Raw genomic sequence first — 61,082 nt, 5'->3', positions numbered from 1 at the left:
TTATTATTTTAATTTATTTTATAAATTATAATTATACATATTATAAATATATTTTAATAGTATGAAATTATATATATTATAAAATAAAATGAGGCAATATTGCAGTTTTCATCCTATATGTATAGGGGTATGACAAATTTGGTCCTCTAACTTTTAGGGTGGCAATTTTGGTCCTGTATCTTTCAAATGTTCGCAATTTTGGTCCTTCAGCCCATTTTAGGACCATTTTTCCCTTCTAGCAAAAAATTAACCCTAGCCCCTTTCATGCTCCAAGTTTGGCCCAACATGCTTCTAAAATAATTTAAGCCCACATGAATTCATACTTGTTTTTCGACCGCCTTGTTCCCGGGTATTCCAAGTCCTCGATTTTATGAATTTTTTCCAACCACACTACCGCAGCAGATGGTTCACAGGTACTTCGCTTATTCAACAACAAACAGCACAATCCTATTTCGTTTCCTACCTTAGGGCGTGAAAGGGACTCTAATATGGGGACTTAATAGAATTTTGGATAAACAAATTGAATAGAAGCCTAACTTTTTATTGAAGAAATATATGAAATATTACATAGATATTATTCCTCCATTGGAGAAGACAACTCTTTAGCCTCTCATATGATAGAGTACTTGACTTGTTGGGGAAACTCCCATATACTGAGAGATTAAAATACTACAAAAGCTTGAGAAATTCAGAATTCTAATATTTTGAAAAGTAGGAGAAGTTTTCTGATAATCTCCTTCTGCTTCGTTGCATCTTATTTTTCTCAAGCGGTAGTGTGGTTGGAATAGCTTGTCGGCCATGTGACTTCCAACTGGCTTTCTTGCTTTGTTGACTATTGGCCCTTGTCGTTTTCTACTAACAGTTTTATCTTGCTTTTTTTACATTTTCTAATTTTTACTTCTCTTTGTAAAAATTTTTTCTTTTCCCTTGTCCTGGTCTGGTTCGGATTTATTTTGTGTGACTCGAATTTATGTTCTGAACAGGGGCTTCTCTTATTTTTCACAGCAAGAGCATATATGGTTATGCCATTTTTCAATATGTAACATGTTGCACGTCTTCATCCTTGTTGCTTCGATCACCGGCAACTTATTATTCCCTGATTAACATCCGCTTCTTTTCAAATGAGCTTTCTGCGAACTCGGTGCTTTTTCCTGTCATGGAATTTAATGGGAACGATCCATTAACTTTGTTTAAGAAAATCTTGAACGGATACGTGACTTTGTCCATCTGGTAGAGATACTATCTTAACTAATGGTTGATACTAGGGGAGCTTCTCCTGAGGCAACTTTAATTTTATTGAAAGCCATCATATCTGGTCTATGCAACTTCATGAAACGAAATGCTTTTTCCTGTCATCGAATTTTATCTCCAGAACATCGCGTCTTTTTAGGTTGGGGTTTTTTTTCATGAATTAAAGACCGCCCCACTAATCCATTCCCCAAGTTTGGAGATTTTTGAAAAATTTGGTGACATAGTATGAACTGAAGCAAGAGCTCCAAAATCATGCCATTCTCGAACATCTTTTAGTTTTGACCCATCTAACATCCAGACCCCATTATATTTTCCGGATGTATCAATAATGGTCTTGTCTGGGTTTACTCCTTTGAGAAAAAATAATTTTTCCTACATACGCTGGTAGTCCTACCAAGCAGAAGAAGATATCAACTTGTTAGTACTAACCTTAGAAGTGCTCTTCATCGGCCTAAGGCTAATCTTTCCCTCTTTAACCCCAGAGGTGTTGGGTTGACTTGAATCAACAAGAGTTTGCACTTCCTGTTACTGAATTGTTGCCGTTGCACTAGAGACTGGTGATGGCCTTATGCAATAGGTACTTGAATCTGACGCTACAGGTCCAGATCCTTGTACTCTAAAGGCATGTTTTAGGTCATGCTACCTCAACTTGTGAGTCATCCCCGAAGGTGATGCCTTCCGAATCGGTTCTCGTAAATCGTTCCATAGCAATGTGGATGCTAATAAGTAACTTCTTATTGCGACCTGGACAGTGTCTAGATCAGCCCTTTGGATTTGTCCGGCAACATGGGTATTAACCTCTAGCTGTCCGAACTTTCTATGAAGCTCCTCAAGGATTTTTCCCAGGTGCCTGAGTCTCAACATGATGGAGTTTGGTTTAGATGCCTCCATCTCTCGTCAAGAAATCTGCAAGAATATTTTCATGATATTTTATAACGACAATATATAGCAATAATATTAGCATTCAACTTGCCATCTATAATACAAGCTTTCTCTATTTTCGACTCTAGTTTATTTTTTAAGAAAGACTTCAGATTTGTATTATTAACTTTTAAAGTAAATTCTTTAGCAAGTAAAAATAAAGGCCATTTCATAAAAGCCTTCCAAATCACAAAGAATTCTTTCTTGTTGATGTGTCAAACTTTGGCTTGTTGTTCTGAGAACAACCCTTCTGTATATCTACAAGGTTTTTTCCTGTAGTTGTTTTTTTCATGAGCACTGTTGCCCATCTAAAATCATTGGCGTCTGTGTAGACTACCAATTCATCCCCGTCTTGTGGTATAGCAAGTTTTGGTAGGTTACTGCAAACCTGTTTCAGCTCACGAACCCTTTTTGTGTGGATTTCTTCCCATTTCCACTTTGAACTCTCTATTTCTTTCAAAAGTAGTCGAAAATCCTTTCTGTATCTTGCAAGATCCTTAATGAAGATTCCTGCAAAATTAACAACTCCAAAGAAGCTCTACAAATGCTTCTTGTCTTTGAGCAAATCTAGAAAAATGCGGATTTTCTCCATACTATGGTCCTGTAACTCAATTCCTGTTTCGTCATTAAGAATCCATAAAAATTCAATCTTATTGACAGTAATAGTAGCTTTCTTTTAAGAAAGTACTAAACCTTCTCTATATCAAGCATCAAAAAATATCTCAAGATGTTTAATGTGTTCTTTCATATTTTTTGATGCAATCAATATATCGTCAATATAGACAAATATGACTTCGAAGTAATCTTTAAAAAGATTATCCATTTTTCTTTAAAATATCTGGGTTGCGTTAGCTAAACCCATTGGAAGCGCATTCCAGATATATTGTCCCTGCGGTGTGGAGAATGCAGTAAATTTCTTTTATTCACTCTCCATCTTAATCTGATACAAATCAGATTTGCAATCGAATTTAGAAAACACTTTTGCTCCTTTAATGCAATCAATTAAGGATCCTCTACTACGAATGTAATAACCATCAAACTCTAATATCTTATTAATGCCTTGATAGTTAATTACTAATCTGGGCTTACCTCTCTTACTCTCACTATGATTTCTTACCAGAAATCCAGGGCTGTTGTAGGTAGAGATTCCAGGCTCGATGAGTCCAAGGCCGATATGCTCTTTGATAATTATCTGCATATGTTTTTTGTCGATATGCTCTTTGATAATTATCTGCATATGTTTTTTGTCTTCCATGTTCATCTGGTTAGGTTTGTATCGAAAGTACTCGTACTTGCATTCTTCCTTGAGCTTTAGAGTAGCTTCGATCTTGTTCCTATCCCACCATACCAGAGGATTTTCACTGAAGTTCATTTAGATGAGCCTCTTAACATTCTTAAGGGAAAGCCTGCTTTCCTTGATGATATCTAGCGATTTCATTTCCAGTAGTGCTTCTTTAAGGTTCATAATTTCCTCCTCGGATTCCTTATGTCGATTTCATTTCCAGTAGTGCTTCTTTAAGGTTCATAATTTCCTCCTCGGATTCCTTATGTATTGTTGCCTGAAAGAAAAAAGAACTATACCAAATTTCCTCTTATCCTGTATTTTTGGATGAGTTAATCTAGCATAAAAATCACCATGTTTGCTGCGAAAATTTTATTGGCATTATCCTGTTAAATGCATTTTCTCTTTGCAAGATTAACAGTTAGTGGTAAAGATTAACAGATTCTTTTGATTATCCTGCATATATCTCGCAAATGTTTGGACAAGATTGTTACCTAGCAAGATATCAGCACCTGTATCATTAAAGTAAATAGGAGGTGTTTTTATCCGTAACTAGGGCGATCTGAATGCTCCTTCGACCATGATCTTGGCTTCTCGTATTTCCTTATTGAGTATCAGGATTTTTTGTGAAAAATCCCTTCCTGCAATAATGGGTAAGGTTTTCCTTGCTTCTTTAGGGAAAACTCCTGGCTTTGCCGTGAAAATTCCTGATCCTGAATCAACATAAGCTGAGAAATATTATGTTTTATATAGATCATACAACATACCATCAAGACTGAATTCCATTTCGTTACCTTTTGTTCCCCATGGTTTATGGTCTTCTAGGAAACTTAACCCCAAAGTCATACACCCATTTTCTCGTCCCACAACACCTGCAACTAGAATTTAATGGCCTGCTATTTTGTAACATGCCTTCATATTTTCCAACAAAAGGTTGCTATAAATGATATAAGTCATCACAAGAAAAAAATTTTCTTTCTTAGTGATGTCAAATATTACTTGTATTTCTTTCCATCCTTCAGGGTATCTAAATTTGTCAAATATTACTTGTATTTCTTTCCATCCTTCAGGGTATCTAAATTTTACGTTATCTACCCTAATCTCTTGACGAGTTAAAGCCTTTACTAACTCTTTCTCCTTTCCTTTGTAACCTGTAATCCTATCTTCCGAAAAGGACATCAGACTACTAAACTCAATTCTAGAGCTAAGTGTTCTATCTAGAATTGGGTGATCTTTTATGATGATATCAACACCACCTATTCTAGGTATCCTGATAGGATCTGGTGTCAGTACCTTGGCGAAATCCTTGAAAATTCTAGGAATCTCAATATACTCTTTCCTAAGAAACAAATATGAATGATGCGTATTGCCTAAGAAACAAATATGAATGATGCGTATTGGAAAGGACATAATGCAATTCTATAAGTTATAGAATACAGTTTATTCCTTTTTTCATTAAATCTTTTCTTTTAAAATCTTGATGAAGGGTTAAGACTCAACTGAAATCTTGGTTTGCAAGGTTGTATGCAATCCTAGGATGAATGTCAAACATTAATTTTCCTGCATACAAATTACCTATCATTGTTCAAAGACAATCATCCCTTAAGTTATTGATTCTTCTATCCATTATAGATAAATGTATTTCTGAATCAATTCCTTCTTTAAAAGTTGTTTTTATTACTACTTCAATAGTTCCTATGTGAATCTATTTCATAGTAAAAGCTACTTGTTCTCTAAGCTTACTTAATTCTTCAAGAATCTCTTCTTTAGGAATTAATTGCATCTCCATCACATTACCAATAAGTTCCATAGGTATAGCAAACTCACTTGAACTTACTTTTTAGATTATGTGAAACTTTCTTTGGTTCAGTCCTATCTGGTTCAGGACTTTCCCAATTCCTTCAATTCTAAATCCATCATATGGGCTGAGGTTGAAATCTTATCTCATGATTCTTTCCATAGTTTGTTGAACACCGTCATTCTGGAAAAGAATCCTGATAGGCTTTAGGAAGTTTGAAGCCTATCTCCTTCGTTGTAATTATTCTGACTGGTTGAAGATCCAACCGAATCAGTTTTTATCTCTTCTTCATAGACGCTTTCGTCTGACGGAAGATCTTCGAATTGGTAAATGGGTACCAAATCTCCATAGTAGACTGCATCCAAGATGTCATCCATAGCTTCAAATATTCGTCATACACCACGTTTCTGAAGGCAGTCGGGGGATATATGTCATTTTGCTCTGCAGGACCAGCAATTGCAGTCTTTGAAACTTTCATTGACTCGGGTATGGGCTCGTCCGAAAGTTCTTCTTGTAGGGGTTCTTTCAGTAGATCTTGCATCTGTTCGTCTAGATCCTTAGGATGAAGCCCTTGTTGGTGTTGTTCTCTGTCCATATTTGTATGTTCTAGCTTTGGACTTGGACCACCATGTTCTCCGCTGGGAAAAGGATCTTCTGGAACTCATGGGGTAGGAGTCACTACTTTGCTTCCTCCTTCTCCTTGGCTCGCTTGATTCTCCTATAATAGTTGATAAATCATTGTTCACAATAGAGAGGAGTTTGTTTGATTTACCTCTCAGTCTTTTCATGTTCTTCTGGATGAATGCTTGATAACACCAATCCTTCAGTTTGTCTTTAAGGAAAGACATTATTCGCGCCACTGAATCTAGTTGTCCTTCAGGTACTTTGTATGATCAACATTTCCCTCCATAGACTGCATATCTTTGCGAAGTATATATTGGAGCTGCTACTTCTGTTGCTACTCCACTTTGGAAAAAATACTTGCGGAACTAATAGATATATTCATCTACTGCGTAGATACTTCTTAATTCAAGGTTGAAGAGAACCTGTGCATATTCTCAAGCTTTTCCTGCTCTACTTCCTTCGAAGTATCCATATCCGTTGAAGTGTATCTTGATAAACCTTCGTAGCTGGTTTGCTATCGGGCCTTTCCAATCTCCGACAAGGATACTAGCTTTTGTATCTTCTAGGGTATTGTCCCATTTGATCTTTACAAATCCCTCCAAGCTCAACTCAACAAGTTTTATTAAGTTTTTCTTGTCGAGCTCTAGGGTAGTTACTGCTATCTTGATGGCTGCAACCCATTCATCTATCAACTTCTTGGTATTTCGAAAATCAATAATATCTAGGTTAAGCGCCGTATGGATGTAAGGGCTGGAGCATGGTCTTTGCCTAAGGTGTATTTAAAGGCATTCTCTTTGCATTTCTTCTTGAATTTTCCTTTAGCTTGATTCCCATAAGTATTGGAGTGGCATTAGTGTGGAAATCCACACTTTCTCTCATCGGTTGATCCTATGGAGGATCATTAGAACATTTACTTCCCTGTTAGAGATCTTGTCCACTTCTGGCTCAATGATTCTATTTCCAAAGGTATATGGATTAACCTATATCCACAGTCTTGAACTGTCTTTTGTATCAACCAATTTAGTCATACAAATTTTGCATAGATTTTATCCTTAATTTATCCTAATTAATGACTCTTTTAATAATAAAGGCTAATAGTCCATTCTAATGATCTAAGTACAATATAAACGAATAATTTTTTTAAAAAATCTAGACTCTTATACCATTTTGGGAGAGCATTAGTTAAGAGATGCAAAATGAATGGATATGTATGTATGGACTCAAATTGTTCTTGAAAAGCTGTGTAGAGGTGAAATTGTTCGAAATTAGGCTAAATGACTAAAATTAAGCAATTTTAAAAATTAATAGACTAAAACTAAAATGAGTAATTTTAAAGGACTAAAGTTCATAACAGACAAACTTAAAATACTAAACAAATAATTTTTCCTTTAAGAAGTATTAGAAAATCTTATTTGAGAAATATTATATTTGTTATAAAAGAATATGAGATTTTTTTAAACAATTTAATACATGGATATTATAGAGAATGATAGTAATAAAAATATGAGGGACTTTGCAAAATAAACTGCTATGAGTTAATTGATAAATTGGTATATACCTAAAAAGCTAGAATGTCTAGTTATTTAGAAGAAAATATATGATTATTATTTAATATAATTAGAATTTACAATTTTCTCAGTATATTGAATATATGTATTATAATTTATAATAGGACATGAAGATAAAGTAGAAGGTTGACCAACTTCTTTTAAGTTATTAAATAGGTCATTTCTTTTGGCATAGGATGTGAATTTTCGTCTTGAATAGCCGCCAACATGAATGTGTTGGCTCCGACATTTTGTAAAGCAAGAGAGCTGCTTGTTTTATGATTTGTTTAACCAAATTACAAACATTGTGGATTTATGTACATGATGTGCTCTACTTTGGCAGAAGTCAAACTAGAAAACTTGTGGACAAGAACTTTTGTGGGAATTCTAGTTCTAAATATCAATGAAGTTGGTACTTATAATTAGCAATTTTGTGTAAATAAATATGTTGTTCTATTTGGTAAAAATTTGTACAAAAAGATAACACTCCATCCATATAAAATAGACTTATCACTTATATATACATCTTGAGTTGATCTTATTCCGCCCTGTAGTTCGACCAAGTGATGCTCAACAACAAGGCTCCAAACCGTCTCATAATTGCATTATAAAGATTATTGAAACTACGCTCCTAAAACCACATAAACTAAACATATTAGTTCCTGCAACGTCAGAAGTTTTTTTATGTTTATTCGTAACATAGAGATGATTTTTTATATTAAAAATTTCATAGGAGGATTTTTGATATTTTTGTATATCACAGGGGGTCAAAATGGATTTAACCCTGTATGAAAGTTAAGTATTTTACTTAAGAAATCACCATGCACACAGAAGCACACATACGTATCCCATTAGTTACACAAACACACTCTCTCGGAAAGATAAGACTGAGGTACGGAATTTGATAATAATTTATTAATTAATCTATACAATTATATTATTTGGTTAGTACATTTATTAAATATACTTTATACTATCTGATTTAATGTTTAATTAGAAAGTTTAAAAATTTTATTTGTAAATTAGTAAGTGAATAAATATCATGAGAAAATTATTTTTTCGTCCTTCAATTTTTACCCTCTATTAGATTTTGTTTTGTAAGTATGTTCCTTAACTAATTAGTCCTGTAAGTTTATGAATTTCTTTATTGTACATAATGTTTGCTGCAACTCATGTTTTTCCCTTCATGAACCAAGGGAAAACATCGTTGGAATCATATGGAATTTCTGGAGAATTAGTTCAGTTCTATACATATGCTACAAAAATTTGTTGTTTTGTTGTACAGAGTTGTGTATCTCATCCATATTTTCCTCGGCAGCTGAAGGATTTTCCAAAGGTTTAGCGCAACCCATTTTGAGGAAAGATCATACTAGATGAATACAGAATGGAGTATTTATAGTCGAATCACATATTTCAATAATCGCATAAAAAGAGTATTCATGTTGAATTAAACGATCACTATTATCGAAAACAAAAGAATTATCAACTTTATTAACAGAGCGATACACACACTCTCATTGTTCTACGAAAACATAACATTTGTTCCATTTACACAAAATAGATTGATTGACAGTTGAGTTGATCTTATCACTCATCAGCTTCGACAAAACTTGTAAGTTATTGCAACAGAAGACTTAGGTGGTGTATATATTATAAACTTAGATACAAAGAATCAACCTTAGTCTTCTTTAATGCTGCTTGAATCACATAATTTCCAAACTGAGCAAGTCGAAAAGCTGCTCCCGGGCAGTTTACTATCTCTGCAGCCACTCTGATAATCCCATTGTTCGAAGCTTCTATGCATTTCTCTACCACAAGGCTTCCTTCTTTTCTCACCGCTAGTCGTATAAATTAATTTTGCAGGCAATCCATTATTTTATTTGTAATGTTCCCATTTCTGAGGCTTAGGACATTTTGTACAACGTAGTTCCTAAAAATAATTAGCCCCATCAGATATATATATTTTGTACAACGTAGTTCCTAAAAATAATTAGCCCCATCAGATATATATCATTCATTATGAGTTAAAAATAAAAAATCCCATGGAAACTAAATCTACAATATGCACTTAATTATTACCTGAATGGATCATACAAAAGAAAGTCCGATACATCAGCTATGTGATTGAGAAGCTTAACTCTTTGATCTCCACCGATGTGGGCTATGCAGTCATTCAATGATGTGCATCCAACTTTGTGTACGGCCAAATCTTGGAAATGCAATATTGCTTTTTGATAAAGCACCTGTGACCTTGCTCGAATTTTGCGACCTCAAGGGTTGACCTCTCGATTAAATGCTAACTCCACCAAGATCGAGTATTGGGTTCTTATGAATGAAATACGAACGTGAAGCTCGTCGGGTGTGTCCCGAGCAACGACCCTCCAACGCTCAAGTTAGTGGTGATCGAGGTAAAAATGTGCGATTAGAACAAAATAGGTCAAAAAAGTAATGTTTCAGTTACCTTGAAATATGGCATCTTGGGCTATTTATAGGACCTATGTGGATACTGTTATACGGGCCACATATCAGCATCCTATTATCAATCATTCTTGATCGGACGGCTCTCGTGCCGGCGTCGTCGTATCGGGTACGAATCTATGTCGGGGGTTATCTGACCCGTTTCTAAGAGTGCACGGGTCTAATCTAACGCAATGACTGAATTACCCTTTATTAAGTGTATTTTTGTATTCCGCGTAAAAAGTGGGTTTCACCCATCATTACTCCCCACTTATTCAAAGTTCAATTTATTGCTCTTTGAAGAAGTAGAACAGTTGCATCCGCCGATCATGTCAGAGCCACCTCCACGTGTCTTCATCTTGGCCCCCCGTAGGCGGCGCGCCTTTCCAAGTCGTGCTCCATATAAATACTCAAGTCATTCAAATTTCAGTCTTACCTACTGTTAAGCGTTCGACCTGGCTGTCAAGAGCTCGATCTTGACCAGCAGTTTCTCGAGCCATATCGTTCTCAAGATACGATGTCTTCCAACTTTAGCTCAAATTCCGGTTCGAGTTCTAACTCTGGCTCGGGTTCTTCGGCAACTTCCCCAAGGTTTGACGACCCCAATATACCTGTAGTTGCACCTAGTTTTCCCATAGAAGACAAGAAACCCTCTAAATCTAAGAAATCCCAAAAATCAAAACATATCTCGTGTTATCCTGTTGGTCCTTCGACCTTTGAAAATTTTCAGATAGAATGAATAAAAATTCTTGGGAGGCAATAGTTAGTGTTGTCAAACTTCCTGGCCATAAGATTAGAGAACGATACTTCATACCCCATGATTACGAGATTATAGTTCCTAGGTCTTTCGACCGAATGCATCGACCTCCGTTGGGTTTCTGTGCTTTTTCCCTTCAGCATTTCGACGCGGGTCTGAGACTTCCTTTAGCTCCTCCGGTAGCCTCCATTCTTCACCAATTACTCCTTAGTCTTATGCAATTGTCTCCTAACTCTTTTAGCCACATAATTCTTTTCATCATAATAATGAAGGTTTTACGCCTCGCACCCAGTTTTTGACAATTTCTGGTCGTGGTATGCATTTACTAACTTCTAAAAGATCGAGAGGTAGAGGTTTCTTTCATTTATCTGCTAAGAGAGACTGTAGATACCTTGAAACGTTGAAATCTAATCTTGGGCCTTGGCGAAAAAAATATATTTTTATTCCTCCTTCCCCTGGTCAAGTATGGCCTCTTTGTTTAGAGTGGAGTACGTACAAACCTGTACCAAAAATACCGCCTATCGGTACGATCCGAAGAGTCTTCTAATAGAAGAGGTGCTATGGCTCGCTCGTCTTTCTCCAGCACCCCTCCACGTCAAGGATTCCTTAGGTGATCTTCCTGCCCTTCTGAGTAGCATATTCCATTCTCATCTTACTAGTAACTTTGTTCACATTTTACTCTTTCTTGCAAACGAAATAGTTATGAATTCAAGGAGCACATTGCGAATTCAAGCCTTGTAGAATAAACCTGAGGCTCAGCGGGTCGCTCCCCCTACAAATACGTCAATCATCACCTGCTCGTGGATCACACTCAATGAGCCCCAGCCATCCCGAGCCCACTGTAGTTGATAGTGAAGAGACCCTCCCTTCACCCATTCCTAACGAGCAGAACTCTCCCTCAAGGGCATCCGAGGATTTGGGACCTGGGGAAGAGGTTGGCGCAGATGGAGCCAACTAAGCTGATGAAGGAACTAATTCAAAAAAGCGCAAGAGGGACCATCATAAGCATAAGGGTAAAAGTCACAAACACCGATCCGGATCATCCAAGTCTTCGAAATCATCAAAGTCATCCAAATCGAGTAAGAGTAGTAAATCTCGATCTGAGAGCAGGATGGCCAAAGAAGTTGTTGACCTAACCGAAGAGCAAGTAAATTGCCAGATGCTTCAAGAAGTTACTGCCTGGTGGAAAGAGGCTCGAAAAGAATTAAAGAGCAAACATCATCCCAAATTTGAGCTGAAGGGCGAACGTTTTGTACCGAGCTGGAATATATCATCGAGAAGTTCTATGTTGTACGGGGAACCTGGACAAGACTCCTAGGAACTATTTAGCAATTGCATCCTCCCCCGCGATCAGGCTTCTCTATTAATGAACCCGCATACTCGGCTAGAAGAGCATGGTGCTCAATCTTTAATGCAGGTGATTGAAATATCCGCCCTTGATTTTCTTTAATTTCAATTTTACATTCTGTTCTCGTATTTCGATCTTGTAGACTATTTCTTTCTACCACAACATGGCTCTAAAGTGCACAGGTTATCGTAGGAATCATATGATCGCGGAGAAGAAGGTGTGGGACCTACTAGCTCAATCTGCTAAAAGAGAAAAAACGCGAGAAGGCTCTAGTCGCAAAGGTGCAAGATCTTAAAATCTTCTTTCAGCTTATGCTGCCGAATCTTCCAAGGCCAAGGAGGACGCGTTTGTCGAAGGCAAAAAGGAAGGCTTTGCAGCTAATCGCGAGGTCAGCCATGTTGAAGGTCAGAAGGAAGGCATCCGAGCTAGTCACTCTAAAGACGTAGAAGAACGAAAGGCTGGTTGCATTACTTTAAAGGAACACCAGAAACTACTCTCCAGCTCACATTTACCGATAGCTCGCGACTTCGTGAAGACGTCCTCTTTTCAAGTTGTCGTTGAGATAAAAGTTGTCGAGTTCTTCAACAAAGGCTTCTCAATATGCAAGGCGCAACTCAATACTCTTGGGGGGTTCGCTAAAAATTTCGATCAAGAGCTCTTGAAACCCATGCTATACGGACAATTGCAGCCCTACCCTGGCGAGCCTGCTCCTGGAGATGATGAATTCTCGACCTTGTTGGACGAAATTGAGCCTTTAAAGTAGGGACCAATAAATTCTTTCATATTTTTTGCGAGGTTGATCCTATAAGGCTTGATTAGAACTTGTTTTTTGAGATTTGAACTTCTCCTTTTGCCATCACTGAACTCTATTTTTGTAGTGTATTTCTTCGTTTGATGTGAATTTATACTGTGATGTAATCTCCAATGAAATAGAAAAATGCATCACTTTCAGGTCGCAAGAGATGACGCCTCTTTTTCAGATGACATTAAAAGAAATATGTCTTTTTTGGATCGCATGATATGGTGCATCTTTTCCAGATTGCAGACAAAGTGCGTCTTTTTCAGATCGCATGATATGGTGCATCTTTTTCAGATTGCATAAATTGGATCCTTGTTCATTAGAATTAAAGTAAAAGTTGAAGCAAGATCGAGGTCATCTCTAGAACTAAATGGTCGGCCTTTCTCAGGCAAATAATTATCCTTTCTTGAATCTTGCATACAAACATGGCCTTTTTCAGGCTCAAAAGAAACAATCTTTTTTAGATCCCATATACAAGTTGATACCTTTTTCAGGCACAAAAGAAATGATCTTTTTCAGATCCCATGTACAAGTTGATGCCCTTTTTCAAGAACAAAAGAAATGATCTTTTTCAGATCCTATGTACAAGTTGACGGCTTTTTTCAAGCACCAAGGATATCATCGTGCACCAGGCGTAGAATTTCTTCAAGTTTTGAACATTCAATGGTCGCGGTAAGTTCTGTTCATGCATATCTTGCAGCTTGATCTCGACCACTTTATATGGTCCTTCCCATGATGGATCAAGTGTTCCGACACGACGAGACGCTTCAACCTTCTTCGGCACTAAATCACCTACCTGTAACTACCTCGGTCTCACTTTTCGATCATTATTTCTCATCATCATCCCCTTGTGATGTAAGATTCTCGCGTATGCTGTCTCTCTCTTCTCTTCAATTATAGTCAGATCGAAGCTTCATTCGCTTTGATTGGATTTCGGGTCGTACAACATGATCCGTTGAGACTCCTCCCCTATTTTGGTAGGAATAATGGCGCCAGTTCCATAAACCAAACAAAATGGGGTCTCACTTGTTGCAATTCGCGGGGTGGTGCGATAGGCCTAGAGAACTCTTGGTAACTCTTCGACCCACAATCCTTTAGCTTCGAGCCGCGTCTTCAAGTATTGCAAGATGGTCCTGTTAGTGACTTCCGTTTGCCCATTTGCTTGTGGATTGGCCACAGCTATAAAATGCTACTTGATCTTCAACTCCTTGCACCATTCTGTGATCTTTTTTCCTTAGAACTGAGTACCGTTATCTGAGATCAATATTCATAATATTCCGAACCTGCAAATAATGTTATTCCATATAAAGTTGATCGTCTCTTTCTCCATAATCTTGGCCACAGCATCAGCTTCTACCCACTTCGAAAAATATTCCACTGCTACAATGATGAATTTTTTCTGAGCTTGAGCTGGGGGCCCACTTCGAAAAATATTCCACTGCTACAATGATGAATTTTTTCTGAGCTTGAGCTGGGGGAAATGGTCCCACGATGTCTATTCCCCACTTATCGAAAGCGCAAGCTATCTTGATCGGTTCCATTGGGGTCGTGGGCTGATGTATCAAGGATGCGTACCTTTGACAGCTATCACATTTCTTCATGGACTTCCTTGCATCTTTCATCATTATGAGCCAAAAATAACCCTGTCTAGTGATCTTTTAGGCTAGCAACCTTGCCCCAAAATGGTTCCCACAACATCCCTCATGGATTTTTTTCATCACATATTCAGCCCTTTCTTCGTTCAAACATTTTAGCAATGATCCATCTACAATTCTCTTATATAACTTGTCAGATACAATCGTAAAGCGTGCAACTTGGAATTTCAATCTTCTTGCTCGAATGGGATTATTAGGTAGAATGCCCTCTTCGAGATACTTTACGATCTTGTCCTTCCAAGACTTGGATTCAGATACCACTTCAACATTTAGCCCCTCCGTAATCATCGTCTTCTCTTGTACTATCACTGTGAATTTGCAATCCTTTATGCCTGACATCGCTGCTCCAAATTTAGACAATACATTTTCCTTATCATTTTCAGTGCTGTGGGACTTATTGAATTGCGCAACTATCAAACTTATCTATCCACGTTTTTGTGATCTCCCTGTATGAGGTAACTGTTCTATCTCGCGTCTCGTACGTTCCTTCCATCTGCAGTGCGACCAGTTGTGAGTGTGTAAAGACTTCCAATTTTCTAGCTCCTGCTTCATGCGCTAACTCCAATCCTAAAATCAGGGCCTCATACTGGGCCTCATTATTGGTGACAGGCAAGGATAATCTTGCTGCCACTTCGATCTCAACCCCCTCGGGCCCCTGAATCCAAATTCCCGCCCCTCAATTGTTAGCATTGGAGGAGCCATCCACATGCAGCATCCACTTATGATTCTGTTATCCAATAATTCGATCATGAAGTCTACCAAAATCTGTACCTTTTGCGCGGCTCTTGTCTGCTAATCAATTTCGTACTCCTCTAATTCTACGACCCATTTTATGAATTTTCCTGATGCCTCAAGTAGTGACATTACATGCTTCAATGGATGATTCGTAAGCACAATTATTCTATGGGACTGAAAATAAGGGCACGGTTTTCTCGCTTTCACGACCAATGCTAGTGCCAATTTTTCCATTTCAAAGTACCTCATCTCGACCCCCTGCAACTTTTTGCTAACATAACAGATAGGATTCTAGTTTCCTTCCTCTTTGCATACTAATACTGAATTGACCGCGCTCTCCGAGACGGCCAAATATAGGAAGAGAACTTCGCCCTCTTTAGGGTTGGCCAACAATGGGGGCTTCGTCAGATAATTTTTGAGATCCTGCAAAGCTCTTTCACATTTTTCGTTGCACTCAAAGTTTTTAGTCTTCCTCAATACTTTAAAAAATGGCATATTTCTATCAGCAAATCTGGAAATAAAGCAATTTAAGGATGCGATCTTACTTGTGAGTTTCGGCAACTCCTTGACCATGGTCGGCGATCGCAAGTTCATGATGGCCTTGATCATTTCTGGGTTACTTCGATTCCGCGTTCACTGACCATATATCTCAGAAAGTTTCTGCCTCTTACTCGAGATGTTCATTTGTCTGGGTTCAACTTCATACCGTAGGATCTCATTGTTGTGAACGCCTACTTAAGATGTTCGAGGTGACTGTCCGATCTCTTGCTCTTCACCAGTATATCGTCCGTGTAGACTTTCATCGTTTTGTCTATGAGATCGTGGGACATCTTGTTCACCAATCACTGATAATCAGCCCCTGCATTTTTCAAACTAAAGGGTATCACATTATAACAGTAAATGCCACCATCATAAATAGAAGAAGTTTTATCGCGAACTTCTTTTGCCATGTAGATCTGGTGGTACCCCTGATAAGTGTCCATCATCAAAAACATTTCATATCCAGCCGTAGAGTAGACCATTATGTCAATCCTGGGTAAAGGATAAGGGTCCTTAGGGCATGCTTTATTAGATCCGTAAAATCCATGCACATACACCATTTTTTCGATGCTTTTGGAACGACTACAACATTCGAGAGCCCATCTATGTATTAAATCTCAGATACATACCCTGCCTTCAGCAGTTTGCTCACCTTCTGCTCAATAGTCCCATATTTTTTCCATCACAAATGACCTCTTTTTCTACTGCATCAGTCGCACTGTCGGATCCACATTAAGCCTATGCACGATTAACTCCGGGTTGATACCTCTAAAATCCAAGGGACTCCAAGCAAACATATCCACATTCTCTCTCAAGAGTTCGATCATTGAAGTCTCCAATCCTCCCATGCATGACCCTATTCGGGTGGTCCTACTAGGATCTCCTTCAACGAGCTCTACCAACTTGTACTCCTCACTAGGTTTCATATGATCAGCTTCATAAGGTCGAGACTCGGGACTCTCCTCAGCCTTCCTCTTCTTCCCCTCTGGTCCCCCTTTCATTGTGAGATTGTAGCATTTCCTTGCTTCCTTTTGGTCGCATGACACTTCACCCACCCCATTTTCCGTCGGACACTTCATCTTGATGTGATATGTTGAAACGACTGCTTGAAAAGAATTCAACCCCGGTCTTCCCAATATCACATTATAAGCAAATGGGGTGTCCACCACCAAGAATTTAACCATCAGAGTCCGACGTCGAGGTTCGACCCCTATGGAGACGGGCAATTCTATCATGCCCAATGATGCGATCTCGCTGCCCCGGAATCCCACAAGTGGGGTCCTTACAGGCTCAAGTTTAGCATTTCCAAGCCCCATCTTATCTATCACATCCTTGAAGATAATGTCCGCTGAGCTCACGCTATCTACCAGTACTTTGTGCACAGTGAAATTTGCTATATCCATCTTAATGACCATTGGATCGTTCGGCGATCCTACGTCCTGAGGCTTATCCTTACTGCTGAAGGAGATTTCCTCTTCCTCCTTTACATTCAGTACAAACTCACACCTCGTATTCGACCCTGTGGCCCTCTCATATCTCTTTCTTGCTTGTTGGGAATTACCTGCACTCGAGCCTCCTGCTATTGTGTAAATTACCCCTTTAGTCCAAGCGTTATCCCTGTTTGTCGGTCCTTTCTCTGCCCTCGCGGAACCTGGATTGCGATCTGGGCTCCTCGATCTGCTCCTTCTGGGATCGTCTTTCCTCATCTTACAATCATTCAATAATCGATCTCTGAAATAGCCCTGCCTTACTAACCTCTCAATTTCGTCTTTTAATTGAAAGCACTTCTCTATGTCATGTTCCCTTTCTCGATGGAACCCGCAGAATTTGTTAGAGAACTATTTCGACGGTGTATACCTGGTATTTTAGTGATAATTTTTGAAACAATAGGTTCAAATTAACCAGGGGGCGGTATGATTATTTATTCGTAACATAGGGGTGCACTTTTATATTAAAAATTTCATAGGGGGATTTATTATACTTTTGTATATCACAGGGGGACAAAATAAATTTAACCTTATATAAAAGCTAAGTATTTTATTTAAGAAATCACCATGCACACAAGGAAACATACATATCCCTTAAGTTACACAAACACACTCTCAGAAAGATAAGACTGAAGTACGAAATTTGATTTTAATTTGTTAAATAATCTATACAATTATATTATTTGGTTAGTACGTTTATTGAATATACTTTATAATATCTGATTTAATGTTTAAATTAGAAAGTTAATAAATTTGATTATTTGTTAATTAGTAAGTGAATAAATATCATGAGAAAATTATTTTTTTCATCCTTTAATTTTACCCTCTATTAGATTTAATTTTGTAAGTATGTTCATTATCTAATTAGTCCAGTAAATTTATGAATTTCTTTATTGTACATGATGTTTGTTGCAACTTATGTTTTCCCAATGTTACATTTGATTATATGCGCATACAATGAGGACGGTTACAATAGGAACAATTTTTATATTGATCGTACATTTGATTATATGCGCATACAATGAGGACGGTTACAATAGGAACAATTTTTATATTGATCGTAGCTATTTCAAATGGGTTAGGAACGATTTTCGCTATTTATAAATATTCCTAAATAGAACAAATATTTTTAAGAAAATATTTAATTAATCAGAAATTTATACAGGGATTATTTACAAATGTCTGATTACAGAAACACTGAACTTTCAATCATAATTATTGTCCTCTTGGAAGGCTATGGTGATATTACTTTTCAATTATATGTAAATGGTGAATAGTCTCAAATTAAATATATATTCAGATTTAATGGTGATGTGGCGGCTTGAAATGATTTCAAGCGGAATGCCACAATGGTTTTCATCATAGAAGTCAAATGTATAGTGACTTTAATAGTTGCTCAGGAAGTGTTTGGATGAAAACCACATCCAATGATTCAGTGTGAAATCTAGCACGGCCAAACCAGTAGTTACTTGTTGTATAAAAACTAGGCAATGGAACAAGTAAAAGGGTCGAGATCTCATCACATATCCAAGGAATATTCTTAGACACTACCATCAATTTGAAACGATGGTAGGAAGAGATGACATGCGGTTGGGACCGCGTCATTTCGGCAGAAAATATGGTAGACCCGTAGGACTGAGCTGGTATCGCAGATTGCTCACTCAGATATGTTTGAGGGATATGGGTGATTGGCTTTAGGTCAAATGGGAGATTTTTAGAATAGGTGACCAGAAACCCAATCGGATTGGAGGTTTTGTGAACCATTTACCAATCTTTATGAATGTGATAATATCTTGGTGAATGTAGTAAGCATTCATCCGTGGCACCATGTGTTTGTTGTGCTTACTATTTACGTTGAACAGTATTTTTAATGTCACAATAAATGCCCACAGACCAATTGAATAACCCATGTAGTTGGGTTGCGCATTGGATGATAGCTAAGAAACCAACTTCTAAAGGTTGGTCTGAAATGTTCTAAGTCGAAGACCTCGGGACTAAACTAGCACTAAGTATTGCATTTATTGGATGAGTGTCGTATTTCATCGGCAACAGACGTGGGATGTCTATCCAATTTTAGTGGATTAGTTGATAACGTTATTAACCGATCGAACTGACTCGTGGGAATCATCAAATGGAAGCCTTAGAGGCTTGATTTGTGTGACTTGAATTCCCCGCTTCGATAATGCAGCATCAGTCCTTAGACTTGTGGAATCATGGTAGTAGCACGCATATGATGGCTATATCTTGGATCTGGCGAGAGATGACTTTATCTTCAATGTGGTCGTTATAAGCTTTGTCCAGTTTAGTCAGAACATGTATTGAGGACGGTGGATATATCTCTTATGCACTCTGAGATGGTTTAGACTCTCTAAGTCTATGGGCATATCGACTAGTTGAATAGGTAATGATTTTTGTATCGATCAATAGAGTAAAAGCATCTCAAGTATTCAATATAGTTGTTGGTGCAGGATGGGAGCTGACGCCCAATTCCTGCCCTAGACTAAGGCCGAGAGATGATCGATGGTCGATGGAAGGACTAAACTGGTATGGAACTCAAGAGCCTAAATGTTCACGGCAACATTCACCTAGTCTGTAGTGTCATGTCCTGTTGCTAGACGGCCAACCATAGTGACGGGCATTTTCAATTAATGGTTAATTGGAAATAATTAATTAAATTAAATTAAATTAATTATTTGTGTTGGACACAATGCCCAAGTCTAGGTGAGGATGAACCTAGAGAGTCATACACAAATTACTATGGAATTGGTGGAATTAATTTTGAATTAATTTAATTAGATTAATTTATTTTTGAACTTAATACCTTTAAATTAATTGGATTAATTAATTAAGTTTGTCTTAGTTAATGGATCAATTAAAATTAGAGGAGTTCTAATTTAGATCCTAAAGTGAATGAAAGAGGAATGAAAAGGGAAACAACGCACGTTGCTGTTCATCTAAAGAAACAAAAGGTAAAGTTTCACTTTATATTTTTGTGCCTTTTGTTTCATCCTCTAGCTGCGTCTAGCATGCTTATATAATTATTATTATGCTTTTGACAAACACTGAACAATCGGGAATTTCAAACAGAATACCCTTTTGAATCGTTTTAATTCATTTTATTTCAATTTCTGCGGCGTTTAAGTGCCATACCGATTCTTCCACAGAACTCATGCACAATCCCTGTGGGAGATTGTACGGTCTAAGCATAACAAGCCAACATGAGTACGTATGAATGTATTGCCCATGCAGTGCGAATCCATCCATGCACGGAACACAATCTAACATTATGAGGCTCTGTTGCAAATTCAAGACATGTCCGTTCAAAATGCCTCCATGCCTCTGAAGCACACAACCTCTGCAGGTGAGAGGTAATCGACAGGTACTAAGAATGGCATACGAGGTATTCTTGCAGTTAGGATATCACTCTCTGGTCGGCTTGTACCTCGCTTCTCCACAAAACTTGCAGTAGTTCAGATCAATGTCGTCGTTCCAATACAATACGCAGTTATTCTTACACGCATCAATCTTCTTAACAGGTAAAACCTAAGTCTCTTATCAACTTCTTCATACTATAGTAATACAGGTGGGAGAGTGTAATAGCAAGGCAATATATGAGCGGACAACTAGGATACTCGATCGTATATATGCTGAGAAATATGGCCCTCGATCTTCATATTCACCAACTCATCAACAACCCCCAATCGAGATTGGGTGTAACCGCTCCACAACGGTTGCTTAGCAACATGCACAAACACATAGGTGAAACCGATCTGCCAGCCTAAACACATAATCATAGGATGCCCCAACGTAATATAAACTAGGCACTGCATAAATAGGACATGACCTCGTACCATCATCAGGCACAACATCCTGGTTATAATAGAAGACCAGAAGCAGACTTGGTGGCCGAAAACCATCCCTGCGCTCAATCCATCTACTCAATCCTACAAAGGGGTTGTGCTGACGGCCTCAAGATACTGTTACACCCTCTCCCCGCCAAGAGAAGTGTAATTATAATATTCCGGCATAAAACCTTTCATATACAAGTTAAAATTTACATCGTATGTGGTCTTCAAAACTTCATTTTTGCACTTCTGACAAGGAACGTTCAACACAAGAGAGTCCCTAATACTAATAATGTATTCCAAATAGAGTTCTAACCATTTACCATTACTGCATTCGAACTGTCTTTGGAATGAATTTTGCAACTATTTATTTGGAACATATTTTGGCACAATTTGACAGTTTAAAAAATATAATCCATAAAAAATGGGGATCATGACATTATCTATCAGGTTCTTTTCCTACTGTGTTCCAATACCCATTCAAATATGAAACGGGCTTTGGAACGGTCTGCCGATACGTGACAAATCCCGCATTTTTTATAGTGTATTTTATTTAAATTGTGGCAACATTGTAAATATTCCAAATTTGGACACAATTTCATGTGTCATAAATACACTCATATTCCCTATTAAAGTTGTGTTTAGTTGTTGATGTTGAATTTTATTTTTTATTCTGCTTTAAATACATTCATCATATTCACTCTTTATGTATTTACACACATACACTCACACTAACTATCAAGATTCAATTTTTGTAGAAGAGAACACGGTCAAGCAATGAAAGATTTTCACAAGGAAAAAAAATAATATCTAATTGTATCTAGATTTGTGTAATGTAGAGCAATTTTGCTCAAAGTTTTAAGATGAGGAATAATTTGAATATATTTTGAAGTTATTAGAGGTTGCTTTAATTTCTTATTCTTTTTATTAACTTGTACTTCATTGATATCCACTAGGTAAATCATGAAAGAAACAATCTTTATAAAAAATAGAGGATCTTGCACTTATATTGCACATTTAACTTGAATTTAAAGAAAAATATTTTATAAGTTAAATCTTATAAGTTTAGGAATAAAATTTGACTTATAAGTTAAATTCTAATTAAAGCGAAAGGATTTTATTAACGTAAAACTTTCACAAATTTGGTATTTTTATCATGGGTTACTTATTAACTAAAGTAGACATTTAAATTTGTGATATATATGTGTTGCTTTTTGGATTTTTCCAATATATGATGACTCAAAAAAATTCTTTTTAGTGCAAAGTTCGAAAAAGATGGAAGATTTAAATATACTGTAACTTATTGGGATGGAAATTATTTCTGTAGCACAAGGTGTTGGTAATTTTGATTCTGCATGAAATTAATTTATAAAAATAAAATTACAATTTAATTGGGTTATGTGCAAATCACGTAGAATTTTAGATCAAATTAGCGGAAGAAATACTAAAATTGCTAAATTGTATGACCAAATTAAAAAAATCAATTCGTACAAGATAAAAAATATCAACTCCTAAATTGCAAAACTAAGATTGTAATTTTCTCAATTAATTATGTGCATCCGTACACAGTGAAAATTGCATGCCCGTACTGAAGATAGCATATGTAACGAAAGAGCATACTAACTAACTATGAACGTACAAACATATTAGTGATTCATATATTTCTAATAATTAATACAACCTCTACAGGCGAGGGTAACTGGCAAGTACCTAAGAATGGCATACGAGGTCTTCTTGCGATTAGGATTTCGCTCTCCTGTCGACTTATACATAGCTTCTCCAAAAAACTTGCAGTTGTCCAAATCAACGTCGTCCTTCCGATAAAATATGCTATCATTCTTACACGCTGATCTTCTCACCAAGTAAACCCAAATCTCTTATGAACTTCTTAGTACTATAGTAATCCATGGGGAGAGTGTAATCGTGGGCCAATTTATGAGCAGCCTTCTGGGATATACGATCATATATATGCTGAGAAATATGGCTCTCGATCTTGAATTCACCAACTCAGCAACAAACCTAATTGAGATTGGGTGCAACCGCTCCAGAACGGCCGCTTTGCAGCATGCACTACATTCTGAAACCGATCTGCCAGCCCAAACACATAATCATAAAGGACCCCACCATAATATAAACGAGGCACTGCCTTAGTAGGACAGAACCTCGTATCATTATCACGCACAACATCCTAGTTATAATTAGCAGACCTGAAGTCGGCCTGGTGGCCGAAAATCATCCTCTACGCTGCATCATCCAAGTGCGCCACCTCATGAGAAACAGAAGTTTGCTCCTTCTGCAAAGGGGCCTTGATGACGGCCTCAAAATACTCGTGCACCCTCTCCTCGCCATGAGAAGTGCAATTATAATACTCTGGCGTAAAACCATTCATATACAAATCAAAATTTAAGTCGTCCGTGGTTCTAAAAGAATCATTTTTGCACTTCTGATAAGGAAACTTAATTATCTCACCATCAATATATGCATGTTGAGATTTGACCCATTGTATAAATATAGAACACCATCCTCAAACTATGGATTAAAACCCACCCTACTGGGCTGGTTGTTTTCATACTTTCATCTCCTCAACTATCTTAATATGATCATGGTTCCTACACACGCACACACACACATATATACATATATCATTATAACGTTAGATTTAATTGACAAAATTACAACAAATATAATCAATTGAAAAATAAAGGTTTAAAGTTATTACCTGATCAAAATAACTTCAAATATCAACGAAAATTCAAGAGAGGTTAACTGAACAAGAGTATAAGAATATTAGTGGGATAGTGACAGATCAAGAAATTCCAGAGAGATTCAAGAAGTACAGATAAAATAAGAAGAATGAAAGAAAATAATGAAATAAAATGGAAAGAGAGGAACACGTATATATATAGAAAAATTTGGAACGGTTACTAGAACACATATTTAGCCGTTAAAAGTAGCCATTATTTTGCAATTTAAATGGTCATTGCAATGGAATTAAGAATGGTTTTTCGACCGTTAAATTATAGTCGTTGTACTTTATTTGGAACTATCTTAGTAATACACTATTTAATAAAACAATAAAATCGTTCCAAATTGCACCAGTTGTTGGGACGATCATTGTAACACATTCCATTTTAATTAAAACTCATAATTAGGATGTTTTTTTACTTAATTGCTTAGGTGCGTACTAAAAATCGTTCCAAATTGTACCTCATTGTGGAATACGTTTACTAACCGTCATTTTTTGAACATCAGTTATCTCACATATAGGAACGTTCAATGTAAGACTGCCCCTAATTCTAATATTATGTTTCAAACAGAATTCCAACCATCTACTATTACTATATTCAAACTGTCTTTGGAACAACATTTATAACTATTTATTTGGAACACATTTTGGCACGCTTTGCCAATTTCAAAAATTTAATCCATGAAAAATGGTGATCATGACGTTATCTATCAGGTTGTATTCCTATTGTGTTCCAATACCCATCTCAATATAAAACGGAATTTGGAACGGTCTACTGATACGTGCAAAATCCCGCCTTTTTTTGTAGTGTATTTTATTTAAATTGTTGCAACACTATAGATATTCCGACTTTGGACACAATTTAACGTGTCATAAATACACTCATATTCCTATTAAAGTTGTGTTTAGTTGTCGTTGATGTTGAATTTTATTTTTTGTTCTGCTTTAAATACATTCATTTTTCTTTATGCATCCATACACACATCACACTCACACTAACACACTCACATACATAATAAATCACCCTACGATTGCTTACTTACCCTCTTGTCTTTGTATCCTCCATTTTATATCATTTGTGTGTCTCTCCCCCCTCCCTTCACATACTCCAAAGTATTCTTTGTGCACACAAGAGAAGATGGAGCAAAACTCAAATAAAGGGAGAAATGTAGATCTTTATTCAACGATTCAACTTGATTCACCTTCCGATTCGATTTTACAGTTTTTTACAAAATCTAAAATATATTTAATTTTACCTTGTAGATGGAAACTATACTTGAGAGAGATAACTTTTATGGTGGTTGGAAAGTTAATGGTGTGCTCTTTCCGAAGCCACTTAATTTCAATTTTTCGGTACTACTTCTGCCTTCCCCTCCACCACCACCTTCCCGACAAGTACCTCCAAGAGAACTACCCATAGAGGCAACACCACAAGAACCCATTACATAGAGCACCAATCTCAGCGGAGATTGAATCATCGAGCCGCTGCCTTCCTAACTCTCTTCTGCCTGCTGTTATGCCAAAGTCCCTTGATCAAAATTAAGTTTTCACACATAGAATTGCAGGGAAGAAGGCTGCATGTCATGGTCATCAAACCTGCACATCAACATTGCATTTTCAAACATAGAATTGCACAGAAGAATGTACAGTAAAATTTGAAGATTTGCAAAGTTTGAAGACATTAGAATGAGTGCTCACCGGAGTCTAGTAAATCACACGGTACATAATGAATGTGGCAATGTAATTTATAGATCGGATGGTTTTGTTGACCTTTTCGTGGAAATTAAACTAAGAAAAAGAAATTTCAGTTAGAAAATTAATGCAAGTGAATTATGTATTTTGGAACGTAAGTAATTACGACTCGTGTTAACGAGCAGATAGATCCTTATAGAGAAATATTCATCTTATAAATCCAATAACTAATATTTTAAGAAAATAATATTAACAAATTAATATATAGTTAAGGAGACCCATGCGATTATTTTAATTAATGTATCTTCTGAATCTACTTAATTAAGAAATCCGTGCGGTATATTTACTAATGTACTTTTTGTATCTACTCAATTGAATGACACATGTAGTTATATTAATTAATATATAACATTTTTAGTTTTTGTGGTTCCTGTGCGTTCTCTAACCTCAATAATCCATCTCCCCTCGAGTTGTTCTTTAATTGACAATGGATACTTGCTTCTATCTCTGTATAGACTTCTTCAGTAACCGGGAAGACCACCCTTTGCAAAAGCTGGATTTCTTTGGCTTCCATCTTTCTTCTATTCAAACACTCATTTAGTAATAAAACATAATATGTGGTCTTCCCTGTTGCAATCTTTAATGCAAGAAAAAAAGAATATAAATAAGGTCATACTAATTTTTCGTATTTCATATTCAAATTAAACGTGTAATACAAGTGCAAGGTTCTTTTCTTTTATTAGAATTGCTTCTTTCAAGATTTTCTTATAGTGGATATAAGCAAAGTATGATTCATAGAGAAGAAACTAAAGAGGATATCCTTCGGTTTGTTGAATTCTTATATCAAGAGGTAATTCAAGACAAGCTATAAATAAACATAATACTTTAAATAACTCTGGTCTTAAAATAAAAACTATTATACTGATTTTTGACATCGTCAAATTTATTAGTTTGGTTGAATCTTTAACAACTTATCTGACAATTTAGCTTGTATATAAATTTCATTTGGATGCCATCATTAATATTCACCCACATATTAAAGAAAAAAAAGGGAGAGAGAGAAATAGAGAGAGAGAGTCAGAGAGAGATAAAAGAATATATCAAATCTTGTAACTGCCCCCCCCCACCAACACGGCAATTTTGATTGTTTTTTTTTTTTGGAAAAGTTTTATTTCAAAATTCAAAGGAAAAGCAAAAGGAATTGTGTTCCACTTACAAGATTTAACAATTATTAGTTTTAAATTAGTACATTTTATAAAATTTATACTTAAAATAAAAGATCTGAATAGATGAAGAAGAACGGAGATCAGACCTTTTTTTTTTTTGAGAAAAAAAATGAAAGAAAGAAGGAAAGATCTGCCATACCTGTTGGACTCTTGGAGGCACTTATGAAATAAGATCTGCCAATTAAAATTGAGTGGTTCCGGAAATAGCAGACCATTAACTCTTCCACAACCATAGAAGTTATCTCTCTCAAGTATTATCTACAAGGTGAAAAATTAACAATTGTGAGAGCTTATACAAATCTATAAAATAAAATCTAAAGTTGAATTCAGTTGAATTATTGAGTAAAGATCTACATTGCTTGCTTCATCTTAGACGTCCTCCATCTTTTCTTCTGTGTACAAAGAGTTCTTGGAAGGATGTCTGTGTGTGTGGGAGAGAGAGAGAGAGATAGTGTGTGTGTGTGTGAGAGAGAGAGAGAGAGAATAGGAATGAAAGAAACAACGACAAGAGGGTGACCAAGTAATTGATAGATAATAAACTATGTATCTGTATGGGGGGGGGGGTAAATTTATAGAGTGAATTTAATTGAGACAATTCTCAAAATATTATTTAATGATATTTATACTAACTTATATAAGATATTTTCATGACAAACAGTCAGGTTGATGCCACATCAATACGTCGTATTGACGTAGCACTATCTTCACAAACTGGTCCTTGAATAAATGGTTAGAATAAAAATTATTAATTTCAAAAGATTTAACCCCCATCCCCTCCCCCCCAAAATCAAAATCATTTTGAATAGATTTGAATATTTATGGGGGAAAAAGATTCGAATAGTCCTCTATTTATGTTCCGAAATCATTTTGATCCTTTAATTTTGACAATATTAGGTTTACTCCTATATCTTTCCATTTTGCTTAGATTCGGTCCTTCAGTCAATTGAATGACCATTTTGCCCTTTTTGGTAATAAAGCCTAATAGTCCATTTTATTGCTCTAAAAACGGCCTAACATGCATCCAAAATAAATTAAGTTCTCATAAATTCGTACCTTTTACCGACCGTCTTGTTTCCAGGTATTCCAAGTCCTCAATTTTACGAACTCCCTCCAACCACACTACCGCAACAAATGGTTCACAGGTACTTGGCTCCTTCAACAATCCTATTTCGTTTCTTACCTTAGGACCTAGAAGACACTCCAATATAGGGACTTAATAGAATTTTGGACAATAAATTGGATAGAAGCCTTACTTTTATTGATGAAATATATAGAATATTACTTACATATTATTCCTCTACTGGATGAGATAAGTGTTCAGTCTCTCAGAGGATAGAAGACTTGACTTGTTGGGAAAACCTCCATAAACTAGAAAATTTATAATACAAAGACTCAGAATCGAAAATATTATGCTTTGAAGTGTTGGACAGAATTTTTTCTGACGATCCCCTTCTTCTTTATTGCACCCTATTTATAGGCGTCCGCAGACAAAAATTACAGAAAAAAATATTATAATTTAGAACTATATTTTAATTTTAGCAAAAATATGTTTTAATTTCCAGAAAATATATTATATAAAAGTTTTATAATTTCCAAAAATTATATTTTCATTTTATAAAAATATATTTTTAAATAATTTAGAAAACTATATTTTAATTTAAAAAAAAAATATATGTTTAATTTCATGTGCTATATATTTTAGACAATTTTATAATTTCAAAAAAAATATATTTTAATATAAAAAAAATATGATATATTTTCAAAAATAATTTCTGAAACTAACTTTTAAGAATCTGTTTATGAAAATATTTTCAAAAAATTTTTCGCAAATTTTTAACCGAAATTTTATTTTCAGAAATGGGAGACATCCATTTCAGAAAAATGGGAGGGAAACTATTTTGAAAATATTTTCAATTATATTTCTGAATATATTTTCAGTTATATTTTTTAATTTATTTTTAGAAATATATAAAAAAAAGAAAGGGGAAAGAAAAACTGAAGAAGAAAACTCACCAGGAGGCGAACGGCCAAAGAGGCAAACAGACAGAGGAAGCGGGCGGTGGACGAGGGACGGCGGAATGCGACTGCGGGAGGCGAATGGGAAGAGAGAGAGAGAGAGAGAGTGGAGTGGGGGGTGATCGAGGGAGAAAAGAAAAAATTTGTTTAGAATCAAATATATATTAACTTTTGGAACGGGCTTAGAAATGGACTTTTATAACTATAACATTCCTAAGTCCGCTCCAAAATAAGACAAACGACATCATTTCATGTGCTAAATGGATTTTGAGTGAATATTTGGCACGGTCACTTATTGAAATACTTGTTACTAAAATCGTTCCAGCATCTCAGACGATGTCATTCTAGTGTATATTTTGAAAGATCATTCCTATACTTGTATTGACCGTTCCAATACAAGTGTCAAAATTAATTTATTTTATTACAAAAATTTAAAAATGTAGAAAAAATCGTTCCTGACATGTTAATGATCAAAGTAAAAGTTGACCATAAATTTATGTAGACCATTCACACATATAATTCTTGTTGACATATTGATACATGTTCAACAGATTAAGTAAATTTATATATCCAATATTGTTAGTAGCCTCTTCTACTGTTATATTGTCTCGCCTAATCAGAAAGTTAAAATTTTAATCAGACCGCTGGATATGATTGAATCGAAAAATATTACATTTGATAAGTTTTGGAACTTTTTGTTATAGGGATACTGAGTTGTAGTATCTAATTTACAATCAATGAGGTCAAAAACGATGCAACTATCAGTCAGACCACGTGATTTTACATCAGAATGTATAATATTTATATGAGTTTAAGTTTGAAATTAATCGAGCTCATGAATGTGGAGATATCGTAAGCGGAATGTGAACTAGGAATAATTTGTGCCTTTTAGGAACGCTTTTGCTTTAATTATAGGTACGGTTTTATTCATATTATGTAGTGAACGATTTCATTATACTTTTAGGAACGATTTAATATAAATTTAATTTAGGAGAAGTCAAATATTCAACGACAGTTCCTAATATTGAATTTCCCTCCACTTTTCCTATGGCGCCAATTGAAAATTGTCTGAAGCTCTTATAGGAACATTCAATTTATCATGACCTTTTCTAAATTATGAATTTTTCTCTTTTCTTGAATAATTTTATAATTGTTTCGTGAATGATATTTATTTATTTGCCGGTTCTTAATGTTACATTTGATTATATGCGTGTACAATGAGGAACGGTTACAATAGGAACAATTTTTGTATCGATCGTGGATATTTGAAATGGGTTAGGAACGGTTTTCTCTATTTATAACTGTTCCTGAATAGAACAGATATTTTTAAAAAAAAATATTTAATGAATCAGTAATTTATACAAGGATTATTTGCAAATATCTGATTACAGAAACACTGAACATTCAAATTGTAATTATTGTCCTCTTTAGTCTCGTAATCATTGTCAAAGCTATCTTCGTTAGACTCATCATCAGATTCACAAGTCCCCAATTAGGATGTACCTACTCATTGTTGATTAGCAACATAAAGCTCAACAACTAATTGTATACCATTTGGGGTCATGCAGGTCATAATTATGGTTATCCATCGCAACTTGTGGAGTAGGTATTATCTCATCCTCTTGAAATGCAACTTCGGTCCATCCTCAATGACTCTTCTAGCTTTTGATTTGCAGACAGCTAACCAGTCGACTTTGTGTGACTTCATGCTAGGGTATTCTGTGTAATAGACTTGTATTGCTTGTTGTGCATGGATGAATAGTTCGTTACTTTGATATACTTTCTTGAAGTTTACATTAGCGAAGTGGTAATGAGGATACCTTCATACCTCTCATGGGATCAACTCAACGACATGTAAACAGAATAATTTGCATGTTTGTAATAAGTGGGTAATGTAACTGATTATCTCTTTGAGAATTCCGTAGAAGTCATAGTCTGTGTCTGTATATGATGAGCTTTTGAGACAGACCCCACAGTTCATAGTAGAGTTGCTTACGCTATGAAGTTCAGTGTGGAAATTGTAACCATTCACAAAGTAATACATGAATATTGTGATCTCAGTTGTAGGACCCCAACAATGCGATTTCAAAAGCTCTTCGTTTGGTGTAATTTAATTCAGATTCACCTGTGTTGCACATATTAGAGAATAATATATTGGCAAATTACAGTTGTAACACAATTGTAAAGGCACAATTCATAAGACACAACTTACACGACATTTGAAGCAATCCTTGAATTGAGTAGCTACTAGCTCCTCGACAATGGGGTCCTACAAATGGTAATGCTCGTAAAGTTCATTCAAAAAGGACCTGTTCACATACATATCAATACATAGGTTAAAGTCTAAAATAACAATATGAATAAATTATATCGGTTTCTTTAGACGTAGTCGTAGTATGACGTGACTACTTCACCGTTGGTTGATATGTACATTCGATTATGTAACGTTCTGATCCACTAAGACATCTCTTATTTGATGCCCCACTACCTCGGCTCGGATAGTTGAAAATAGACGATTGGATACAAGTTCGTTCATATAGAGGTCGTCATTCTACTTGGTCCGTTCCTGTTTCGTTTGCAAAGAATCTAAGACTTTATATCTATCAGGTTTTGAATATATTGTCAAACACATTCTTTTCAATGTGCATGACATCAAGATTATGTCTTATTAGATGCGTCGACCAGTACTCGAGTTCCCAGAAGATGTTTTCTTTGTCGACTTATGCTCGCTACCGTACCCATCTAGGAGTGATAATGGCACTTCAACCGTAGACCTGAAATCGTCACCCAATCAAGGATCTGTCCTCCCGTCAATCTTGGTCTTGCAACATTCCTTTGTACTCAGTTCTTAGTGAATACTTTCTTGTTCCTATGGTATGAATGGTCCGAGGGGAGGAAGTGTTAGTGGCAGTCAAACTAGCACCCCTTCCTACAATTTTGCGGGTAGAATTCACGTGTCTTACATACAAATTAGACACCCTATAACACTAATGGAACTCTATCCAAATGTCATCCCATAAATGGATAGGTCGTTCATAATCCACATCAACATGGTGCGCATTAGGAATGTCTCATGCTTTGCACTGTCATGCATCAATACACCCACATGCCACAAATTCTACAAGTCCTTGATTAGCTGCTCCAGGTTAACATCAAAGAGACATTTTGGAATGGAAGGACCGGGGATCACCATCGTCAAGAACGTATACTCAGAATGTTAGAATAGGTTACCAGAAAGCTAATTGGATTGGCGATTTTGGGAACAATTTAGGAATGTTTATGAATGTGATATTATCTTGATAAATGTAGTAAGTTCATCTGTACCACCATGTGTTTATTGTGCTTACTATTTACGTTGAACGGTGTTTTAACATCACAATAAATGGCCATAAACCTAAATAACTCATGTAGGTAGGCTGCGTATTCGATGACAGCTATGAAACCAACTTCCAAGGGTTGGTCTGAAATGTTCCATGTCGAGGACCTCGAGACTGGTCATTGAGAGTCCTAAAGAGACTTACACTAAGTATCGCATTCATTGGTTGAGTGTCGTGTTTCATCAACGACAGACATGGGATGTCTAATAAGTTTAGTCGATTAGTTGACAAGGTTGTTAACTGATTGAACCGACTCACGAGAATCATCATATGGAAGTTTTGGAGGTTTGGTTGGTATGACTTGAATTCTCGGTTCCGATAATATATGATTAGTTCTTGGACTTGTGGAATCATGGCAGCCACATGCATAGGAGAGCAATATCTTGGATCTGGCGAGATATGGCTGTACCTCCAATATGGTCGTTATAAGCGTTGTCCAGTGTAGACGGAGTATGTAATGGGGACGGTGGATTTAATGATAGAATTCGTCCCCTATCAGTATATAATGGATATATTTTCTATGCGCTTCGAGATATTTAGACTCTCTAAATCTATTGCCATAGCGATTAGTCGAATAGGAAATGGTTTCGTTTGTCGAACAATAGAGTAAATGCATTTCAAGTTTTCAGCATAGTTGCCTTGTCTAGGATGGGAACTGATGCCCAATTCCATGCCCTAGTCTAAGGCTGGAAGATGGTCGACGGAACGATTGAACCTGTTTAGAACTTGAGAGCCTAAATATTTACGCCAACATTCACCTAGTCTCTAGTGTTGTGGGCCATTGCAAGACGGTCACCCATGGTGATGGGCGTTTTCGGTTAATGGTTAATTAAAAATAATTAAGTAAATTAGATTTAATTATTTATTTATGTTGGATACAATACCCAAGTCTAGCTGAGGGTGAACCTAAAGAGTCATACACAAATCACTAAGGAATTGGTAGAATTAATTTTGAATTAATTCGAGAAGAAAAAAATTAATTTAATTGGATTAAATTAATTCAAGGAGAAGGTATAAATCATTGGATCATTTATTTATAATCCATTTGACGAATAACTAAAAATTAATTACTTGAATTAATTAACTTTTGGACTTATCATCTTTAAATTAATTAGATTTGACTTAATTAATTGATTGCATCAATTAATTAGTATTCGGGCTTAGATTTATTTTATTGAATTAAATGAATCGTTGGACTCATTTGAGCTAAAATTAATTTAATTAATCATTGTACAATGGACTTTGGTTGGGAATGATTTAATTTGATTAAATCAAGTTTGGTGTATACTTAAAGTCCAAGCCCAATTGAAGGAGGGACCAAGTTAAGAAGGAGTTGAAACTCCTCGCCATGATGAACATAATGGAGTAGTTATTTCGTCATGGTTGAAGGTTATATCCATGAGTGTGTATAGGTTACCTTGGAGGCAAATTGGTAGTTATTAAATTTTGAATTCAATTGTACGTAATATACAAAACTACACACAAATCCTTACACATGAGCCACCTATTTTACTCCTTTTCTCTCTCTCAAAATATTCTCCTTTTGTTCTATATTGAATTTATACAAAACTAAAAAGTAGTGTTTGTTTGGAGTTATTTTTCTTCTTATTCTTTTTTCTATCTAACAATAAAAAAAGAACTATATCTATTCCATAGCGTGGTGTGGACAAATTAGAGGGGTTCTAATTGGAATTATAAAGTGAACAGAAGAGGAACAAAATGGAAAACAACGCACATTGTTGCTCATCCAAAGAAACAAAAGGTAAAGTTTTATATTACATTTTTGTGCCTTTTGTTTCATCCTCTAGCCACATGTCTAGCATGCTTATATATTTATTATTATTCTTTTACCAAAAACCTAATTCGCAAAAATTTTAAAGGGAACACCCTTTTGAACCGTTTTAATTTTTATTTCACGCTTCCGCGCGTTCCCGGGTCATACCAATTCTTTCAATGGTATCGAATTACGTTTCGGTGTTTTCACTTTAGGATTAACATGTTATTATGTGTTGCGCATGAAGAACGTGTTTAATTTATTTTTTAAAAACACGTTTTATGTCTTTGAAGCATGGTTATGTCTTTAAAAAATTTGTAATAGTTTTGCTTTTAAAATATATATGCATTTTTTGAAAAATTGAATTTTCTATATATGTATGATTTTATTTTAGTTCATAATTATAGAAATTTAAAAAAAATTGAAAAATAGAGTAGTACAGCCCTTGTTACCTTGCCGGCTGGTCACTGCCTAGCAGGATAGCGCTTGGGCGCTGGGCGTGCAAGGCCGATAGCAGACAACCGTGTGCGGTTTCGAACAACTGGCCGTTTTGTGTCATTTTTTCCAAAAAAGTGAATTTTTCTGATTTTTGCAATTTTTTTGAAATTATTAATTTTGGCTAATTTTAATTTTAGTTTAATTGGATATTTCTAAAATTAAATTGTGCTATAAATTAATTAGGAAATGGTTTCCAAACAAACAAAAAAAATTGTACATTGAATGCATGGATGATATCCCTTTTTAATTACATTATTAGTATGTTATTTTCTGCATTTAATTATATTTTTGGTATTTGATATTCGATATCTATTGTTAAATACATGGATTGTATTTATTTGTTTAGCATGTTTATATATTATGTAAATGTATTAATTATTATTCATTGGATAAACAATGGGAATGATGACAAAGCTCATTGGCTGAATGCAAGTTTTACTTTTATGTTGGGTGAGGCCTGCGTGTCTCTTTGTTTTAATTTCTTCTTTTGTTTTTAGCCTTGAAATAATAAGGCTTTTTTTCTTCCTCCTTTCGTACTCTCCCCAACTTTTGATTAAGGTTTCGAACTGCAGTTGTAATGACTGTAGTTAGGAATTTGAGGTTTCATTTATATTGAATAATGTAAACTTCCAAGGAGATGAAGGCCTAGGCTTGTTAGACGAAAGAAGAACAAAGAGAAAGGCCTTTCAGAATGATAATGGATTACTATTTTGTAATACTTAGGCCACACCCTAAATTGACCATAGATTCACTGAGAGCTCAGTGAGGCACTTAGGATTGGGCTTGATCATCCAACAGGGGCATGCTAAACTTGTTTTTGCATGTGGTATATGTTTTAATATTTGAAGTATGATGTGTTTGGAATGATTTGTTTATACTCAATGATTAAAACTAATGCATTAAAAAATCTCGTAATGATGAGGTATAGGTTACTACAATCTTAATCTCACTTAGATGGTCCAAGTTAAATATTAGGCCCATAATGGATTAAAACTCAAATGGTTTGATTAAATCCAAGCCTCCCATCCACAGCAATGTGGTGTGGATGTTATTTTCACTGTTTCGTGGTGTCACGAGTCGTGGCATGTTTGGAATGGAAGAAAGCTACACTTTTGTTATAAACAAATGGAATATACTCCCGTTTCCATGTCTAACGAGTCGTGGGGGGCGGCAGTTGCGATATTTGTTTGGTTGATGGGTCGGGCCTATTATTGAGTAGCGTGATTCGCTTGGATTCCTCAAGATTACATGAAAAAGCAAGGCAAAATAACTCGGGGATCTCATTCGAGTAGAATGGTATAGGTTACCTCACATAAATCCTTTTTTCGTGTGAATCGTAAAAGTAGGGCATCGAGAATTGCGTTTGTGGACTGCAAGCCCACTAGGAAATGATTTCTTAGAAACCCCACTTGAGAATGATTGGTTTTCTAAAGAAAAAGTAGGATGGGTTAATGACTAAAGACCTTGTCCTCGACTTGATATTTAATATTACAATAATCTACTAAATTTCTGTTTACATTTGATGTATATGTCTAAGAACCCTCCACTGCAATTCTTGAATCTAACAGATTTAACTGAACAAACTACAATGATTGGCTGCGAAATCTTAGGATTGTCCTAGATTTTGAGACAAGGCCTATGTTCTGGATAGGTCTCTTCCTCGGGCCTTCGTGAAAGGGTCCACATGCGAAGAACGTTTGATGTTCGAGAAGTAGCATGAGGACAACCGGAAGGTTCACAATATCATACTCGGGTCAATGACCAATGACATCCAAAAATAGTACGATAGGCATGATGATGTCCAATTGATAACGCTCCGCATGAGCCAGGTTTATGCGGTTCCGAACTGGCATATTAGATATGCTGTGGCAAAAGCATTTTTTGGTGCCAAGATGAGTAAAGGGTCTTCTATACAGGAGCATGAGGTTAAGATGCTATTCCTTGTGGAGAAGCTCAAGGACCTCAAGGTTGACCTTGAAAAAGAGACGTACATTAATGTGATCCTTCAGTCTCTTCCTGCCTCTTTTGACCCATTTATCGTGAATTATAACATGAATGGGTTTGAAAAAAACCTTCATGAGCAGATAAATATATTGGTCCAGTACGAGGCAACGATTAAAAGTCTACATCGTCGGTATTGATTGGGGAGACGCCGACCTTAGAAGTGAAAGGCAAAGGGGCCGAACGGTGGAGGAGGAAGAATGGTAAGATAAAATTCAACATCAACGACAACTAAACACAACTTTAATAGGGAATATGAATGTATTTATGAAGGATTTTCACAAAGAAAAGAAAGAGGTTTAATAGTATCTAGAATTGTGTAATATAGAGCAACTTTTCTCTGAGTTTTAAAGATGCGAGCAATAATTTGAATATATTTTTGAGATATTGGAAGTTGCTTAAATTTTTTTTTTTTTATTAAGTTGTACTTTATTGATATCCACTACAGGTAAATCATGAAAGAAACAATTCTGATGAAAAAATAGTGGACCTTGCACTTATATTGCACAAATAATTTGAATTTAGAAAAGAAAAAGATTTTTATCTTCTAGCATATTGCTACACATAAAAAATGGGGATAATAACGTCATTATCAAGTTCTGTTTCTACTGTGTTCCAAAATACCCATTTTAATATGAAATGGGCTTTGAAATGGCCTGCTGATACGTGCCAAATCCCGCCTTTTTTTTGTAGTGTACGTTATTTAAATTGTTGCAACACTGTAAATATTTCAAATTTAGACACAATTTCATGTGCAACACTGTAAATATTTCAAATTTAGACACAATTTCATGTGTCCTAAATACACTCATATTCCCTATTAATGTTGTGTTTAGTTGTCGTTGATGTTGAATTTTATTTTTTGTTCTTAAATTCATTCATCATATTCACACTTAATGTATTTACACACATACACTCACACTCACACTCACACTCACATACGTAATAAATCACCCAACGATTGCTTACTCACCCTGTTGTCCAATAATGGGAGAAATGTAGATCTTTATTCAACGATTCAACTTCATTCACCTTTCAATTCTATTTTACAGTTTTTAACAAAATCTAACATATATCTCATTTCACCTTGTAGATGGAAACTATAATTGAGAGAGATAACTTTTATTGTTGTTGGAGAGTTAATGTGTGCCCTTTTCGGAGCCACTTGATTTAAATTTTCCAGCACAACCTCCGCCTTCACCTCCACCACTTCCCCTCCACCACCATCATTCCTACAAGTACCTCCAATATTACAACAGGCATGGCAGATATTCCTTTCTTTCTTGATTTCTTTGTAGTACCTCCAATATTACAACAGGCATGGCAGATATTCCTTTCTTTCTTGATTTCTTTGTTTTTTTTTTTTTTACTAAACAAATATACACGTTTGGGATCTCCACTCTTCTTCATTTGGTTGGATCTTTTATTTTAGATATAAAGTTTTGAGAAGTACTAACTTAAAATAGGTAAGTTCTCAATCTTCAAAGTATAAATACAATTTTTTTTTGTTTTCACCTTTGATTTTTGAAACAAACTCTTCAAAAAAAAAAAAAAAATTTCAGAATTGGCTTTCTTAATTTTTCAATTTTGTATGGGGTTGGATTTGTGAAGATTCTTTGTTCTCTCTCTCTTTTCTTTTTTGTTTTCTTTGTTTCTTTAGTATATTGCTGAACACTAGTGATTTGTGGATGGGAGTTATATGTACATTCAAACAATAAAGCCATGATTCTTGGAATTTGTTGAAAGTAGTGTGGCATATGTATGTTTATTGGTCTACTTGATCAACTAATAATTAAGATTCAATTCTTGCAGGAGCAAACACAGTCAAACAATGAAAGATTTCACAAGGAAAAGAATGGGATCTAACTGTATCTTGAATTGTGTAATGTAGAGCAATTTTACTCGTAGTTTTAAAGATGCGAGGAATAATTTGAATATATTTTGGAGATATTGAAAGTTGCTTTAATTTCTTCTTTTTTTTATTAAGTTGTACTTTATTGATATCCACTATAAGTAAATAATGAAAGAAACAATTCAGATGAAAAAATAGTGGACCTTGCACTTATATTGCACAACTAATTTGAATTTTGAAAAGATAAAGATTTTATCTTCTAGCATATATACTACACGTAGAAAATGGGTATCATGACGTTATCTATCAAGTTCTGTTCCAACTGTGTTCCAATACCCATTTTAAATATGAAACGTGCTTTGGAATGGCCTGCTGATACATGCCAAATTCTGCCTTTTTTTGTAGTGTAAGTTATTTAAATTGTTGCAACACTGTAAATATTTTGAATTTTGACACAATTTCATGTGTCATAAATACACTCATATTCCCCATTAAACTTGTGTTTAGTTGTTGTTCATGTTGAATTTTATTTTTTGTTCTGCTTTAAATACATTGATCATATTCAATCTTTATGTATTAACACAGATACTTTCACACTCACACACTCACATACATAATAAATCACCCAACAATTACTTACTCACCTTCTTGTCTTTGTATCCTCCATTTTATATCGTCTTTATATCTCTCCCCCCACTCCCCCACATTCTCCAAAGAATTCTTTGTGCACACAAGAGAAGATAGAGCAGAACTCAAATAATGGGAGAAATGTAGATCTTTATTCAAGGATTCAACTTCATTCACCATTCAATTCTATTTTACAGCTTTTTACAAATTCTAACATATATTTAATTTCACCTTTTATATGGAAACTATAATTGAGAGAGATAACTTTTATGGTTGTTGGAGAGTTAATGGTGTGCTCTTTCTGGAGCCACTTGATTCCAATTTTCCGGCACCACCTCCGCCTTCCCCTCCACCACCATCATCCCTATAAGTACCTCCAAGAGTGCAAGGCATGGCAGATCTTCCTTTCTTTCACGCTTTTTTTGTGGTTTTTTTTTTTAATAAACAAATATACATGTGTGGGATCTCCACTCTTCTTCATTTGGTTAGATCTTTTATTTTAAATATAAAGTTTTAAGAAGTACTAACTTAAAATTGGTAAGTTCTCAATCTTCAAAGTGTAAATACAATTTTTTCATTTTCAGCTTTGATTTTTGAAACAAACTCTTCAAAAAAGAAAAATTCAAAATTGGCTTTCTTAATTTTTCAATTTTGTATGGGGTTGGATTTGTGAAGTTTCTGTGTTCTCTCTCTCTTTTCTTTTTTTTTCTCTATTTCTGGAGCATATTGGTGAACACTAGTGATTTATAGATGGGATTTATATGTACATTCAAACAATAAAGCCAAGATTCTGGGAATTTGTTTAAAATAGTGTGGCGCATGTATGTTTATTGGTCTAGTTCATCAACTAATAATTAAGATTCAATTATTGCAGGAGCTAACACGGTCAAGCAATGAAGGATTTTCACAAAGAAAAGAACGGGATCTAACTGTATCAAGAATTATGTAATGTATCGCAATTCTGCTCAAAGTTCTAAAGATGCGAGGAATAATTTGAATATATTACGGAGATATTGGAAGTTGCTTTAATTTCTTCTTTTTTTATTTAAGTTGTACTTTATTGATATGCAGTATAAGTAAATCATGAAAGAAACTTTTCTACTGAAAAAATAGTGGACCTTGCACTTATATTGCACAAATAATTTGAATTTAGAAAAGATAAAGATTTGCACTTATATTGCACAAATAATTTGAATTTAGAAAAGATAAAGATTTTATCTTCTAGCATATATGCTACAAATAAAAAATGGGGATCTTGAAGTCATCTATCAAGTTCTGTTCCAACTGTGTTCCAATACCCATTTCAATATGAAACGGGCTTTGGGTTGCCCAACTGATTTGTGCCAAATCCTGCCTTTTTTTGTAGAGTATGTTATTTAAATTGTTGCAACACTTTAAATATTTTGAATTTGGACAAAATTTACACTCATATTCCCTATTAAAGTTGTGTTTAGTTGTGGTTGATGTTGAATTTTATTTTTTGTTATGCTTTAAATACATTCATCATATTCACTCTTTATGTATTTACATCCATACACTCACACACTCACATACAAAATAAATCACCCAACCACTGCTTACTCACCCTCTTGTCTTTGTATCTTCCAATTTATCTCATCTCTGTATCTCTCCCCCCTCCCCCCTCCACATACTCCAAAGAATTCTTTGTGCACATAAGAGAAAATGGAGGAGAACTCAAATAATCGGAGAAATGTAGATCTTTATTCAACGATTCACCTTTCAATTCTATTTTACAGCTTTTGACAAAATCTAACATATATTTGATTTCACCTTGTAGATGGAAACTATAATTGAGAGAGATAACTTTTCTGGCTGTTGGAGAGTTAATGGTGTGCTCTTTCCGGAGCCACTTGATTTCAATTTTCCGGCACCACCTCCGCCTTCACCTCCACCACCTCCACCTCCGCCTTTCCCTCCACCACCATCATCCCAACTAATACCTCCAAAAAGTGCAACAGGCACAGCAGATCTTCCTTTCTTTCTTGCTTTCTTTGTAGTTTTTTTTCTTTTACTAAACAAATATATATATGTGGGATCTCCACTCTTCTTCGTTTGGTTAGATCTTTTATTGTAAATATAAATTTTTAAGAAGTACTAACTTAAAATTGGTAAGTTCTCAATCTTCAAAGTGTAAATACAATTTTTTTGTTTTCACCTTTGATTTTTGAAACAAACACTAAAAAAAACAAAAGAACTCAAAATTGGCTTTCTTCATTTTTCAATTTTTTATGGGGTTGGATTTGTGAAGATTCTGTGTTCTCTCTCTCTTTTCATTTTTTTTCTATGTTTCTATAGTATATTGTTGAACACTAGTGATTTATGGATGGGATTTATATGTACATTCAAACAATAAAGCCAAGATTTTGGGAATTTGTTGAAAGTAGTGTGGCGCATGTGTGTTTATTGGTCTAGTTCATAATAATTAAGATTCAATTCTTGCAGGAGCAAACACGGTCAAACAATGAAGGATTTTCACAAAGAAAAGAACGGGATGTAACTGTATATAGAATTGTGTAATGAAGAGCAATTTTCCTTAGAGTTTTAAAGATGCAAGGAACAATTTGAATATATTTTGGGGATATTGAAAGTTGCTTTAAGTTCTTCCTTTTTTTATTAAGATGTACTTTGTTGATATCCACTATAAGTAAATCATGAAAGAAACAATTTTGATGAAAAAATAGTGGACCTTGCACTTATATTGCACAAATAGTTTGAATTTAGAAAAGATAAAGATTTTATCTTCTAGCATATATTCTACACATAAATAATGAAGATCATGACGTCATCTATCAAGTTTTGTTCCAACTGTGTTCCAATACCCATTTCAATTTGAAACGGGCTTTGGAATGGCCTGCTGATACGTGCCAAATCCCGCCTTTTTTTGTATTGTACGTCACTTAAATTGTTGCAAAACTGTAAAATATTATGAATTTGGACACAATTTCATGTGTCATAAATACATTCATATTCCCTATTAAAGTTGTGTTTAGTTGTAATTGATGTTGAATTTTATTTTTTGGTATGCTTTAAATACATTCATCATATTCACTCTTTATGTATTTACACACATAAACTCACACTCACATACATAATAAATCACCCAACGATTGCTTACTTACCCTTGTGTCTTTGTATCCTCCTTTTTATATCATCTCTGTATCTCTCCCCCCTCCCCCCCACATACACCAAAGAATTGTTTGTGCACACAAGAGAAGATGGAGCATAACTCATATAATGGGAGAAATGAAGATCTTTATACAACAATTCAACTTCATTCACCTTTCAATTCTATTTTACAGTTTTTCACAAAATCCAACATATATTTAATTTCACTTTGTAGATGAAAACTATAATTGAGAGAGATAACTTTTGTCGCTATTGGAGAGTTAATGGTGTGCTCTTTCCGGAGTCACTAGATTTTAATTTTCCAGCACCACCTCTGCTTTCTCCTCCACCACCATTATCCGACAACTGGCATGGCAGATCTTCCATTCTTTCTTGCTTTCTTTGTGTTTTTTTTTACTACAAAAATATACATGTGTGGGATCTTCACTCTTCTTCGTTTGATTAGATCTTTTATTAAATATAAATTTTTAAGAATTACTAACTTAAAATTGCTAAGTTCTCCATCTTTAAATTGTACATACAATTTTTTTGTTTTCACCTTTGATTTTTGAAACAAACTCTTCAAAACAAAAATTCAAAATTGGCTTTCTTAATTTTTTTAATTTTGTATGGGGTTGGATTTGTGAAGATTCTTTGTTCTCTCTCTCTTTTCTTTTTCTTTTCTTTTTTTCTTTAGTATATTAGTGAAAACTAGTGATTTATGGATGGGAGTTATATGTACATTCAAAAAACAAATCCATGATTCTAAGAATTTGTTGAAAGTAGTGTGGCGCAAGTACATTTATTGGTCTAATTCATCAACTAATAATTAAGATTCAATTCTTGCTGGAGCAAACATGGTCAAGCAATGAAGGATTTTCACAAAGAAAAGAACGGGATCTAACTGTATCTGGAATTGTGTAATGTAGAGTAATTTTGCTCAGAGTTTTAAAGATGCGAGGAATAATTTGAATATATTTTCAAGATACTTGAAGTTGCTTTAATTTCTTCTTGTTTTTTATTAAGTTTTACTTTATTGATATCCACTATAAGTAAATCATGAAAGAAATTATTCTAATGAAAAAGTAGTGGACTTTGCACTTATATTGCACAAATACTTTGAATTTAGAAAAGAAAAAGATTTTATCTTTCTAGCATATATGCTACACAAAAAAAAATGGGCATCATGTCGTCATTTATCAAGTTCTGTTCCAACTGTGTTCCAATACCCATTTCAATATTAAACGGGCTTTGGAATGTCCTGCTGATATGTGCTAAATCCCGCATTTTTTATGTAGTGTACGGTATTTTGAATTGTTGCAACACTGTAAATATTCCGAATTTGGACACAATTTCATATGTCATAAGTACACTCGTATTCCCTATTAAAGTTGTGTTTAGTTGTTGTTGATATTGAATTTTATTTTTTGTTCTGCTTTAAATAACTTCATCATATTCACTCTTTATTTATTGACACACATTCACTCACACTCACACACTCACATACATAATAAATGACCCAACGATCGCTTACTCACCCTCTTGTCTTTGTATCCTCCATTTTATATCATCTCTGTGTCTCTCCTCCCCCCCTCCCCCCGCACATACTCCAAAGAATTCTTTCTGCACACAAGAGAAGATGGAGCAAAACTCAAATAATGGGAGAAATGTAGATCTTTATTCAACGATACAACTTCATTCACCTTTCAATTTTATTTTACAGTTTTTTACAAAATCTAACATATATTTAATTTCACCTTGTAGATGGAAACTATAATTGAGAGAGATAACTTTTATGGCTCTTGGAGAGTTAATGTGCTCTTTACGGAGCCACTTAATTTCAATTTTACGACACCACCTCCGCTTTCCCCTCCATCTTAAAGATCGATTTAAGGTAGCGATGTCTCGTAAGCCCTTCCCACCTTCCAATAACAGTTTACATACATATTGCCATGCTACCTTGGCATAGCCCCTAGTCGTCCCTCCTTTCCACAAGAACGCTAGAAGTCGCTTCTCAATCTCCCTTATAACAGCTTAGGCTATAGGAACGTTGAGGAACAATAAATGCTCAACGCCATAAGGATAGATTTGATGATCTGCATCCTCCCAGCATAGGACAACCCCAGACCTTCCTATCCTTTAATACGTTGATCAATTTTCGATAACAATGGCTGACAATCTGTTTTCAAATAATTGAGACGAGAGAAGGGAAAGTCCCAAGTATCTCATCGGTAACTGCCCTTCCTAGAATCCCAACATCACCAACAACTCTACTGGAATCTCGTGTGCCGAGCGAGATATAATAAGGTAGCTCTTATGTGCATTAAGCCGTAGACCCAGCCATGATGCGAACATATCTAAGCCCTGCTTGAAGACCCCTATAGAATCCATATCAGCTTTACAAAATAGCAGTAGATCATCTGCAAAACTAAGCTGAAAGAGTCGAGCAGGAGCACATTTTCAACGGAATGAAAAAACGCCATCCTGTTCAATCAACTATAGGAATAAAAGATGTAACACCTCCATCACAAGAACAATTACGTAATGCAACATGAGATCACCTTGCCTAAACCCTTGTGAGCCTACAAAAAATCCCTGGGGTTTCCAATTCAGACCAACCGAGAATGAGGGTGTTGTTACACACTCTTCTATCCATTGAATAAATTGTGCTGGAAATCCAAACATGTCCAAAAATGCTAGTAGAAAGTCCCATTCTACTGTGTCATAGGCTTTCTGAATATCCACCTTAATGGTAGATCTAGGTGGGAGACGCACCTGGTTATACCTTGTAAATAATTCCTGTGCAACCATGTCAAAACCAGGCACAGTGGAGCATTGCGTGTATTTGTAAAAAATGGAAGAGAAAATTTCAGAGAATTGAATCTATTTTATTTGAATTTAACAGAGTTGAGTACATGTATATATAGAATAGAGATGAAGCAGTTTTGAGAGATAACAAACTAAACTAACTTTCAAGAAAGAAAAGAAGCCAATGGACTAATAAAAGCGTGTTCTCAAGAACACGCTTTTATAAGTTTACAAATAAAAAATAAAAGCAAACGGCTACTGTTCACTGTCTTCTTCAGCCTCATATTTCTGCAACTCTTTTCCTTCAATGGACAGATCCAAGTGGCTAGAATCAAGTTTTACAGCCTCCCTGCAAGTGGGACTTGTATCGAAGGTGGTCAGGCCTAACTTAGAAGACTAGAACAGAAAAGAATTCGAAGGTAGAGGCTTAGTAAAGAGGTCTGCCAATTGCAGCTTTAAATTCACATATTTAGGCAAAATACGACCTTCTTTCTATTGGTCCCTCAGAACGGGGCAGTCTATCTCAACATGCTTTGTCCTCTAATGAAACACTGGGTTCTCTGTGATGTGTATCGCTGCTTTATTGTCACAATAGAATGGCACAGGGGTGAGAACATCCACTTTCAATTCCTTAAGTAAATTATTAACCCAAACAATCTAGCATACTGTGGTAGCCATGCTCCTGTATTCTGCCTCCGCAGATGATCTAAACATTGTACTTTGTTTCTTGGTTTTCCAGGAAACTGGGCTGCTTCCCATCATTATGCAATATCCCATTAGTGATCTTCTTGTTACTTGGCAAGCTGCCCAATCTGCACCAGAGTAAGCTTTCAGTTTAAAATTATTATTAACAGGGAAGAATAGACCTGAAGAAGGTTGTCCCTTCAAATATCTAACAAGGTCAACTGCTACGTTCCAGTGTTGCTTACAGGGTTGTTGGATATACTGGTTAAGTTGCTGAGTAGCATAGCTGATGTCCGGTCTGGTAAATCCAAGGTATAAAAGCCTTCCCACAAGCCTTCTATATTTGGAAGGATCTTCTAATGTTGCCTCAGACTCTGAAATAAATTTTAGGCCTGCTGGAAGTGGAGTTGGAGCTATTTTTACCTTGTCAAGTCCCATGTCTTTTATGATGTCCATGGTATATTTGTTCTGTGTGACAATCAACCTTGTTCTTATCTAGATAATTCTAGTCCTAAAAAGTACTTGGCTTCTCCCACGTCTTTTATAGTGAACAATCCATTCAGGTAGACTTTCACTTCTTGAACAGAACTTTCAGTGGCTGCAGTGACCAAAACATCGTCAACATATACAAGAAGTGCAATAAAATGAATGCCATTCCCTTTAGTAAAAAGGCTAGTCATATTTGGATGGAACAAAACCCAAAGCTTTAATCTTTGTAGTAAATTCCTCATTCCATTGTCTTGAAGCTTGCTTCAAGCCATAGAGGGATTTTTTAAGTTTACAAACCATGCCTTCTGGAATTTTATAACCTTCAGGGGGTAGCATGTAAATGACTTCATTTAAATTCCCATGTAGAAATGCATTGTTAACATCTAAATGATGTAACAACCACCCTTTAGCAATAACAACAGCCAATAGAAGTCTTACAGTGACTGTTTTGGCTACAGGAGCAAAACATTCATTGTAATCTATCCCTTCCCTTTGCCTAAAACTTTTGGCAACTAACCTGGCCTTATGCCTCTCAACAGATCCATCAGGTCTTAGCTTGGTTTTGTAAACCCATCTGCATCCAATAAGGATCGTTCCTTGATGTAATGAAGATATTTCCCATATTTTGTTCTTTTCTAATGCAGTAATTTCCTGCTTCATGGCATTCCTCCATTATTTTTGTTTTTGTGCTTCATCATAATTTTTGGGTTCCTGCAATGAGTTCAAACTTTGCACAAAACAACTATGAAGAGGAGTTTTTTTAACATCATGTGGTAAAGTCATTCCAGAGGCCTTGTTACAGATGAACAAAATGGTCTGCTAAGAATTCTAGTGGACCTTCTAGGCTGAACATGCTGCTCACTGACAGTAAGTGGTGGATCATTTTCTATTTCTTTTTTCATCCAAAACTCCTATAGTAGGTAAAGGACAGGAGATGCTGTCTATTTCATCATTGTGGAAAGGAAATGTTCCTTCATGAAAGACTACATCCCTTGCCACAAACATTTCATTAGTATCAAGATTCATGACCTTATACCCTTTCTTTCCTTGGGCATGTCCTAAGAAAACACACCTTATAGCTCTAGGCTCAAATTTTCTTTTGAAAGGTGTTACATTAGTGGCAAAGCAAAGACATCCAAAAATTTTGAGATGTTGATAGCTTGGTTTTCTTTTATGTAGCATTTCATAGGGGGTTTTCCACTTTAATGTAGGGATGGGCATTCTATTTATGAGATAGGTTGCTGTCAAGAGAGACTCAACCCAAAATCTTTCAGAAAGTTTGGCAAAAAACATCAGAGACCTTGCTACCTGTAGCAAGTGTTGATGTTTTCTCTCCAGAACACCATTTTGTTGTGGAGTGTATGTGCAGGTTCCTTCATGAATAATGCCTCTGTTTTGGAAGAGAGTCTGACATTGATCATTAATAAATTCAATACCATTGTCAGTTCTCACCCTTTTAATTTTTAAGTCATATTGTGTTTCAATCATTTTGCACAAAAATTCCAGTTTCAGTGTTGTTTGTGCTTTGTGGTGCATCATGTAAATCCATGTAGTTCTGCTGTGATCATCAACTACTGTGAGCATGTAACTACAATGTGCGATAGAATCTATATTATATGGTCCCCACACATCAACATGTATTAAATCAAACACAGCATTAGTTTGTGATTCACTGTGGGGAAAAGGTAACTTGTGTTGCTTTGCTAAAGGGCGAATTTGACAGTTTCTGATACATTGCATTTCATTCCTCGTAAAAGGTAAATGTGAATCAACTTCTTTGTTGGCATGTCCTAGTCTATTATGCCATACGTTTTCTCTATCTACAATTTCAGTTTCAACCCTTTTCTTACTTTGTGACATAGCACAATTCTGGAAAATTTTAAAGTGTTCAGTCTTTTCTTCAGGCCTTGGTGAGTGTTCTTTTTCAAGAGTACAGAGCTTCCCCTTTTGTCCACCTACTGCAATAGTCTCTCTAGTCAGAAGGTCCCGCACAAGACACTTTCCCGTTACAAATGTAACACTAAATTGTCCCTTTGTACAAAGTTTATTGATAGTTAAATTTGGGAACATAAACAACATCCTTGAGGGCAATAGATTGAGACAGATGGATATTTCCTGTGTATTGAACTTGACATGAGGAACCACCAGGGAGTTTAATGGAAGTCTTATCTTTTAACAATTGAAGGGTCTTGAAAAGCCTTGGATTCATACACATGTGGGCCGAGGCACCACTATCTATAATCCAAGAGAAATTATCTAAAGAAGTGCAGTTATTATAAGAGAGAAGATTATCTGCAAAGTTTTCTGAATCTGCAAAATTTGAAAAACCCTCATTGAGCTCCTTTTCTTGTAAAGCTTTCTTCAGCTCTTTTCTGATGATTTCAGACTGCCTGTTCTAATCCATGATTACCTGACTGTTCCTCTCTGTCCTTCCAATCTGTATATTGAAAGCTTTGTTCCTTGATTGTCTGCTGTTTCTTTTCCTTTGTTCTATTAATTCTTTATACTAGTCTGGGAATCTCGTCATCTCAAAGCAGTTCCTTTATGTGACCACTTTTCTTGTAGTGTTTACAATATCCCCTTTTATCCCAGGATCCTTTTCTTTTGTTTATGTTTTGTTTTCATGGTTCTTGAGATTGAGCAGTCATTAGTTCTTCTCTATCAAAGCCATGAACCCCAGAGCCTGTCTTTGTTTTTCTACACTAAGGATCATAGAAAATCCTTTGCCAAAGATGGTAAAGGGTCCATAGAAGAATTTTGTTGTGTACATGGTCATAAGCCTCATTAAGATCCATCAAGAACTGCATCAAATGAGTGGATGAAGTCTTTTATGCCATTTTCTTTGCAGCACCACAAGAACAACAAGGAAGAGGATCCAAAGTTGCAAGTTCATCCCATAATTTCTTCAACTTAGTGAAGTAAACAACAACAGATTGATTACCTTGTGTAATAGAAGCTATCTCCCTTTGGGTTTGATAGAGCAATGGTCCATTGCATTCTCCAAATCTGGCTTCAAGCTCGAGCCATAATTCCCTTGCAGAGGTTGTATATAAGAAAGCTTCCACAATATCTTTCAATATTGAATTTAGGATCAAGTAGATTACCATACAATTGGTTTTCTGCCACTGTTCAATCTCATTTTTGTCTTCTGTTGGTTTCTGACATGTGCCATCTATGAAGCCTACTTTTTGTTTGGCTCCAAGCGCGAAGTTGATAGATCTGACCTAAGAAAGGTAATTGTTACCATTCAAGGGAACAGATACTAGACTCATTACAGGGTGGCCTCCATCTTGGAGTTTCAGAATTTCCATTATCTGTTGTGTTTTTGAATCTTCTGCCATGATATTGTGAAAAGAATGAGAGTAGAATGGATCTTTTACTGCTCTGGTACCATGTCAAAACCAGGCGCAGTAAAGTATTGCGTGTATTTGTAAAAAACGGAAGAGGAAATTTCAGAGAATTGACTCTATTTTCTTTGAATTTAACAGAGTTGAGTACAGGTATATATAGAACAGAGATGAAGCAGTTTTGAGAGATAACATACCAAACTAACTTTCAAGACAGAAAAGAAGCCAACGGACTAATAAAAGCGTGTTCTCAAGAACACGCTTTTATAACTATACAAATAAAAAATAAAAGCAAATGGCTATTGTTCACTGTGTTCTTCAGCCTCATATTTCTACAACTCTTTTCCTTCATTGGACAGATCCAAGTGGCTGGAATCAAGTTTTACAAAGCATAATATTGTCGCGTATACTATTACTAGGAACAAAGGCAGCCTAGCAAGGGCTGATTAATTTATCCAACACCGTACTCAACTTTTGAACAATAATTTTTGCAATCACTTTATACGGCACATTACAAGATGATATAGGACGAAAATCCATGACAAGCTTAGGGGAGTGTACCTTGGGTATAAGTGCTAGCAGCGTGGTGTTGATTTGCTTAAGCATCTTACCCATAGCAAAGAAATTCAATATCGCTTCCGTAACTTCAGTACCCACAATTAGCAAAGTAGCTTTGTAAATGCCTGAAGAAAACCTATCAGGTCCTGGTGCTTTGTCCTCAACAATATTGAACACAACCTATTTCACCTCAATTTCGGTCACCGATTGGAGGAGCATGAGAATCTCCTCCTCATTGACCACATGCCTCGCCCATGGCCTCACGTATCGGATATCTATCACCTGCATCCATCTATCTCCACTTAATAGAGCCTGTTAAAAGGAGACAAACTTATGAATAATCGCTCCTGGCTCTGTGTAGGTGGTCCCATGTTCATCATTGATTTGCAAGATCCTCCGAGCAGACCGGAGTTGAGCAATCTTGCAAAAGAAGATTCGGGAACATTGATCCTCTTCTTTCATCCACTGCATCTTTGTTCGCTGCTGTAATATGATATGTTTGAGGTTAACCGCTTTGGCATACACCAGTCGACAGCAATGTTCCAATAGGAGGAATAACTCGTTCCATATGTTCGTGCTAACCAGTTGTTGGGCTGTCTTAAGGAACCCTTTATCCATTTGTACACTCATCATCAGATCCCCCTTATTGTACCTCATATGATGAAAGACAGGCTTTAAAGCCTTGAGTTTACGAGTAATTGCATACATCGGCATGCCTACCACTTCATGGTGCCAGACAGTATCAAATCTGAACATATCTCCCAGTTGTTGTTGCCTATCCCCATAGAGCACTTCAGGCGAATGATCCGATGTGCGTGGAGTGAGACTATAATAGTACGAGGTTGGGAATCGCTCTAGCCAATCATCGTTAATGAGCATACGGTCCAACCTCTTCCATAGGCTACGTGAGCTGGAGCTACGGTTATACCACGTGAACCACTCACCCTAAAGCGAGAGCAATCCCGTATCCTGAATACACGCATTAAACGTCTCTATGACGACCCTTATATCGCCAGAAATACCACAAACCTTACTAAGGTCATGTATAACATTAAATCAGCCCCTATCAGCCATGGATCATCCACACACTGACCCCCAAGCATCTCCAAAGATCTCCATAGCTCTCGAAGCTTAGCAATATCATTTAGCACCATAAATAACAGTAATAACCACATTCACATGTGTTGCTCTAACTGTCACATGGCAATATATATATTGGTCACCCAATGCAATCACATGAACATCAAGTATGTCATCATCCCATGCAACCCATATTAGATTAACAACAGTCATAGAATCAACACACCATTTCCATTGAGGTACAATAAAAGATTGTATGCGATCAATATTAGTAATCAGAACACGCTAAGACCTATAAAGTTTACCTAAACTCAGCTACTAAGTTATTAAGTGCCAGCCGTTGGTCCCTTTTGTTCAGGCCCCTCACGTTCCACACCGCAACATTCAACATGGGTCACCAGTGGGGGGGCTGCTTGTATTAAGACCTCCGGTAATATCATATGCATCATCAAGGAGGTTAAGTGCATCAAAAGTATTAAAGATGACTACATCCTTACCTTTACTCCCTCCTTCATTGTCTCCTCGTGCATTAGTTGCACCTTGAGGCTCAGATACAATAGGCTGCTGAGTAACGTTTCCACGTGGGGATAGGTCCATATCTTCCTCCCCAAGCATATCCGGTATGCCTATGGGCTGCTGAACTTGTGCCTTCTACACATAAATATTTACCGGTGGTTTCGGCACTCTCATGGATGGGCACTCCTTCGTGGCATGTCGTAGGCTCATACAAGTGGTGCATTTCGAGGGCAGCCACACATATTTCAAATCAACCTTACATGCAATTTCCCTTCCTTCCACTCGGTTGGCGTCATAATGACCAAGTGCTTCGAAAGTTTGGTATTAATATCAAGCATAACACATACACGAGTGAAATCCAGTCTCGTCCATGCTTGAGTGATCGCGTCCGATAAAGAGGTCGTTCGATGCCACTTGCCACCATACTCAACCCATTGTTTGTCCACAATTCGATTGGCAAGTGTCTAAGTTTAACCCAAACTGGAACTTGGGTATGTTTCAACTTACGTAGTACTCTGCCCGGCTCCCACTTCTGCAACACGATTGGCTGTCCTTGGAACAACCACGGTCGGCCCTCTATCACTTCTTCCATAGCCACAGTGGCTCCCGTAAAAAACCCGTTGGCCGTGCCTGTGACCTCCATTAGCATTGGCCAAATTGATTTAACGTAGTCCTTTAAGTGGTTAAAATACGGTCGTTTTTCAAAGAAATACCCCACTGTTGTCGTATTCCATCGACGGGAACCCTCACGAATAGTGTCCAACGTGGGTCGTACGATAATTTCACCATTTCGCATCGTATGAGGCGCATAAGTCAATATGAATTATGAAAAACATTGGCCATTTTATCATCATAATTCATGAAATTGCAGCATGGTTCATTGGCCATTTTATCATCATAATTCATGAAATTGCAGCATGGTTGAAGCGGTACATTACCGACAAAAATTTCAGTGGGCGATGTCGTCGGAATGTACCCATGAGAAGCAATTTTTCCAGATTCTGTAGTGTCGGCAGCTCCATGAACCAACAGCAGTTGACTGAGAAGCAGTTTTTCTAGATTCTACATTATCAAAGGCATCGGATTCATAACATCATCGCCATATTTCTCCGTCCATCATCGTTGCAGCTCCTTCAATGATGCGACTGATTCAACATCGCCCTTATCTATGACATGATTAGCCAATACCAGAAATTCAAAAATTTTGAAAATCAATCCCCGTCGACGCCCCTTCTATATGTGAAATTGCTATCTCGTTGGAGCCATGGGTGCCATCCTCCACGTCCCAACTATTTATAGTGTTCCCACCGACCAGCAGATCCCTATCATCGTCAGCAACAACCGTCGATTCTCCCTCATCATCATCGGACGGCACTTCTCCATGTCTACAATGCGTGTGAGTGTGTGTTTTGGAAGGTGTGGGAGTGTGTGTGAGATGAGAGAATTTTGGGACAGGACATCTGATTTTGAGAGATATTAGAGGTTGCTTTAATTTCTTCTTTTTTCTTATTAAGTTTTACTTTAATGGTATCGACAATAAGTAAATCATGGAAGAAACAATTCCGATGAAAAAATAGAGGACCTTGCACTTATATTGCACAATTAATTTGAATTTAGAAAAGAAAAAGATTTTATCTTCTAGCATATATGCTACACAGAAAAGGAATTGCACAAGACAATCAAACTTGAAATGTAAAAACTACCAAAAACTAGTTTCACTTTCTTATATATATTCTTCTTTTCTTGCATCATAGATAGCCACATGAGAGTTTGAACGAAAGAAAGATGGAGCCGAAAGACATCCAACTTGGGTTGAGGATAGTGTTCTCGACAACCCAAAAACTAGTATGACCGTCTTATATATATTCTTCTTTTCTTGCATCATAGATAGCCACATGAGAGTTTGAACGAAAGAAAGATGGAGCCGAAAGACATCCAACTTGGGTTGAGGATAGTGTTCCCGACAACTGGAGAAGTCTATCCTAATATAGAAAGCAAATATCCATTATCAATCAAAGAACAACTAGAGTGGAGATGGACTATCGAGATGTCACTCAATATAACTGCATGTATTTCTTAGTTAAGTATATACAAAATATATATTAATTAATACAACTACACCCGTATGTTAGTTAAGTAGACACATATTATAAAAGATACATTGATAAACATGAAAATATTTTCTAGACTTAATAGTATGAAAATTCTTTTATGTTGGACTTCTTTAATTTTTTATGGTATTATAGTTCACAATAGAGTAGCCAACCGTTTGTTTTCATGTAACGAGTTATATATTTTGGCACAAAGTTATTATCATTTATGATCTTATCTTAGCGACACCGTAGCATATAATACACTGCTGCTCTAGCTTCGAAAAAAAATTTGACTTATGTGTTAATTTCTAATTAAAGAACGAAAGGATTTTATCAATGTAAAATTTTCACAAATTTGGTATTTTTTATCTAATTATTAACTAAAGTAGCAATATATGATGACTCAAAACTATTCGTTTTAGTGCAAAGTTCACAAAAGATGGAAGATTTACTTATTTCAGAAAAATAAAAGTAAAAAATACATCATCTATTTAATTTCTCCATATGTTTTTCTTATGCGAATATTGTCAATAGCTCATACCTATATATGAATTAAGTAGAAAAGATTACAATTTTTAGTCCTATAACTTATTGGGATGGCACTTTAGTCATGTAACATAGAAGAGGTTTGTACTTTTTGCGCCACAACACAGGGTGTTGGCAATTTTGATTTTGCACGAAATTGATTTATAAGAATAAAATTGTAACTTAAATGGGTCATGTGCAAATTACATACAATTTTAGATCAAATTAGCAGAAAAAAAAACTAAAATTGGTAAAGTATATGACGAAATTAAAAAAATCAATTCGTACAAAACCAAAAATATCAACTCGTAAATTGCAAAACTAAAATTATAATTTTCTCAATTAATTATGTGCATCTGTACAAAGCAAAAATTGCATGCCTGTACTGAAGATTACGTATATAACGAAAGAACATACTACCAATCTATGAACGTACGAACATATTAGTGATTTCAATATAGTATCCACCGGAAAATAGCAGAAATAGAAAATACAAAGTGCAGTTTTTGTACATAAAATTTAATTTCAATTATGTATCGCTGATCTCAAAAATAGGCTTTATATTTCTAAAAATCTCTCAAAATAATTGCCAACACATTATTCATAGAGAATAATCGAAAAAGTCATTGTATGATATATATTATGTGAGTTACTATATTATTCATGTGGTAAACGAATTATACATGGTTAATGAGTAACTCTGGTGTCTAAAAAATTATGGTGGATCTTTTTTTAAAATTTAGAAGTAATTTTTCCATATTAGTTAGACTATGGTATTTAAATTGTTACAAAACTATAAATTTTCTAAAATTGGACACAATCTCATATGTCATAAATATACTCATATTATGTAGTAAAGTTGTGTTTATCTTCGTTTTTTAACTTCAGATCATTTATAATTGGCAATCGCATTCTAGCCATCTGTTCACGGGCTTGTAAGAAATTATATTTTTAAAAAGCATTGGCAACAATAAGAGTTTTATGAAAAATAGTGAGGATTGTGCCACGCCAATACAATTTATCTAATGCGATATTGTAAATAGGTCATAGTTAGATAATAATTAATTAGATAAAAAAATACTTGTTTGAAAACCCATTCAAATTAATTTTAGTAATTTAGTTTAGAAAATACAAAATCTCTACTAAAATTAAATTTGTTGGAATTAATTATTTCAAAAAAAACATACAAAATAATATTGAAAAATATTTTTTGGAAAAATAGAAAACAACAGACCAGCCGGCTAGTCTACCAGGCACTCGTACCCCAGCCAATTACTGCGACTGTGCAAGCACTTGTAGAATCTGTGCCTTGCAGCTTGCTAGTACGCAATCCAACAGGCTCACTGGCCAGGCTGCACGCGTAGGCCTAGCCGAGGTCTTAGACTTGTTTTATTGCACTGGGCTCAATTGAATTAAAATTAAATCAATCTATATGGACTTTAATTTAATCAAATTTAGTTAAAAATCCAACATTAAACTCCATGTCTTTTATTTAAATTGAAAGATCCAAGCCCTCTATCTCTATCAATTTATAAATTAGACCAAGCTCAATAAAAATCAATCTAATTAATCCAAGTAATTAAATTTCAAATCATCCATCCAATGGACTGGTCTAAATAATTTATCCAATTATTTATTCCCTCCAAGAATAATTTAATTCAATTAAATTAATTCAATAATTTCAAATTACTTCCATCCCATTCCAGTGGTAAGTGTGTGGCACTTTAGATGCACCCTCCGCTAGACTTGGTTGTAATTCCAATACAATTAATTAAATTTAATTTCCCATAACCGATAGCCCGTTACCATGGGCTGTCGTCTAGCAACAATTCGTGGCACTAAAAACTTGGTGAATCAATTTAGGCAACTGAATTCATACTAGTAAGGTCCTTCCATCGACTCTCATCCAACCTTAGTCTAAGGCATAGAATTGAAAGTTGGTTCCTATTCTAGACTGGGTATCTATACTCGATAACTCGAGACCTATCGTTTACCCTACTAATTATCATAGGGAAACCTATCCCACTTCTCCGGTGATTATGGCTGCAAATTCTCAGGGAAACGTGTCTTAGAGCATATAAAAAATACTACTGTCGTGATACTAACAGTGGACAGATTCTCTCTTGGAATGCATTATCCACACCACACGTTCTGACTGCATTAGATGAGGCTTATAATGACCGTATCTCGTGACACAAACAGTTCTTGCCAAATCCAAGCTAAAACCATCATATGCATGTGACTTTCATGATTCTTCAAGTCTAAGGAGTAATCTCATACTATCGAAACAGGAAATCCCAGTCATATCAATCAAGCTTTAAAATGCTTTCATATGACGATTTCTGCAAGTTAATTCAGGCAATCGACTACTTTACCAACCAACCCATTAAGTATTACGCAGACGACCTAAGTCTCCTGCCAACAAAATACGGCTGCAACACATAATCCAAGCCTCTATAGGACACTCAATGCCCTGACGCAAGGTCCTCAACTTGAAACTTCTCAGACCAATCCAAAGAAATTGATTTCATGGTTGCCAACCAATGCGCAACCCAACTTCTTGGACTTAACTGTTAGGTGTATGGGTTTTGTTGTGCAGTTAGGAAAAATATTAACATGATAATAAATACAACAAAGAATCATTCCATAGATTGAATATTACTTTTATTCATATCTTAAATATTATATTACATCAAAATGGATTACAAAAGCCGAACAATTGACTTTCTGATCACCTATTTTAACATTAAGAAGATTATCAATGGCCTTAAGAATAATATTATAAACTACATTACACAGACTGATAGGTCTAAACTTGGTGACAAATTCCTAGTTAGTATACTTAGGTAGAAGAACAATAGTAGTGGCATTCAAATGGGGTTTAAGGACCCCATCTTTGAGAATTTGAAAACACTCCTAGACGTATCACACCCTACAATATTCCAAAACTTCTCAGAAAAAAAAAAAACCAAGAGACAGGTCATCGGGTCTCGGAGACTTGAGAGCACGCATGTGATTTAGAGCTACAACTTGTCTCAGGAGTAAGGATGGATGAGCTCGTTGTTCATGGTTGCACTGACTGAGGGAAACACACATGCAAGGCAGTCGTCTATCACACTAGCATATGTTAGAATAGGTGACAGGAACTCCTATTAGATGGTTGTTTTATAATAAATTTAAGCAATATTTTTTCACTTACATTATTGAATCAAATGAATAAGAGTAAATATATATTTCGCCTTGCTTTCATGTTCTTACTCCAGTATTTTTCACAAATTGCAACAAAGCCCACTCATCATTAATCAACCAATGAAGTGGGTTTTGCATTTGATGGCAACTAGGAAACCAACTTTCGAGGGTTGGATTGGAATGTACCATGTAAGAGCTCCGGGAATTTGCATCGAGGATTCTATTAGACTTGCACTAGATATTGCGTCCATATGATGTGTGTCATGTTTCTTAGGCGATAGATGTGTGATGTCTATGCCACTTTAGTAGGTGGCTGACAAAAGTTGTCAAGACAATTGAACTGACTCGTAGGGAGTCGTCCTATGGATGTTCGTATAGCTTGTTGGTATGACTTGAGCTCCTAAGCTCCGATAGTATGGAGTTTAGTTCTAAAATTTTACGATCCACGTAGTCTCATATGTGAGACGACTATATCTGGGGCTTAGTAAAAGATGATCGTATTTTGATGTGGTTATTATAGACCATGTCTAGTAATTAGAACTTGTATAAAGACTGGTGAGTTCAAAGACAGGATCTATCGTCGATCATGAGATGATAACAATCTCCTATGTGTTATGATGTGTGTTGTGCTATCAAGAGTTTGTGGCCATAATAGGTGATCAAATAGATAAATGATTTTCTATATTGATCAAGTGGAGGAACACAATCAAAATATTAAGTATAGATATCTAGTCCAAGATGAGAACGATGTTCAATTCCATCCCCTAAACTAACATTGGAAGAAGGCCAACGGAAGGACAATACACGTATAGCACTTGATAGCCTTAAGATTCACATAATTTTCACCTATTATGTAGTACCATGGACCGTTCATAGCGGCTGTCCCTGGCAACAGATGCCTTTTTCGGAATAACTGCTAATCCTGAATAATTAAATATGATTAAAGCATATTCCATGAATCCTTCTTCCTCGATGTATCTTGACGCTCATAAAACCTTGTAAATCGTCATGCTCTAAACTACCATCTCCCCCAATTGAAGCACCAATGTGATGAGTTGTAGAAAAACTAGATCCAAACTTTGAGATCTTTCCTCAAAGGAGAAGGATACCCCCCTCTTTCCCCTCGGATCAATCCCCACTCCAAAGTAGTTCAATTGCAACTTAATCAAATTGTATCTTATAGCCTTTAACTTGGTTTCAGAGATAAAAAAGCCAAGGTTGTGAAGTTTAACCAGATCCTGAAGCGTACTGACTATCCAAGTGGACTCCAGCTTCTGACAATTCTATGTTAAGAGTTTCATAGTTGCCTTGTAGCCTCATCTATATGACGTCAGAATCCTCATCTATCAATTGAATACGTTGTTTACTCAATCAAGGCCCCTCGGCTTCCCACTAAATCATATTAGAACCCCGGCTCCTTTCCCTAGACATCAAACCCAAAACATGTGGCCCCGCCCGATCTCTCTGTTGTCTAGACCTCATTGTCATAAACTAATGTGAGATGTTGACCAAACCACCATGCCCCACACCTGTGCCTATCCACGGCCCCTGAATGATCCTCTTCACCCACTAAGATACCGCGAAACGTGGAAGGGGCAAACTCCTCAGAACCCTCCTTATCATAAATATCCAAATTCACCTTGCCCCCCAACTTCAACAGAGCTCACCTGCAACGGAAAAAAAGGGATAAGCACCCTCTCGAATGACACTTCTCAACAACGCCCTTTCACCTTGTGACCTTTACAAAAATGATCTCAATGGCCTGGAGTGCTACTGTCCTACGACCGAGAACCTACCATAGTCGTTCTTTTACCAGCAGGGCTACCCTGGCACTCCAAGGAATTGTTGAGATGCGCTTGTCGAATTCTCTGAACATACCCTCACGCAGTGGCTCTATCATAGTGTTGCTAGCACTTGAGCATTAGACCAAAGAGTCAGAGCCTGAGTTGATGCATATTTGTCAATAAAATAGAAATATGTAAAGATCAATTTAAATAGGAGGCGACTCATGATTGATGTGGAATCTTGATTGAAAATTTTCATATTTATTACAAGGGTTGATATTACAACTTCATTGTCCAATTGGGGGCAATTTTTTTGCTTTGCTAGAGGAGGGATTTTAGAAATATTTAAAAAAAAATGAGAAAAATATATTCTACATTACTACATTAGATATTCAAGTGGTTACATACTTTGCAAGAAAACAAGACTATGTGAAATAACAATTTAAGGAGGAGATAAGTCATGACTCAATGGCATCTTGTGCAATTATTAATATTTATTACAAGAAAATATTAATTTCTTTTTATAATTGGTTGCAATCTATTTCTTTTATTTAATAGGGGAAAGAACAATTTAAATAAGAGGTGAATAATGATTGTGTCATCTTGTTCGAAAAACTATTTACATTTGTACAAGGGATAGTATTAATCCCATTTTATAATCTATGGGAATTTTTTTCCCTTTCTTGGAAGGGGGTGGATTTTAGGAAAAGGAGAGCGAGAACAAATGTATGAGACACTATTACTCTAAATATTTTTACAGATGCATATCTTTCAAGAAAATTGGAAAATTGAAATAATCGTTAAGTAGGATGTGAGTCATGCTTGATTGAAATAATCGTTAAGTAGGATGTGAGTCATGCTTGATGCAGCATGTTGTTAAGAAATTCTTCACATTTAATATTAAGGATTATACTGTAATTTCAGAATTTGGTGGTGCCAATTTGATTTTTTTTTTATTTTTTGCTTTTTTCCAGTTGGTTTGCATGTTTGGTGTTGAATTTGTTATTGTCAATGAAAAATGATGGGATGGGCACAAGAGAATCATTTAATTAACTGCAACTCGATGTGTTTGAACCTTTACATTGTTTCTATCCAATGTACTTACTAGAATTCAGTAACAATGACTCAAAAAATTATCCAAAAATAGAGATGTACTAAATACTTGCATTTCTTATAATGGTAATATAGATTCATAGTAAGATTTCATTTGATCATTCTAATTAATGTATTTTTATTTCTGATTTTGTATGCAAATATGGAAATGAAAAATTAACAATAGAATGACAATTAGAAAATCAAATTAAATATATTCATTTCAATATGACTAAGTTAATGAATATAGTTTTTCCTTTTTTTAAGACTATTATAACACACAATTTGTAAAAATATATCAAATAGCCATTAAACACTTGTGATTATTATTCATGTCTATCTCCTCGAGAGTGATAATATTTTTATTTGTAATGGCCCAATTTACTTTGATTTCTTTCATGAACCATGTTTATATAGTAAAGTTGGATAATACATTGCATCACGTATGTCTTTTTTCCATTTAGGGAAAAGTATCATTTTATTCCGTTAAATATAACTAATTTTAATTTTAGTTCGATAACTATGCCCATATTTGTTTAGGTCCAGTAACTTATGAAATTGCTTACTTTTAGTCCTCTGGCAGATTTTCAGACAATTTTACCCCTATGCCACTTTTAAAAGGCAGTTTTAGTCCATATGCACTCATTTCACAGTTTTTTGTTAATGCTCGCCTAGAATGGTATCAGAGGTACTTATTGAAGAAATATATGATTATATTTTGATATTATTTATCCACTAATGGAGGAGACTCTTTGAGACAAAAATGGGACCGAACTAAGTTCGAGTTATTCTAAAAACAAGGAATATTTCCAGATTCTGGAAATACTAAGAAGAGAATTTCTCATGGAAATTCTTGACAAGTGTAATAATGGTCCCACGACGATTGACCCAAAACTTCTCACGCCGGAAGAAGAACAAGAATGGCTGAGAATTTTT

The 61,082-nt window shown here is 35.7% G+C and overlaps 1 protein-coding gene and 1 long non-coding RNA gene across 2 annotated transcripts; both read right to left on the bottom strand.

The window, feature by feature from the left end:
- Window positions 1-25,000: 25,000 nt before the first annotated feature.
- On the bottom strand, window positions 25,001-27,217 carry LOC105178799. Its single transcript, XR_849175.2, has 4 exons — window positions 27,065-27,217; window positions 26,850-26,968; window positions 25,491-25,580; window positions 25,001-25,388 (listed from the first exon to the last, which is right to left on the bottom strand). It is a non-coding gene; the product is annotated as an uncharacterized LOC105178799 (long non-coding RNA).
- Window positions 27,218-45,044: 17,827 nt separating this feature from the next.
- On the bottom strand, window positions 45,045-45,929 carry LOC110013288 (uncharacterized mitochondrial protein AtMg00810-like). Its single transcript, XM_020699445.1, has 3 exons — window positions 45,719-45,929; window positions 45,456-45,601; window positions 45,045-45,185 (listed from the first exon to the last, which is right to left on the bottom strand). The coding sequence occupies exons 1-3, from the start codon at window positions 45,927-45,929 to the stop codon at window positions 45,045-45,047; spliced, it is 498 nt and encodes a 165-aa protein (XP_020555104.1).
- Window positions 45,930-61,082: the final 15,153 nt, after the last annotated feature.

Source organism: Sesamum indicum, unplaced genomic scaffold (assembly GCF_000512975.1).
Source record: "Sesamum indicum cultivar Zhongzhi No. 13 unplaced genomic scaffold, S_indicum_v1.0 scaffold00095, whole genome shotgun sequence".
Classification (NCBI taxonomy): domain Eukaryota; kingdom Viridiplantae; phylum Streptophyta; class Magnoliopsida; order Lamiales; family Pedaliaceae; genus Sesamum; species Sesamum indicum.
Note: the sequence above shows the minus strand (reverse complement) of the source record. Positions and strands in the feature narration are given on the sequence as shown.

Coding starts and splice junctions, on each gene's coding strand:
- LOC110013288 (XM_020699445.1), bottom strand. CDS start 45,929: ATGGACATCATAAAAGACATGGGACTTGACAAGGTAAAAATAGCTCCA. Junction 45,602..45,718: donor CCAGTATATCCAACAACCCT/GTAAGCAACACT, acceptor ACTCTGGTGCAG/ATTGGGCAGCTTGCCAAGTA. Junction 45,186..45,455: donor ACAGGAGCATGGCTACCACA/GTATGCTAGATT, acceptor TTTCTGTTCTAG/TCTTCTAAGTTAGGCCTGAC.